The 72,089-nt window shown below is 41.8% G+C and overlaps 1 protein-coding gene and 2 long non-coding RNA genes across 3 annotated transcripts; all 3 read left to right on the forward strand.

The window, feature by feature from the left end:
- The first annotated feature begins 5,407 nt into the window (after positions 1–5,407).
- On the forward strand, positions 5,408–31,343 carry LOC132638820 (uncharacterized). Its single transcript, XR_009581924.1, has 3 exons — positions 5,408–5,616; positions 30,144–30,209; positions 31,127–31,343. It is a non-coding gene; the product is annotated as an uncharacterized LOC132638820 (long non-coding RNA).
- A 1,554-nt stretch (positions 31,344–32,897) lies between these two features.
- LOC132638912 (uncharacterized) lies at positions 32,898–33,662 on the forward strand. Its single transcript, XM_060355605.1, has 2 exons — positions 32,898–33,342; positions 33,437–33,662. The coding sequence occupies exons 1-2, from the start codon at positions 33,006–33,008 to the stop codon at positions 33,439–33,441; spliced, it is 342 nt and encodes a 113-aa protein (XP_060211588.1). The 5' UTR covers positions 32,898–33,005; the 3' UTR covers positions 33,442–33,662.
- A 2,924-nt stretch (positions 33,663–36,586) lies between these two features.
- On the forward strand, positions 36,587–38,931 carry LOC132639074 (uncharacterized). Its single transcript, XR_009582087.1, has 3 exons — positions 36,587–36,735; positions 37,725–37,790; positions 38,708–38,931. It is a non-coding gene; the product is annotated as an uncharacterized LOC132639074 (long non-coding RNA).
- Positions 38,932–72,089: the final 33,158 nt, after the last annotated feature.

The following is a 72,089-nucleotide window of genomic DNA, read 5'->3' on the forward strand; positions in this document are numbered from 1 at the left end:
TTTTCTTCTGATCTTAGATCGTGCGATAGAACTGTGCTATTAGGATGATTCTGTTTTGATCTGTTGTTGTTTTTCTTTCCGTGATGCCTCCGAAAAAGGCGACGGCCGCCCAGAAGAAAAAGGGCATAGTAGGAGAGACCAGCCGGGCTCAGAAGGGTACTCGGACCCTTGCTCAGATGATGCGTGATATTACGTCCCGGCCAGCCGACTCTGCTACGTCTTCATCGTCAGAGGAGTCTGGAGCAGCTTCACCATTAGCTCCAGGGGCTTCAGCACCCGCGCCTCCAGCTCCTCAGCCAGGGGCGGAGGACAGGACACTGAGAGAGGCTGTGCAGTTATTGACCACTCTGGTAGCGGGACAGGCTCGCAGACGCGGGCGGAGAGATGATGATGATGACGATAGGCGTGACAGCCTGAGGGTTCGAGAGTTTCTATTATGTGGCCCTCCAGAGTTTTACGGGTCTAAGCCCGACGAGGACCCCCATGACTTTATTCGGGGGATGCGGCGCTCACTAGATTTGGTCAGGGCTTCAGAGACTGAGTCTGTTGAGTTGGCTTCGCATAGACTACGGGATGTTGCTGCTCACTGGTATGAGTCCTGGGAGCTATCCAGGGGTGAGGGTGCTACCCCAGCTACTTGGGATGAGTTCGTGACTGCTTTCACTCACCACTTTTTGCCCCCAGAGTTACGGCGGGCGCGGGTTGACCGATTTTTGCATCTGCAGCAGAGGGGTCGGAGCGTCCGTGAGTATAATATGGAGTTTGATTCTTTGGCCCGGTATGCACCTGCCATAGTAGCAGATATGGCCGATCGGATGCACAGATACGTGATGGGGTTAGACCGCTATTTGATTGATGGCTGTATGACGGTGGCATTGCAGGCAGACATGGATATTGCCCGACTACAGGCTTATGCCCTGGGTATGGAGGACCGACATAGAGCTGATTATTCTAGCAGAGATCGGGACAGGAGGCCGCCCAAGAGGGCTAGATTCGCAGGTTATTCTGGAGATTCTCGAGGCGGACAGCCTCAGCAGCAGCAGTCATGTCTCCTCCGTCAGGCCGGGGTACACAGCCAGCCGGTAGGAGATTTGACGGTGCAGGACAGTCTGGGGCCAGTCAGAGCTCCAGAGCATCAGGGTCACAAATAGCTAAAGGTCCCAGCCAGTCCAGACCACCCAGGCCCGTTGTTCCCATTGCGGGAAATCGCACCCGGGAGAGTGTTATCGACTTACTGGAGCCTGTTTTTCATGCGGTGGTCAGGGCCATCTTATGCGAGATTGTCCGTTGGCGAGCGGTTCTGGTAGTGTGGCTCAGCCGACGGGGTCAGCCGCTGGTTCATCATCTGCTCCATCAGTTGCACGCCCTGCGGGGCGAGGTATGCCTGCACCGGCGGGACGCGGTCGAGGTCGTGGCAGTGCTTCAGGTTCTAGCGGTCCTTCGAACCGCATTTATGCCTTAGCCAGCAGACAGGACCAGGAGGCTTCGCTTAATGTCGTCACAGGTATATTACTGGTTTTCTCTCGTGATGTGTATGCATTGATTGATCCTGGTTCTACATTATCATTTATATCTCCACTCGTTGCTGATACAATTGGGATAGAATCCGAACCGATAGAGCCTTTTGAGGTAGCTACACCAGTAGGGGACTCTGTTATAGCCAGTCAGATTTATAGAGATTGTTCCGTGATTATCTGTGGCCGCTGCGCTAAGGCGGATTTGGTGGAGTTAGATATGATCGAGTTTGACGTGATTATGGGTATGGATTGGCTAGCTTCTTGCTATGCTAATGTTGATTGTCAAAAGAAGATAGTCCGATTCCAATTCCCAGGGGAGCCAGTTATAGAGTGGGCAGGTAATACAGTATCGCCGAGGGGTAAGTTTATTTCATACCTCAAGGCTGAGAAAATGATCAGAAAGGGGTATATTTATCATCTGGTCCGTGTTCATGATTTAGAGGCAGAGGCACCGACTCTTCAGTCAGTCCCAGTGGTTAATGAATTTTTAGATGTATTCCCAGATGAGCTTCCAGGTCTTCCTCCCGAACGGGAGATAGAGTTTGCTATTGATCTGTTGCCAGACACTCAGCCTATTTCTATTCCTCCGTACAGAATGGCACCTGCAGAATTGAAAAAATTGAAAGAGCAGCTGAGAGATTTATTGGAGAAGGGTTTCATTCGGCCTAGTGCGTCACCCTGGGGAGCTCCGGTATTATTTGTGAGGAAGAAAGACGGCTCGCTGCGGATGTGCATTGATTATCGGCAGTTGAATAAGGTAACCATCAAGAATAAATATCCCCTCCCCAGGATTGATGATTTGTTTGATCAGCTGCAGGGTGCCAGGTACTTCTCGAAGATAGACCTGCGATCGGGTTACCATCAGGTACGGGTACGAGAGGCTGATATTCCCAAGACAACATTCAGGACCCGATATGGGCACTAAGAGTTCAGAGTTATGTCTTTTGGGCTGACAAATGCCCCAACAGTATTTATGGACCTGATGAATCGGGTATTCAGACCGTTCTTGGATATGTTTGTGATCGTATTTATCGATGATATTCTGGTTTATTCTCGGTCAGAGGCAGAGCATGCGGACCATTTGAGGACGGTACTTGGCACACTTCGGCACCAAGAATTATATGCTAAATTTTCTAAGTCTGAATTCTGGTTATCTTCAGTGGCATTTCTGGGACATATTATTGGGGCTGATGGCGTCCGGGTGGATACCCAGAAGATCGAGGCCGTAAAGAATTGGCCTAGACCTACGACGCCGACAGAGGTACGTAGCTTTCTGGGATTGGCTGGTTATTATCGGAGATTCGTGGAGAAGTTTGCTTCCATTTCAGCGCCTTTGACAAGGCTGACTCAGAAGGGAGCTAAGTTTCAGTGGTCAGATGCTTGCGAGCATAGCTTCCAGTTGCTGAAAGAGAATTTGACTACGGCTCCAGTCCTGACTCTTCCGGAGGGTCCAGATGGGTATGTGATTTATTGTGATGCCTCTGGTATTGGTTTGGGATGTGTGTTGATGCAGCACGGCAGGGTGATAGCCTATGCTTCCCGGCAGCTCAGAAAACATGAAAAGAATTATCCTACTAACGATTTGGAGCTGGCCGCGGTCATTCATGCTTTGAAGATGTGGAGACATTATTTATATGGGGTTCACGTTGACATTTATACAGATCATAAGAGCCTTCAGTACATCTTTAGGCAAAAGGAGCTGAACTTGTGGCAGCGGAGGTGGCTAGAGTTGCTGAAAGATTATGATGTTGACATTCTCTACCATCCAGGGAAAGCTAATGTTGTGGCGGATGCACTCAGCCGCAAGTCTATGGGCAGCCTAGCAGACGTGCCATCAGAGAGTAAAGAAATGGTTCGCGATATTTATCAGTTGGCTAGTCTTGGAGTTCGCTTGGCTGATTCTGGAGATGTTGGGGTTTCTGTTCGAGGTATTGCTGAGTCCTCTATTACAGAAGATATTAAGCGGCATCAGTATGAGGATCCTATTCTGGCACAGTACAGAGACGCAGTGCTGGCACAGGAGAAGACTCCGTTTGAGATTTCACCTAATGGAGTGTTATTTCACAGAGGCAGATTGTGTGTACCTGATGTTGCAGGGTTGCGGCGACAGGTTATGGGCGAGGCACATTACGCCCGATATTCTATTCACCCAGGGTCGACGAAGATGTACCATGATATCAGATGCCTATATTGGTGGGACGGTATGAAAAGAGATATAGCAGAGTTCGTTGCTCAGTGTCCAAATTGCCAGCAGGTTAAGATTGAGCACCAGAAGCCCGGTGGGCTATTGCAGGAGATGGAGATACTGACGTGGAAGTGGGAGATCATTAATATGGACTTTATTACAGGTTTACCTCGCACTCCACGGAGGTACGACTCCATTTGGGTTATCGTTGATCGGCTGACAAAATCAGCTCACTTTCTTCCAGTCCGGACTACATACTCAGTTGAAGATTATGCCAGGCTATATATTAAGGAGATTGTGAGACTACATGGAGTTCCTGTGTCTGTTATTTCCGATAGAGGTGCCCAGTTTACAGCTAAGTTCTGGAGATCGTTTCAGGAGGGATTGGGGACCCAGGTGAGCCTGAGTACAGCCTTCCATCCCCAGTCCGACGGACAGGCCGAGCGCACTATTCAGACATTGGAAGATATGTTGCATGCCTGTGTTATTGATTTCAGGGGTAGCTGGGACGACCATTTACCGCTTGTTGAGTTTGCGTATAATAACAGCTACCACTCCAGTATTCAGATGGCACCATATGAGGCTTTGTATGGCAGGAAGTGTAGATCACCGATCGGTTGGTTTGATGTTGGGGAGACTGAGTTGATTGGCCCAGATGTGGTCCAGCAGGCCGTGGATAAGGTGAAACTTATTCGAGAAAGATTGTTGGCAGCCTAGAGCCGACAGAAATCTTATGCCGATAAGCGACGTCGACCGTTAGAGTTTTAGATTGGCGATTGGGTGTTCCTGAAAGTGTCACCGATGAAAGGTGTTATGCGATTTGGCAAGAAAGGAAAGCTCAGTCCAAGATATATTGGGCCCTATCTGATTATTCGCAAAATAGGCAAGGTGGCCTACGAATTGGAATTGCCAGCTGACTTGGGAGCGGTACACCCGGTATTTCATGTTTCTATGCTTCGTAAGTGTATTGGTGACCCTTCCAGAATCTTTCCTGCAGTTGATATGCAGGTCACAGAGGAGTTATCTTATGAAGAGCAGCCTATAGCCATATTGGATCGTCAGGTAAGAAAGTTGTGGAATAAGGATGTGGCTTCGGTTAAAGTGCTGTGGCGGAATAATAACCGCGAGGAAATGACCTGGGAGGCTGAGGAGCAGATGAAGAAAAAGTATCCTCACCTATTTCCAGTACCTTCAGGTAATCCAATTTCTATGTTTGACTATATTTAATTGTGAATCATTCGTATATGATGGCTATAAAAGAAACTCCCCCGAATTTGAGTAAGATCCGTAGCATTAATCCAACATTCGAGGACGAATGTTCTTAAGGGGGGGAGGATGTTACGCCCCGTATTTTTATACATTGGAACAACCCGGATGAACTATGATAATTTAAGGCCAAGATTATTCCGGGATTTGAAGTCGGGACTTTTGATCATTTGATTTTATTTTGAGATATAAGTTATATATGAAATTGATGGCATTGAACACTTAGGAAAAATTGGGACCAAAATCTATAATATTGGAATTTAAAATGTTGTACAAGAATGCCATGGTGGCCATGTAAATGGGATTGGACCCACACATTGTGTGGCCAAATTTAATTGGTCCAACACATTAAGTGGGCCAAAGTTAATATAGACATTTTGAGGGACTAAATAGATGACTAAGTAGTCATCTTCTCTCATTTTTCAACACTTACAAAATATCAAATATTGAGAGCTCCACCTCCCCCCACTGTTTTCGGCCAAGGCAAGAGCAAATCAACCCCCATTTTTAGCTTCTCTAAAATTGATTCCTTGGTGTAGATCAACTATATTGAAGTCCCTAAGTAGCGTGGAAGAGTTGTTTGAGTCATCCAACCACTAGTTGTGCCCAATTTCAAACCCTAACTATTGAAGGAAGTGAATAACAAAGGTAAGATTTCATCTTGTTTATGTACTGTGAATCTTGTATGCCTATAGTAGTAGGTTAAAAAGGATGAATATCATGAAATATGGTGTGTTGGAAGTGAGTTGGGTGTGTGGTGCTTGAGCCGTGTAAATGGGTGTTTGTTGTGTTGTGTTGAAATTATGAATTAATGCCTAGTTAGTTTATTATGATCATTGTAGGGTGAAGAACGATTGAGAATCATCCATATATGTACGTTTGTAGTGTTGGACGAAACGGGTCACATTATATGACAATGGACGAATTAATATCGCTTAATGTTTTAGTCGTCGTCGTTGTGAATTCTATGTTGGAAATAAACGTTTATTAACTCAAATTGATATTGTAATTGTTGCGGACTGATTTGGGTGCTATTGTACATTTAATGTGAATTATTTATTGATGAGAATAGCTTTGTTAGAATGTGAAATTTTGGGTACAACTCATGGTTTGGAAATGAGGAGCATGATATAGGGGTGTCTCGGGTTGGGGGCTGAATTCGGCTGAATTGGAGAAATAATTTGGGTTGTTGGGAATGTTGTATGAATTGCTTAGAATGTCTTTAAATATTGTTAGTATGTGGGCGTATAAGCGTCGATTTTGGCTTGAAGGTAAGCCGTCGAAACAAATAATTGGAAAGTTGTGGGAAGATGTAAAAGAAAGCTAAAAATGTTGTTTTGCCCTTCGAATTGGTTATCGATGTTACTAGGATGGTTATTGTGGTTGTTGTTGTTGATTTTGAGCGAGTTAAATTCTCGGGGTAGCCTATTTACAGGGGAAATGCTGCCCGGATTTCTGTAGAATTAAGGGCGAAATTGGAATTTAATGCCCAAAAAGTCTTTAGCTAATGTTTGGCATTTTATGGCTTGTTTGTAGACCTTGGGCAGCCCGAATCATAGGTTGGGCTTAGCTTGAGTTGGATCATATTGGATAGCGTTTGAGGTATGTAAAGCAACCTTCCTTCTTTTGGCATGCCTTAGTTTCACATAGGCTAGATTAGAGCTTTAAGGGAATTCCAAATTCGAGATCCGAGCATGTTATGATCCATATATATATTCTTTGGCACTCTTATGTATGTTTTTATGAAATATGAACCATGATGTATTTGAAGTAATCGCTTTCCGAAATTCGCATAGAAAATGTTCACTTTAAGGAATTTTGTAATCTCTGAATGCCATATTTTTCGCATAGAGGCTCGGATCGCTCCAATAATTTTTATAGGAGTTTGCTTGATGTATAATGGGTATGTTTTTCATAGGCGGGCTCAGTTTGGGTCTATACTCGTCCGTGGGTCCCGCGACGCCCTTTTTGTAAATTCGACAACTTTGAATCAAAAAGTGATAATTATTATTCCGATTTCGAATATGACTATTTTACTTATCCTCCGGATTTATAATAATGATTTTATGCATATGATTCCTCACTACTCCGCTCGTGCCTACTATGATATCGTTCGCCGGTTCCCGGGCCGGTTCTGTTGTCGTGCGCTTTTTGATACATTCCGGTGTTATGCTGTGTTTATGGTTCACCGTGCTCCTCGCTTGAGGGCCGGGTTCCACTTATGTTTGGCGTTATGCTGTGTTTGGCGTTATGCTGTGTTGTGATGTGTGACGGGGATTCGGAGATTTGAAACTTTCTGGTGTTATGCTGTGTTGTGGCGCCATCGACAGGCGGGCGACCACATTTTCCAGTGCCCTATGCATAATTTATACTTTGGAAATAAACATTTTGATATGTATTATTTTCTATATATCTGATTCGATTATTATTCAGATTTATTTCTGTACCTTCTGCTTTGCATACTCAGTACATATTTCGTACTGACCCCCTTCTCCGGGGGCTGCATTTCATGCCCGCAGGTACAGACGCACAGCCTGGTGATCCACCTGTTTAGGACACCCTTTCTGCTATTCGGAGTGCTCCTCTCTTTCCGGAGCTTATACTTTTGGTATATATATTTATTAGTGCATTTGTATATATTCATTCATGGGTACGGCTGGGCCCTGTCCCGTCATACGATTCTGTCGGTCTGTTTAGAGGTCTGTGGACATGTTTGTGGGTTAGGGTCTTTCTGTATGGATGTATGTACATGTCGTTTGGGCGATCCCATACGCCGAGGCGGCCGGTCCGCAAACGTTGTTTGGGCGATCCTATACGCCGAGGCGGCCGGTCCGCATATGTTTATATATTGCTTGGTTAGCCCTGTGTGGCTTTTGTTGGTATTTTCTGCGTGCAGGGTATATTGGATAGTCCGTAAAACAAAGGAAACTCTGCCGAAATTTTCTGGAAATTACCTAAATTTGAAATAAAGTCTTGTCGGCTTCCGCCATATACTAGAATGAGTTGATAGAATTTGAGATAATATTTGATAGATGGGTTCGGGTGCCCAGATCGGGCACTAGTCACGGCCTACGGGGTTGGGTCGTGACACGCGGGCTCACACACCGTTCCTATATGGACGGGCAGTCTATACACCGTTCCTATTGGGACGGGCAGGATTACACCGCACCTATATGGTCGGGCAGTTTACTTACAGATATTTACTTGTTTTTTTTTTTAAAGTTAGCATGCATGGCATCCTCCCTAAAGGGCATTCAGATGTACAGATTACCCTTTTACCCCATGATACGCTCAGATAGAGTTACACCGTACCTACATGGTCTGGCAGTATTACACCACACCTACATGGTCGGGCAGTTTACTGAGATTTCTATATGTTACTTCTAGAGGTAAAGTTAGCTTACTGCCTTAAGAGGCAAACAGAGGTACAAGTTATGATCCTACTATACACTATTATCTATGTCTTCTACCATGATCTTATGATTATTATTCTTGCCTTACATACTCAGTACATTGTTCGTACTGACCCCTCCTCTTCGGGGGCTGCGTTCATGCCGCGCAGGTACACCCAGATGAGCCACAGCTATCATAGAAGATGTTCCAGCGGAGTTGGCAGGCTCCATTTGCTCTGGAGTGCTGCCGAGTCAGAGTTTAAGAGCCATGATGTTTGTTTGATGTTAGAGACTTTGCAGACAGAGTTGTGGGTATAGAATGTCAGAGTTGTAGACGGCTTTGTCAGTCAGCATGTTATTATGTCTCATGTCACGGGTCCTATATGATGATATACTTTACTTATGAAAAGAAAAAAAAAATTGGAGAGCTTACCATGTATTTTGTTTTTAATTGATTCAAGGGTTTATATATGTAATAAGAGTCAGCGGGTTCGCTCGGCTCTAGATACGGGGTCGGGTGCCCATCACACCCTAGTAAAGTCGGGGTATGACAAAGTGGTATCAGAGCAGGTCGGTCTAAGGGTTGTCTGCAAAGTCGTGTCCGGTAGAGTCCTGTTTATGGGTGTGAAGCCGGCCACATTTATAAACAGGAGGCTGCGGGGCATCTAGGAAATGTTGACCTTCTTTCAGTCTCAGATCGTGCGATAGAGCCAAGTCATAGGAAATAAGATTCCTTATACTAACCGTCGATTTTTTCAGACGTCTAGTAGCGACGGAAAAAGGCGAATGACGATGTGGCAAGTCGTAGAGGTAAGACTGGATATTTGTTCTGTTACCCAGAACTGGAAGTCCTGGACGGCGGGAATATGTCATATAGCTGTATATTCTATAAGGCATTGTAGATATTTGTTACGCACAGATCTTAAATAGTAGGAATGGTAAAGGAGATTCTACTAGAATGGATATGCTTAATAAAAGGAAACATGGAAAGGAGATGCCACAAACAGGCAATAAACGGGATGTGTGGTTCTAGAGGACCTATGGGTCTAGTGTGGTGATGAAGGTGCGATCACTACTATCGGGAATCTGGAAGGCCAGGACGGACAATAGTCATAGGCACAGATGAAAAGTGAGCATTGGGAATCGAAAGGGGTAAAATAGTAATTATAAAGGAAAGGACGTGTTACGAAAATGTCTCGGGACATGTAAGACTTCGACTCGCCCCAGAACATGTGACAAAGGTCATCCGACGAAGCGGACACGAAAATATCAGTATTAAGGCATCGAATTTTATCGAAGTTTCAAGGTTAAGCGTGCTCAGGCGGGAGGATGGGTGACCCCCCTGGGAAGTATGGAAAATAAGGAGACCAGAGGGCACGGAAGGGTGAACGGTAAGAAATCGCAGTGAAAGAAAAGTAGGAAAATCTAGTGAGGGGAAACCCCGAGAGAAGCTATCGACAAGACACGAGACTACTTGGGCCAAAAATTTAAAAGATAGGTGTGAGAAGGGATAGAGTGTGGCAATATGGATCAAAAGGGAAAAATGTGGAGTTTGAGGACCGATTCCAATAAGTAGGGCCAAAGGAATAGCTCAGGAGCTTTAGAACTCATATGAAGAAATAGCAAGAAAAAGAAGGTACTCGAAGGCGGTTAGTGTATAAGGAGCCCCCAAAAGGGGGGGGGGGGGGGGAGACCATATTATATTAAGACCTAAAAGGAAATTGCAACACTATCAAGTGTCAGAAAAGGAAATTTATTAGCTTGGAATCAGAGTTTAAAATATGTCGGCATGTCGCAAGAATACTTGAGAGAAGAGTAGAAGCGAAATAACAATGAGTATACTAAGAGATAGACCTGAGGATAAAGAAATAACCTACGGCTACATTGAATCGTTAAGTAAGGATTGTGTACTAAGACATGGCCTCCATTAAGGTGCAGTGACGAGACAATAATAGAAAAGGAAGGACCCGGAAAGAACAAGGATAATGAGGTGACATAGTGAGTTAGAAAAACCTACGACATGGAACGGTGACTCATGAAAGGCCAAGGAGTTCGATTATAAGGAAAATAAGGTAAAGGATAAGGAACGGGCATAATGGAAAGAGTAGCTATAAAAAGAAACCCATGACATGGAATGAGGACTCATGTAAGGATCCAGGAGTTTGATAGTAAGGAAAGTAAAATAACGGATATGGAGTGGACATGGAGAAAAGGGTAACTATAAGGGAACCCCCTCCCGAAGTGCTACAAGACCCCACAAGGTTAGTTGAACATTCCAGGACGAATGTTCTAAAGGGGGGGAGGATGTTATAGCCCGTATCTTGTGTGTTTGGAAATTCCAGGTCGTCGTGGAAAGTTAAGGGCGAGACCATTTTCAAAACTTATTTTTGTATACAAGTTGGTTATGAATATTATTGGACGGAAATATTGAGAAAGGTTAAGAGCAAAAAGGAGAAATTACAAAATGGTAAATGGTGGACAAAATAAAAATAAGACATATGGATAAAGCTTATGAGATAAGGTAAGTGGCCATCTTTTTTTTATGAAAATTTCAAGAAAATGAAGGAAAACTCTAGGCAAAGAAAGAAAGGGAGGCATGTGGTTATTTCATATTAAGTGGGGACTAAAGTGTAAAAAATAAGACACTTGGTCTTCTTTGACCAAGTGAGAAAATTCAAGAAAAATCAAGAAAAAAGAAGAAAATTCTAGAGAGGGAACAAGGGGACATGTAAACATACTTGAGGGACCTAAGTACAAATATATAAAGGTGGTGGAGGATATATATATATATATATATATATATATATAGTCATGTTTTAATTTAACAAATTTGGAAGAAGAAATAACAAAAAGAAGAAGAAGAGAAGAGGAGAGTGGGTTCGGCCATGGCTTCAAAATTTAGCCATGGAAAATTGATGAAGAAAAATTATTTTATCCTAGTTTTCCTACCTAATGGAAGGTCCTCTACAACATGGAAGAGTTGTTGGAGCAAGAAAATCCTCCACTTGGACAAATCCATAACCTTGACTAAGAGGAAACTTGGAAGGAAAAGGTAAGAATTTAACCTTCTTTTATATGTTATGGGTGATTATGAGTGTTGTAGAATGAAGAAATCCATGAAATTCATGAAATATGCATATGTATGGTGTTTGGCCGAAAATGTGTTGCATGGTATAGAAATGATGAATTAATTTTATGTAGTATGTTGGTTGTTGTTATAATGTATAGAAATGGATGAAAATTCATGAGGATATGTGTGTAGTTGTTGTGACCGAGAATGATGTTTTTTGGTAGATTCTATGATGAATGAAGAGGATTTAAGGGGTTAGAAATGAAGTTGTGCTTGTTTGAGGATTATGGAAAAAGTTAGTGTGATATTGGTATGGTTTCTTATATGTGATAATGTGTAGGATATAAATGTAATGCATGAACTTGGAAGTGAGGCATTTGTTTGGAAGGTTGTAAGTTGGGTTGTGGTGATTAAATTTGAAAGATGGAATTATGTTATTATTGTTTTAGTTAAATTTGGAAGGTGTTGGATGAAGTAGTATGTTGATTGGATCGTTTTGAATATCATATGAATTGATTTAAATTGAATTGAATTGAATTGAATTGAATAGAATAGAATTGAATATTGAAGTGTTGCTAGAATACTTGTTGGTATTGTTGGTAGTTTGGCCGGGTTGAATTCCCGGATTGTTGTTGATTGAAATTGGCCAAGATAGATTCTTGGGGACGATGTATTTACAGGGGAGATGCTGCCGAAATTTCGGCAGACAAAGTGTTACTTTAAGAATTCAATCCTAAATGCTCTAATCAAGTTTGGTAAATGTGACCAAATTGTAGATTTTGGCGAATTTGCAACTTAAATTTGGAGGAGCAGAAGGAGCGGAAAAGGTATGTAAGGCTTCACCCTTCCTTCTATGGCATGTCTTAGACGTAATATGTTGGATATGAGCCTCGAGGATAACTCTACCCTCCAAAATCCGCACCTAAAGTTTCCCCTTTTTCATTCAGAGGAATTGAATTAGAAATTGTGTAAAATGTTGAAAGAACTTCCTAAATCTCTAGAACTCGCTTAAATAGGACCCGACTAACCTAAATCCCTCACAAGTAATGTCATGACATGTAACATATATAAATTTGGTACGCCGCCTCATTTGACCCGAGGTGGGCCCATTGTTCCCGAATTTTCCTTATCGTTCCGTTTATCAAGTGACAGGTACTATGACTATTCTAATGAGAATATTTCTATGATAATAATGATAATGATGATGTAAGGAAGAGAATATGTCCATGATAAGTATGACAAGAATGATTCCATGACTAAGAGCCTTAAGTCGAGAATTCTAGGTGAGTATGAAAGTGTCCAACTAGTTCTATTCCTTGGTTATGACACTATCTTCTAAAGATTCCAAAGCAGATGAATTGATTTCCATGACATCCATGATTTCATTCTATGTTTCTTTCAGCATTATCCTCCGTTGATAGTCTCGCCTTAAAATATTCGTTCCTTCAAGGTGAGACAAAGCGATCCCGGTTATTCCATAATGTAATCGGAGGTCACCGACCTTACGTCACTCCGATGGATACATGATTTTCTTTGGGTTCTCATGCATGATTTATACTTAAGTATTTTTTTTAAATAACACCGCGCCGCCCAATGGACGGCCGGGCAGATATACACACCACTATAGTGGGCAGCTTATACCCCGGACGCGGGAGGCCTGGACGCGGGCTCACACACCGTTCCTATATGGACGGGGAGTCTATACACCGTTCCTATTGGGACGGGCAGGATTACACCGCACCTATATGGTCGGGCAATTTACTTACAGATATTTACTAGTTTTTTTTTTAAAGTTAGCATGCATGGCATCCGCCCTAAAGGGCATTCAGATGTACAGATTACCCTTTTACCCCATGATACGCTCAGATAGAGTTACACCGTACCTACATGGTCGGGCAGTATTACACCACACCTACATGGTCGGGCAGTTTACTAAGATTTCTATATGTTACTTCTAGAGGTAAAGTTAGCTTACTACCTTAAGAGGCAAACAGAGGTACAAGTTATGATCCTACTATACACTATTATCTATGTCTTCTACCATGATCTTATGATTATTATTCTTGCCTTACATACTCAGTACATTGTTCGTACTGACCTCTCCTCTTCGGGGGCTGCGTTCATGCCGCGCAGGTACACCCAGATGAGCCACAGCTATCATAGAAGATGTTCCAGCGGAGTTGGCAGGCTCCATTTGCTCTGGAGTGCTGCCGAGTCAGAGTATAAGAGCCATGATGTTTGTTTGATGTTAGAGACTTTGCAGACAGAGTTGTGGGTATAGAATGTCAGAGTTGTAGACGGCTTTGTCAGTCAGCATGTTATTATGTCTCATGTCACGGGTCCTATATGATGATATACTTTACTTATGAAAAGAAAAAAAATATTTGGAGAGCTTACAATGTATTTTGTTTTTAATTGATTCAAGGGTTTATATATGTAATAAGAGTCAGCGGGTTCGCTCGACTCCAGATACGGGGTCGGGTGCCCATCACACCCTAGTAAAGTCGGGGTGTGACAGAGGCGCATTGGCTCCCCGTGAAGCCATACAAACCGTGTACCAATGAACCGCATGTCACGACCCTTCTTGTTAGAACCCGTATTTGTGTACAGTGGAATAATCCGGATTTAATTATGATAAGTTAAGGACAAAAAAATTATTTTGGGATACAAAGTCGGGATTCTTGACCTTCGATTTTATTTTGAGATATATGTGGTGCATGAATTTATTGGTATGGAACAATTAGGAAAATTTGGGACCAAAAGTGATAAAAATTGGAAGATAAAAATTATCCACAATTTCCATGGTTGGCCCAAACAAATGGTGTTCAATTTTAATTGGTCCACCACATTGTGTGGGCCACAAGCAATAAGAGATATTATGGGGACTTAAAAAGATGACCTTAAGTCATCTCCTCACCATTCTATACTTAGCAAAAAAACAAAAAAAACAAAACAAAAGTGGAAGAACCAAGGGGGAGCTCACGGCTAGGAGCAAGAAAACCAACCCCCATTTCTTTGCCTTCAAAAATTAATTTCTTGGTGTTAACCCACTATATTGAAGTCCCTAAGTAGCGTGGAAGAGTTTTTTGGGTCATCTAACCATTCATTGTATCCAATTGCAAACCCTAGGCTATTGTAAGGTTGAAGAAGAAAAGGTAAGATTTGATTTTGTTTTTGCGTTATGAAGGTTATATCCATGTTGTAGTATGTTATAATGGAGGAAAATCATGAAATATGAAATGTTGGAGGTGAGTTGTGTATGTGGAGCTTGAGCCGTGTAAATGGGTGTTGTTGTGTTGTGCTTGAAATTATGAATTAATGCCTAGTTAGTTGATTATGATCATTGTAAGGTGAAGAACAATTGAGAATCATCCATATATGTATATGTGTAGTGTTAGCCGAAAATGGGTCACCTTATGTGCCAAGAATTGAATTAGTATCGCTTATTGTTTAGCCGTCGTCGCCATGAATTCTATGTTGGAAATGAAAGTTTATTGACTCAAATTGATGTTGTAAATATTGCGGACTGATTTGGAAGTTGTTGTACATTTAATGTAAATTGTGTATTGATGAAAATAGCATTGTTAGAATGTAAATTGTAGATACGAACCATGATTTGGAAATGAAGAAAAAGTTAGGGGGGCTGTCTCGGTTAGGGGCTGTTTCGGGTAGCTTGGGAAAATTTATGGATTGTTGGAAAAATTGTATAAATTGCTTAGAATGTCCTGAAATGTTTTTGGTATGGGTTCGGGTTAGTATGTGAGCGTATAAGCGTCGATTTTGGCTTGAAGGTAAGTCGTCGAATTGAATTTATGAAAGTTGATGAATGATGGAAAAGAGAGCTATTATTGTTGTATTACCTTTCGGATTGATTATTAATGTTGTTAGGTTGGTTGTTGTTGTTGTTGTTGATTGATACGGCCGAGTTAAATTCTCGGGGTAGCCTATTTACAGGGGAAATGCTGCCCAAATTTCTGTAGAATTAAGGGCGAAATTGGAATTTAATGCCCAAAAAGTCTTTAGCTAATGTTTGACATTTTATGGCTTGTTTATAGATCGTGGGCAGCCCGAATCATAGGTTGGATTTATCTTGAGTTTGGATCGTATTGGAGAGCGTTTGAGGTATGTAAAGTAATCTTCCTTCTTCGGCATGCCTTAGTTAAAATAGGCTATGATATAAGCCTCGAGGAAACTCTATTCTCACAATCCGAGCATGTTTATGAATCGCATTTGTTCTTTGGCATCCTTGCCTTGTCATGGCAAAACATTGATCCTTATGTTCTTGGAATCCATAACTTGTAAAGATTACATGAAAGCTGATTTTTGTTTTAAAGTTCATTCTTTAGCGATTCCAAAACTTCAAACGCTCAAATTTCCTCAGAAACGCTCGGATTGCTTTGAAATTTTCGTAGGAGTTTGTATGATATAAAATGAGTATGTTTTTCATAGGCGGGCTCAGTTCGGGCCTATACTCGTCCGTGGGTCCCGCGACGCCCTTTTGGTAATTTCGGTAACTTTGGGGAAAAAATGTTGTAATTATTGTTCCGATTTCAAATATGACTATTTTACTTATCATTTGGATTTATGATGATGATTTTATGCATATGATTCCTCACTACTCCGCTCGTGCCCTATGATATCGTTCGCCGGTTCCCGGGCCGGTTCTGTTGTCGTGCGCTTTGTGATACATTCCGGTGTTATGCTGTGATTATGGTTCACCGTGCTCCTCGCTCGAGGGCCGGGTTCCACTTATGTTTGGCGTTATGCTGTGTTTGGCGTTATGCTGTGTTGTGATGTGTGACGGGGATTCAGAGATTTGAAACTTTCTGGTGTTATGCTGTGTTGTGGCGCCATCGACAGGCGGGCGACCACATTTTCCTGTGCCCTATGCATAATTTATACTTTGGAAATAAACATTTTGATATTTGTTTTTTTGATATGTATTATTTTCTATATATCTGATTCGATTATTATTCAGATTTATTTCTGTACCTTCTGCTTTGCATACTCAGTACATATTTCGTACTGACCCCCTTCTCCGGGGGCTGCGTTTCATGCCCGCAGGTACAGACGCACAGCATGGTGATCCACTTGTTTAGGACACCCTTTCTGCTATTCGGAGTGCTCCTCTCTTTCCGGAGCTTATACTTTTGGTATATATATTTTTATTAGTGCATTTGTATATATTCGTTCATGGGTACGGTGGGGCCCTGTCATGTCATATGATTCTGTCGGTCTGTTTAGAGGTCTGTGGACATGTTTGTGGGTTAGGGTCTTTCTGTATGGATGTATGTACATGTCGTTTGGGCGATCCCATACGCCGAGGCGGCCGGTCCGCATATGTTGTTTGGACGATCCTATACGCCGAGGCGGCCGGTCCGCATATGTTTATATATTGCTTGGTTAGCCCTGTGTGACTTTTGTTGGTATTTTCTGCGTGCAGGGTATATTGGATAGTCCGTAAAACAAAGGAAACTCTGCCGAAATGTTTCTGGAAATTACCTAAATTTGAAATAAAGCCTTGTCGGCTTCCGCCATATACTAGAATGAGTTGATAGAATTTGAGATAATATTTGATAGATGGGTTCGGGTGCCCAGATCGGGCACTAGTCACGGCCTACGGGGTTGGGTCGTGACAGAAGTGGTATCAGAGCGGTTTGTCCTCGGAGTGTCCACAGATCGTGTCTAGTAGAGTCTTGTTTATCGGTGTGTTGTGCACCACATCTATAAACAGGAGGCTACAGGACATTTAGGATGTTGTCTTTTCTTCTGATCTTAGATCGTGCGATAGAACTGTGCTATTAGGATGATTCTGTTTTGATCTGTTGTTGTTTTTCTTTCAGTGATGCCTCCGAAAAAGGCGACGGCCGCCCAGAAGAAAAAGGGCGTAGTAGGAGAGACCAGCCGGGCTCAGAAGGGTACTCGGACCCTTGCTCAGATGATGCGTGATATTACGTCCCGGCAGCCGACTCTGCTACGTCTTCATCGTCAGAGGAGTCTGGAGCAGCTTCACCATTATCTCCAGGGGCCCCAGCTCCCGCGCCTCTAGCTCCTCAGCCAGGGGCGGAGGACAGGACACTGAGAGAGGCTGTGCAGTTATTGACCACTCTGGTAGCGGGACAGGCTCGCAGACGCGGGCGGAGAGATGATGATGATGACGATAGGCGTGACAGCCTGAGGGTTCGAGAGTTTCTATTATGTGGCCTTCCAGAGTTTTACGGGTCTAAGCCCGACGAAGACCCCCATGACTTTATTCGGGGGATGCGGCGTTCACTAGATTTGGTCAGGGCTTCAGAGACTGAGTTTGTTAAGTTGGCTTCGCATAGACTACGGGATGTCGCTGCTCACTGGTATGAGTCCTGGGAGCTATCTAGGGGTGAGGGTGCTTCCCCAGCTACTTGGGACGAGTTCGTGGCTGCTTTTACCCGCCACTTTTTGCCCCCAGAGTTACGGCGGGCGCGGGTTGACCGATTTTTACATCTGCAGCAGAGGGGTCGGAATGTTCGTGAGTATAATATGGAGTTTTATTCTCTGGCCCGGTACGCACCTGCCATAGTAGCAGATATGGCCGATCGGATGCACAGATACGTGATGGGGTTAGACCGCTACTTGATTGATGGCTGTATGGCGGTGGCATTGCAGACAGACATGGATATTGCCCGACTACAGGCTTATGCTCTGGGTATGGAGGACCGACATAGAGCTGATTATTCCAGCAGAGATCGGGATAGGAGGCCGCCCAAGAGGGCCAGATCCGCAGGCTATTCTAGAGATTTCCGAGGCAGACAGCCTCAGCAGCAGCAGCAGAGCAGATATCCTTCTCAGTCATCACGGGGTACACCCCCACAGTTTACCGGCAGGAGATCTGAGGGTGCCGGATATTCAGGGGCAGGCTCGAGCTCCAGGGCTTCAGGTTCACAGTTGGACAGAGGTTCCAGCAGTCAGATGAGGCCACCCAGACCTTTGTGTTCCTACTGTGGGAGACAGCACCCGGGAGAGTGTTTCCGAGCTACGGGTGCATGCTTTGTTTGCGGCCGTCAGGGCCATCAGATGAGAGACTGTCCGGCTAGAGGTGGTACAGGCAGTTCAGCTCAGTCTACCGGGTCAGCCGGTGGTTCATCTTCAGCCTCGGTGGCGATGCGCCCTGCGGGGCGAGGTACTCCAGCACCAGCAGGCCGCGGCAGGGGTCGTGGCGGAGCTTCGGGTTCTAGCGGTCCTTCGAACCGCATTTATGCCTTAGCCAGCAGACAGGACCAGGAGGTTTCGCCTAATGTCGTCACAGGTATATTACTGGTTTTCTCTCGTGATGTGTATGCATTGATTGATCCTGGTTCTACATTATCATTTATATCTCCACTCATTGCTGATAAAATTGGGATAGAATCCGAACCGATAGAGCCTTTTGAGGTAGCTACACCAGTAGGGGATTCTGTTATAGCCAGTCAGATTTATAGAGATTGTTCCGTGATTATCTGTGGCCGCTGCACTAAGGCGGATTTGGTAGAGTTAGATATGATCGAGTTTGACGTGATTATGGGTATGGATTGGCTAGCTTCTTGCTATGCTAATGTTGATTGTCAAAAGAAGATAGTCCGATTCCAATTCCCAGGGGAGCCAGTTATAGAGTGGGCAGGTAATACAGTATCGCCGAGGGGTAAGTTTATTTCATACCTCAAGGCTGAGAAAATGATCAGAAAGGGGTATATTTATCATCTGGTCCGTGTTCATGATTTAGAGGTAGAGGCACCGACTCTTCAGTCAGTCCCAGTGGTTAATGAATTTGTAGATGTATTCGCAGATGAGCTTCCGGGTCTTCCTCCCGAACGGGAGATAGAGTTTGCTATTGATATGTTGCCAGACACTCAGCCTATCTCTATTCCTCCGTACAGAATGGCACCTACAGAATTGAAAGAATTGAAAGAGCAGCTGAGAGATTTATTGGAGAAGGGTTTCATTCGGCCTAGTGCGTCACCCTGGGGAGCTCCGGTATTATTTGTGAGGAAGAAAGTCGTCTCGCTGCGGATGTGCATTGATTATCGGCAGTTGAATAAGGTAACCATCAAGAATAAATATCCCCTCCCCAGGATTGATGATTTGTTTGATCAGCTGCAGGGTGCCAGGTACTTCTCGAAGATAGACCTGCGATCGGGTTACCATCAGGTACGGGTACGAGAGGCTGATATTCCCAAGACAGCATTCAGGACCCGATATGGGCACTATGAGTTCAGAGTTATGTCTTTTGGGCTGACAAATGCCCCAGCAGTATTTATGGACCTGATGAATCGGGTATTCAGACCGTTCTTGGATATGTTTGTGATCGTATTTATCGATGATATTCTGGTTTATTCTCGGTCAGAGGCAGAGCATGCGGACCATTTGAGGACGGTACTTGGCACACTTCGGCACCAGGAATTATATGCTAAATTTTCTAAGTGTGAATTCTGGTTATCTTCAGTGGCATTTCTGGGACATATTATTGGGGCTGATGGCGTCCGGGTGGATACCCAGAAGATCGAGGCCGTAAAGAATTGGCCTAGACCTACGATGCCGACAGAGGTGCGTAGCTTTTTGGGATTGGCTGGTTATTATCGGAGATTCGTGGAGAAGTTTGCTTCAAGTTCAGCGCCTTTGACAAGGCTGACTCAGAAGGGAGCTAAGTTTCAGTGGTCAGATGCTTGCGAGCGTAGCTTCCAGTTGCTGAAAGAGAAGTTGACTACGGCTCCAGTCCTGACTCTTCCGGAGGGTCCAGATGGGTATGTGATTTATTGTGATGCCTCTGGTATTGGTTTGGGATGTGTGTTGATGCAGCACGGCAGGGTGATAGCTTATGCTTCCCGGCAGCTCAGAAAACATGAAAAGAATTATCCTACTCACGATTTGGAGCTGGCCGCGGTCATTCATGCTTTGAAGATGTGGATACATTATTTATATGGGGTTCACGTTGACATTTATACAGATCATAAGAGCCTTCAGTACATCTTTAGGCAAAAGGAGCTGAACTTGCGGCAGCGGAGGTGGTTAGAGTTGCTGAAAGATTATGATGTTGACATTCTCTACCATCTTGGGAAAGCTAATGTTGTGGCAGATGCACTCAGCCGCAAGTCTATGGGCAGCCTAGCAGATGTGCCATCAGAGAGTAAAGAAATGGTTCGCGATATTCATCAGTTGGCTAGTCTTGGAGTTCGCTTGGCTGATTCTGGAGATGTTGGAGTTTCTGTTCGAGGTATGGCTGAGTCCTCTATTACAGAAGATATTAAGCGGCATCAGTATGAGGATCATATTCTGGCACAGTACAGAGACGCAGCTCTGGCACAGGAGAAGACTCCGTTTGAGATTTCACCTGATGGAGTGTTATTTCACTGAGGCAGATTGTGTGTACCTGACGTTGCAGGGTTGCGGCGACAGGTTATGGGCGAGGCACATTACGCCCGATATTCTGTTCACCCAGGGTCGACGAAGATGTACCATGATATCAGATGCCTATATTGGTGGGATGGTATGAAAAGAGATATAACAGAGTTCGTTGCTCAGTGTCCAAATTGCCAGCAGGTTAAGATTGAGCACCAGAAGCCCGGTGGGCTATTGCAGGAGATGGAGATACCGACGTGGAAGTGGGACATCATTAATATGGACTTTATTACAGGTCTACCTCGCACTCCACGGAGGTATGATTCTATTTGGGTTATTGTTGATCGGCTGACGAAATCAGCCCATTTTCTTCCGGTTCGGACCACCTATTTAGCTGAGGATTATGCCAGGATTTATGTCAGGGAGATTGTACGACTTCATGGAGTTCCTGTGTCTGTTATTTCCGATAGAGGTGCCCAGTTTACAGCTAAGTTCTGGAGATCGTTTCAGGAGGGATTGGGGACCCAGGTGAGCCTGAGTACAGCCTTCCATCCCCAGTCCGACGGACAGGCCGAGCGCACTATTCAGACATTGGAAGATATGTTGCGTGCCTGTGTTATTGATTTCAGGGGTAGCTGGGACGACCATTTACCGCTTGTTGAGTTTGCGTATAATAACAGCTACCACTCCAGTATTCAGATGGCACCATATGAGGCTTTGTATGACAGGAAGTGTAGATCACCGATCGGTTGGTTTGATGTTGGGGAGACTGAGTTGATTGGCCCAGAAGTGGTCCAGCAGGCCGTGGATAAGGTGAAACTTATTCGAGAAAGATTGTTGGCAGCCCAGAGCCGACAGAAATCTTATGCCGATAAGCGACGTCGACCGTTAGAGTTTCAGATTGGCGATTGGGTGTTCCTGAAAGTGTCACCGATGAAAGGTGTTATGCGATTTGGCAAGAAAGGAAAGCTCAGTCCGAGATATATTGGGCCCTATCTGATTATTCGCAAAATAGGCAAGGTGGCCTACGAATTGGATTTGCCAGCTGACTTGGGAGCGATACACCCGGTATTTCATGTTTCTATGCTTCGTAAGTGTATTGGTGACCCTTCCAGAGTCTTTCCTGTAGATGACATTCAGGTCACAGAGGAGCTATCTTATGAGGAGCAGCCTATAGCCATATTAGATCGCCAGGTAAAAAGGTGGCGGAACAAAGATATGGCTTCTGTTAAAGTGCTGTGGCGGAACAATAACCGAGAGGAAATGACCTGGAAAACTGAGGAGCATATGAAGAAGAAGTATCCTCATTTATTTTCAGAGCCTACATGTAATCCAATTCTCTATTTGACTATGTTGTTTGATAAATGAATCGTTGATCAATGATTGTATTGTTGTGATAGTTAGTAAGGAAACTCCCCCAAATTGTTGTATGATCGGTAAGGTTAATCTGACATTCGAGGACGAATGTTCTAAAGAGGGGGAGGATGTTAGAACCCGTATTTGTGTACAGTGGAATAATCCGGATTTAATTATGATAAGTTAAGGACAAAAAAATTATTTTGGGATACAAAGTCGGGATTCTTGACCTTCGATTTTATTTTGAGATATATGTGGTGCATGAATTTATTGGTATGGAACAATTAGGAAAATTTGGGACCAAAAGTGATAAAAATTGGAAGATAAAAATTATCCACAATTTCCATGGTTGGCCCACACAAATGGTGTTCAATTTTAATTGGTCCACCACATTGTGTGGGCCACAAACAATAAGAGATATTATGGGGACTTAAAAAGATGACCTTAAGTCATCTCCTCACCATTCTATACTTAGCAAAAAAACAAAAAAAACAAAACAAAAGTGGAAGAACCAAGGGGGAGCTCACGGCTAGGAGCAAGAAAACCAACCCCCATTTCTTTGCCTTCAAAAATTAATTTCTTGGTGTTAACCCACTATATTGAAGTCCCTAAGTAGCGTGGAAGAGTTGTTTGGGTCATCTAACCATTCATTGTATCCAATTGCAAACCCTAGGCTATTGTAAGGTTGAAGAAGAAAAGGTAAGATTTGATTTTGTTTTTGCGTTATGAAGGTTATATCCATGTTGTAGTATGTTATAATGGAGGAAAATCATGAAATATGAAATGTTGGAGGTGAGTTGTGTATGTGGAGCTTGAGCCGTGAAAATGGGTATTGTTGTGTTGTGCTTGAAATTATGAATTAATGCCTAGTTAGTTGATTATGATCATTGTAAGGTGAAGAACAATTGAGAATCATCCATATATGTATATGTGTAGTGTTAGCCGAAAATGGGTCACCTTATGTGCCAAGAATTGAATTAGTATCGCTTATTGTTTAGCCGTCGTCGCCATGAATTCTATGTTGGAAATGAAAGTTTATTGACTCAAATTGATGTTGTAAATATTGCGGACTGATTTGGAAGTTGTTGTACATTTAATGTAAATTGTGTATTGATGAAAATAGCATTGTTAGAATGTAAATTGTAGATACGAACCATGATTTGGAAATGAAGAAAAAGTTAGGGGGGCTGTCTCGGTTAGGGGCTGTTTCGGGTAGCTTGGGAAAATTTATGGATTGTTGGAAAAATTGTATAAATTGCTTAGAATGTCCTGAAATGTTTTTGGTATGGGTTCGGGTTAGTATGTGAGCGTATAAGCGTCGATTTTGGCTTGAAGGTAAGTCGTCGAATTGAATTTATGAAAGTTGATGAATGATGGAAAAGAGAGCTATTATTGTTGTATTACCTTTCGGATTGATTATTAATGTTGTTAGGTTGGTTGTTGTTGTTGTTGTTGATTGATACGGCCGAGTTAAATTCTCGGGGTAGCCTATTTACAGGGGAAATGCTGCCCAAATTTCTGTAGAATTAAGGGCGAAATTGGAATTTAATGCCCAAAAAGTCTTTAGCTAATGTTTGACATTTTATGGCTTGTTTATAGATCGTGGGCAGCCCGAATCATAGGTTGGATTTATCTTGAGTTTGGATCGTATTGGAGAGCGTTTGAGGTATGTAAAGTAATCTTCCTTCTTCGGCATGCCTTAGTTAAAATAGGCTATGATATAAGCCTCGAGGAAACTCTATTCTCACAATCCGAGCATGTTTATGAATCGCATTTGTTCTTTGGCATCCTTGCCTTGTCATGGCAAAACATTGATCCTTATGTTCTTGGAATCCATAACTTGTAAAGATTACATGAAAGCTGATTTTTGTTTTAAAGTTCATTCTTTAGCGATTCCAAAACTTCAAACGCTCATAATTTCCTCAGAAAAGCTCGGATTGCTTTGAAAATTTTGTAGGAGTTTGTATGATATAAAATGAGTATGTTTTTCATAGGCGGGCTCAGTTCGGGCCTATACTCGTCCGTGGGTCCCGCGACGCCCTTTTGGTAATTTCGGTAACTTTGGGGAAAACAAATGTTGTAATTATTGTTCCGATTTCAAATATGACTATTTTACTTATCATTTGGATTTATGATGATGATTTTATGCATATGATTCCTCACTACTCCGCTCGTGCCCTATGATATCGTTCGCCGGTTCCCGGGCCGGTTCTGTTGTCGTGCGCTTTGTGATACATTCCGGTGTTATGCTGTGATTATGGTTCACCGTGCTCCTCGCTCGAGGGCCGGGTTCCACTTATGTTTGGCGTTATGCTGTGTTTGGCGTTATGCTGTGTTGTGATGTGTGACGGGGATTCAGAGATTTGAAACTTTCTGGTGTTATGCTGTGTTGTGGCGCCATCGACAGGCGGGCGACCACATTTTCCTGTGCCCTATGCATAATTTATACTTTGGAAATAAACATTTTGATATTTTTTTTTTTGATATGTATTATTTTCTATATATCTGATTCGATTATTATTCAGATTTATTTCTGTACCTTCTGCTTTGCATACTCAGTACATATTTCGTACTGACCCCCTTCTCCGGGGGCTGCGTTTCATGCCCGCAGGTACAGACGCACAGCATGGTGATCCACTTGTTTAGGACACCCTTTCTGCTATTCAGAGTGCTCCTCTCTTTCCGGAGCTTATACTTTTGGTATATATATTTTTATTAGTGCATTTGTATATATTCGTTCATGGGTACGGTGGGGCCCTGTCATGTCATATGATTCTGTCGGTCTGTTTAGAGGTCTGTGGACATGTTTTTGGGTTAGGGTCTTTCTGTATGGATGTATGTACATGTCGTTTGGGCGATCCCATACGCCGAGGCGGCCGGTCCGCATATGTTGTTTGGGCGATCCTATACGCCGAGGCGGCCGGTCCGCATATGTTTATATATTGCTTGGTTAGCCCTGTGTGACTTTTGTTGGTATTTTCTGTGTGCAGGGTATATTGGATAGTCTGTAAAACAAAGGAAACTCTGCCGAAATTTTTCTGGAAATTACCTAAATTTGAAATAAAGCCTTGTCGGCTTCCGCCATATACTAGAATGAGTTGATAGAATTTGAGATAATATTTGATAGATGGGTTCGGGTGCCCAGATCGGGCACTAGTCACGGCCTACGGGGTTGGGTCGTGACACTTCTAGAGGGCCGCGACGAGTGCCCGGTGCTAGCCCAGCCGGGCACCCCTTGGCTTGCTCTTACCCTTACATCTAGGTGAGCCACACAGTTAAACATATAATTCTATTAATTCATCATGCTAGTCCCATTGGACAACCATACCTTTATATAATCACTGGAATCTATGCCAAATCAATGTACATGAGCCGCCAAGGCAGTCAAAATGATATACAAAACATAGGCCGACAAGGCCAGACATACCTAACCATATACACATGTCTACAAGCCTCTAAGGAGAGTATATCGTATTACATAGACAGGACCCCACTATGCCCATAATTATGTACACAAAAGAATAATTACCCAAAAGCTATAGCTCCGAATGAAATGGAGCTCCGCTATGTAGTCCCTGAGAATGTGGCTATGGATCAAGTCTGTCTCCCTGAGCACCTGAGGGCATGACGCAACGTCCACAAACAAAAGAACGTCAGTACGAAGAATGTAGTGAGTACGTAAAGCATGATCAATATCAATGTAGAAACATAATAAGCAACATGAAAAATAGCACAGGATGGGAGATAGTAATATCATCGTCATAGGCACTTACTTGCCTTTCATAGGAACTTTCCGTTTCTAATGCGTATCGTGTACATACATCCATATCTGTATCCATAATCGTATCCGTTCCATATTTGTAATCGTATTCGTATACATACCCTTGTTCATATTCATATAGTATCATATTCGTATTCGTACTCTTATCTATATGATATACATAATCATATCATATACATAGCATTTACATAGCATACCCGACCATGCAGGATCGCTGTTTCATACATACTTGGCCAGCCAAGGCTCAAGGTTACACATACCTGGCCCTACCAAGGCTTCAGGGATTCATCTACCTGGCCCTACCAAGGCGTCAGGGTTATCCGTACCATTTGCAGAGGTGTGCGCGCATTACATAATCATATACATACTTATTTACATATCCTACCCGGCCTCATAAGCTCGGGGTTCCATAATAACCATACATAGATGCATATGCATAATAGCTTATAAGAATCTTTACTATTATCATTACTATCGTAGTCGTCATCGTTATCATCATCACTATTACCATTATAGTCGTCATCAATGTCAGCATCACTATTATTGTCGTTCATTACATCTATATTATAGGCTTACTCGTCATATGAGGAACTTAGTACAATCGTAGCGTATCAAGAATCGTGAGCTTGCAAGCTCGGAAGATCAAATCATTTGAAAGATATCATAGTCTTATAGAATATTTAGACGTTTGGCCAAAGAACCATGCCTTATGAAAGAAGGGTTAGCCTTACATACCTTTCCGTTCAACTATTTACCACTTGCACGTTCTCCTTCAACTCTCGCGTTTCTATCTTCATTAAAGTCATACTATCATTAGAAATTGATAGCTAGCATGCATGACTAAAACTAGAGAAAATCGGACAGCATCTCCTTCATTTATACGACATTCCCCCATAGCGTAGATCAACTCCCAAACGTCAATAATACATTCACAATACTATAACGATAGTCATTATTCGTCCACATTATCCATATTCTAGACTTACTTTCAATCATACATATCCATGGCCATAACGCACGATGACGTCCATTCTCATACATTGCTAATCTCATGTTCTCAACATCATTTATAACATATTTAGATCACAACACATCAAGAATCGTAACTCAATTTAAGTTATTACTCAAAATAGCACTACTCCACATTCATGACCCATTTTTCTATATCCTTCTACAATCCAACTATTTCAACCCTCAAATACCTTAAACAACATAGAAATACCATAAATCTTACCTTAGATGTCGTAGGAACAAGCCTTGGTTAATACTACTCCACTTGAGCAAAAACCCTAGTTCATCTCCATTGGGATTTCTTGGCTTGAATGATCTCCAATGGGTTTCCTTACACTTGATTCACTTGGTTTATGTTGTTGATCACTAATAATCCTTGAATTCTTGTGGAATAAGTGTAGAGAGATGTTTTAGAGAGAAGGGGTGAAATGTGGAAATGAAATAATAAACTTGGTCCCCTTTTTAATAACCCCAAAATCTGATCTGAAATGAACAGTCGTCGAAAGTGCAACAGTGGTCGTAAACTCAGTTTAAGGTTTGTATTCCAGTTTACGAGGCCGTATTTCGTGGACGTATTTAATCATAATAGAACCAGAAAGTCAGGCTGAGACATGGTGATTTACGAACACAGTTTACGGGCCGTATTTCAGTTTACAGTCCGTATTTCAAGTCATCTTTAACCATTCAAGCACTTGACAGAAATTTGAAGTTTTGGAAGTTGAAATACGACATGGAAGTTTACGACCCGTAAACTACTTTACGGTCCGTATTTCATTTTACGATCAGCTGGCCAAGGTGCAAATCTGCAACTTTCCACATTTTCAGAACCTATAGTTAGTCATCATGGAGCATAACCTATCTCTTATTGCAATTGCCTTTGGAATCTTACTTAGGGTCGTGAAACGTCATTCCCTTCTTATTAAAACATCGTATATGCTATGCCCTTTGTTAGCCTATCCACTGTACGTTCGCGGGGAAATTTTCAAGGTGTAACATTCTCCCCCCTCCTTTTGGAACATTCGTCCTTAAATGTTAAACACTCGGGATCCTGCGAATGTTTCGCCAGAGTTTCCCCTATAATTTGGCACTACCAACCTGTCACAACAACCCATAATATCATCGCCTCACAGGGCTATGTCACAATATCAACATATCTATGGCCACACACGACCAAAAGCATGAAAAGTAAGCATATATACCTTATATCGTTGGTGTTTCATCTTGAATCTCTTCTGGGGGTTGGAATAAATGCGGGTATCTGGATCGCATACTTTCTTTCGCTTCCCATGCCATTTCCTCTCGTTTACTACTCCTCCATAGAACCTTAACTTAGGTCACCTCTTTGTTTCTAAGCTTCCGTACTTGCCTATCTAATATGGCAATGGGTACCTCTTCATAAGTAAACTTTTATGTCACTTGCACATCACTTATTGGCACGATCTTAGTAGGATCTCCAACACATTTCCGAAGCATCGTAACATGAAAAACTGGATGGACTGAATCCAAATCCGGAGGTAAATCTAGCTCGTAGGCCACTTTGCCTATCTTCCGTACAATCTCGTAAGGTCCAATGTACCGGGGACTAAGCTTCCCCTTTTTTCCAAATCTCATGACGCCCTTCATTGGCGACACTTTCAAGAATACCCAATCTTTAACCTGGAACTCCAAGTCCCATTGACGATTATCCGCATATGACTTCTGACGACTTTGAGCTGCTAATAACCGACCTTGTATTAGCTTGAATTTCTCTAAGGCTTGCTGGACCAAGTCTGGCCCTATCAGTTTAGTTTCTCCTGTCTCGAACCACCCAATTGGGGATCTACACTTTCGCCCATATAAAGATTCATACGGTGCCATTTGAATGCTAGAATGATAACTATTGTTGTAAGTGAATTCAATGAGTGGAAAATGATCGTCCCAATTACCTCAAAAGTCTATCATACACGCCCGCAACATATCTTCAAGAGTCTGGATGGTGCGTTCAGCTTGCCCATCTGTCTGCGGGTGAAATGCCATGCTAAGGCTCACTTGGGTCCCTAAACCCTCTTGGAAAGACTTCCAAAAATTGGCTATAAACTGAGTCCCTCTATCAGAGATAATAGATACTGGAACACCATGGAGTCTCACTATTTCCTTCAAATAAAGCCTTGCATAATCTTCTGCCACATACGTCGTTCTGACTAGTATGAAATGAGCTGACTTAGAGAGTCTATCCACAATCACCCATATGGAATCGTACTTACGTTGAGAACGAGGTAAGCCTGTAATGAAGTCCATGTTAATCACTTCCCATTTCCAATTGGAATTTCTATGGCTTGCAACAATCCACCCGGCTTTTGGTGCTCGATTTTCACTTGCTGACAGTTGGGACATTGAGCTACGAATTTGTTAGAACCCGTATTTTTGTACAGTGGAATAATCCGGATTTAATTATGATAAGTTAAGGACAAAAAAATTATTTCGGGATACAAAGTCGGGATTCTTGACCTTCGATTTTATTTTGAGATATATGTGGTGCATGAATTTATTGGTATGGAACAATTAGGAAAATTTGGGACCAAAAGTGATAAAAATTGGAAGATAAAAATTATTCACAATTTCCATGGTTGGCCCACACAAATGGTGTTCAATTTTAATTGGTCCACCACATTGTGTGGGCCACAAACCATAAGAGATATTATGGGGACTTAAAAAGATGACCTTAAGTCATCTCCTCACCATTCTATACTTAGCAAAAAAAAAAAAAAACAAAACAAAAGTGGAAGAACCAAGGGGGAGCTCACGGCTAGGAGCAAGAAAACCAACCCCCAATTCTTTGCCTTCAAAAATTAATTTCTTGGTGTTAACCCACTATATTGAAGTCCCTAAGTAGCGTGGAAGAGTTGTTTGGGTCATCTAACCATTCATTGTATCCAATTGCAAACCCTAGGCTATTGTAAAGTTGAAGAAGAAAAGGTAAGATTTGATTTTGTTTTTGCGTTATGAAGGTTATATCCATGTTGTAGTATGTTATAATGGAGGAAAATCATGAAATATGAAATGTTGGAGGTGAGTTGTGTATGTGGAGCTTGAGCCGTGTAAATGGGTGTTGTTGTGTTGTGATTGAAATTATGAATTAATGCCTAGTTATTTGATTATGATCATTGTAAGGTGATGAACAATTTAATGCCCAAAGAGTCTTTTAGCTAATGTTTGGCATTTTATGGCTTATTTTTAGATCGTGGGCAGCCCGAATCATAGTTTGGACTTAGCTTGAGTTGGATCATATTGGAGAGCGTTTGAGGTATGTAAAGCAACCTTCCTTCTTTTGGCATGCCTTAGTTTCAAATAGGCTAGATTAGAGCTTTAAGGGAATTCCAAATTCGAGATCCGAGCATGTTATGATCCATATATATATTCTTTGGCACTCTTATGTATGTTTTTATGAAATATGAACCATGATGTATTTGAAGTAATCGCTTTCCGAAATTCGCATAGAAAATGTTCACTTTAACGAATTTTATAATCTCTGAATGCCATATTTTTCGCATAGAGGCTCGGATCGCTCCAATAATTTTTATAGGAGTTTGCTTGATGTATAATGGGTATGTTTTTCATAGGCGGGCTCAGTTCGGGTCTATACTCGTCCGTGGGTCCCGCGACGCCCTTTATGTAAATTCGACAACTTTGAATCAAAAAGTGATAATTATTATTCCGATTTTGAATATGACTATTTTACTTATCCTTCGGATTTATAATAATGATTTTATGCATATGATTCCTCACTACTCCGCTCATGCCTACTATGATATCGTTCGCCGGTTCCCGGGCCGGTTCTGTTGTCGTGCGCTTTTTGATACATTCCGGTGTTATGCTGTGTTTATGTTTCACCGTGCTCCTCGCTCGAGGGCCGGGTTCCACTTATGTTTGGCGTTATGCTGTGTTTGGCGTTATGCTGTGTTGTGATGTGTGACGGGGATTCGGAGATTTGAAACTTTCTGGTGTTATGCTGTGTTGTGGCGCCATCGACAGGCGGGCGACCACATTTTCCAGTGCCCTATGCATAATTTATACTTTGGAAATAAACATTTTGATATGTATTATTTTCTATATATCTGATTCGATTATTATTCAGATTTATTTCTGTACCTTCTGCTTTGCATACTCAGTACATATTTCGTACTGACCCCCTTCTCCGGGGGCTGCGTTTCATGCCCGCAGGTACAGACGCACAGCCTGGTGATCCACCTGTTTAGGACACCCTTTCTGCTATTCGGAGTGCTCCTCTCTTTCCGGAGCTTATACTTTTGGTATATATATTTATTAGTGCATTTGTATATATTCGTTCATGGGTACGGCGGGGCCCTGTCCCGTCATATGATTATGTCGGTCTGTTTAGAGGTCTGTGGACATGTTTGTGGGTTAGGGTCTTTCTGTATGGATATATGTACATGTCGTTTGGGCGATCCCATACGCCGAGGCGGCCGGTCCGCATATGTTGTTTGGGCGATCATATACGCCGAGGCGGCCGGTCCGCATATGTTTATATATTGCTTGGTTAGCCCTGTGTGGCTTTTTTTGGTATTTTCTGCGTGCAGGGTATATTGGATAGTCCGTAAAACAAAGGAAACTCTGCCGAAATTTTCTGGAAATTACCTAAATTTGATATAAAGTCTTGTCGGCTTCCGCCATATACTAGAATGAGTTGATAGAATTTGAGATAATATTTGATAGATGGGTTCGGGTGCCCAGATCGGGCACTAGTCACGGCCTACGGGGTTGGGTCGTGACAAAAGTGGTATCAGAGCGGTTTGTCCTCGGAGTGTCCACAGATCGTGTCTAGTAGAGTCTTGTTTATCGGTGTGTTGTGCACCACATCTATAAACAGGAGGCTACAGGACATTTAGGATGTTGTCTTTTCTTCTGATCTTAGATCGTGCGATAGAACTGTGCTATTAGGATGATTCTGTTTTGATCTGTTGTTGTTTTTCTTTCAGTGATGCCTCCGAAAAAGGCGACGGCCGCCCAGAAGAAAAAGGGCGTAGTAGGAGAGACCAGCCGGGCTCAGAAGGGTACTCGGACCCTTGCTCAGATGATGCGTGATATTACGTCCCGGCCAGCCGACTCTGCTACGTCTTCATCGTCAGAGGAGTCTGGAGCAGCTTCACCATTAGCTCCATGGGCTTCAGCTCCCGCGCCTCCAGCTCCTCAGCCAGGGGCGGAGGACAGGACACTGAGAGAGGCTGTGCAGTTATTGACCACTCTGGTAGCGGGACAGGCTCGCTGACGCGGGCGGAGAGATGATGATGATGACGATAGGCGTGACAGCCTGAGGGTTCGAGAGTTTCTATTATGTGGCCCTCTAGAGTTTTACGGGTCTAAGCCCGACGAGGACCCCCATGACTTTATTCGGGGGATGCGGCGCTTATTAGATTTGGTCAGGGCTTCAGAGACGGAGTCTGTTGAGTTGGCTTCGCATAGACTACGGGATGTTGTTGCTCACTGGTATGAGTCCTGGGAGCTATCCAGGGGTGAGGGTGCTACCCCAGCTACTTGGGACGAGTTCGTGACTGCTTTCACTCACCACTTTTTGCCCCCAGAGTTACGGCGGGCGCGGGTTGACCGATTTTTGCATCTGCAGCAGAGGGGTCGGAGCGTCCGTGAGTATAATATGGAGTTTGATTCTTTGGCCCGGTATGCACCTGCCATAGTAGCAGATATGGCCGATCGGATGCACAGATACGTGATGGGGTTAGACCGCTATTTGATTGATGGCTGTATGGCGGTGGCATTGCAGGCAGACATGGATATTGCCCGACTACAGGCTTATGCCCTGGGTATGGAGGACCGACATAGAGCTGATTATTCTAGCAGAGATCGGGACAGGAGGCCGCCCAAGAGGGCCAGATTCGCAGGTTATTCTGGAGATTCTCGAGGCGGACAGCCTCAGCAGCAGCAGTCAGGCAGACATCCTCCTCCGCCAGGCCGGGGTACACCCCCACAGTTTACCGGCAGGAGATCTGAGGGTGCCGGATATTCAGGGGCAGGCCCGAGCTCTAGGGCTTCAGGTTCACAGTTGGACAGAGGTTCCAGCAGTCAGATGAGGCCACCCAGACCTTTGTGTTCCTATTGTGGGAGACAGCACCCGGGAGAGTGTTTCCGAGCTACGGGTGCATGCTTTGTGTGCGGCCGTCAGGGCCATCATATGAGAGACTGTCCGGCTAGAGGTGGTACAGGCAGTTCAGCTCAGTCTACCGGGTCAGCCGGTGGTTCATCTTCAGCCTCGGTGGCGATGCGCCCTGCGGGGCGAGGTACTCCAGCACCAGCAGGCCGCGGCAGGGGTCGTGGCGGAGCTTCGGGTTCTAGCGGTCCTTCGAACCGCATTTATGCCTTAGCCAGCAGACAGGACCAGGAGGCTTCGCCTAATGTCGTCACAGGTATATTACTGGTTTTCTCTCGTGATGTGTATGCATTGATTGATCCTGGTTCTACATTATCATTTATATCTCCACTCGTTGCTGATAAAATTAGGATAGAATCCGAACCGATAGAGCCTTTTGAGGTAGCTACACCAGTAGGGGATTCTGTTATAGCCAGTCAGATTTATAGAGATTGTTCCGTGATTATCTGTGGCCGCTGCACTAAGGCGGATTTGGTAGAGTTAGATATGATCGAGTTTGACGTGATTATGGGTATGGATTGGCTAGCTTCTTGCTATGCTAATGTTGATTGTCAAAAGAAGATAGTCCGATTCCAATTCCCAGGGGAGCCAGTTATAGAGTGGGCAGGTAATACAGTATCGCTGAGGGATAAGTTTATTTCATACCTCAAGGCTGAGAAAATGATCAGAAAGGGGTATATTTATCATCTGGTCCGTGTTCATGATTTAGAGGCAGAGGCACCGACTCTTCAGTCAGTCCCAGTGGTTAATGAATTTGTAGATGTATTCGCAGATGAGCTTCCGGGTCTTCCTCCCGAACGGGAGATAGAGTTTTCTATTGATCTGTTGCCAGACACTCAGCCTATCTCTATTCCTCCGTACAGAATGGCACCTGCAGAATTGAAAGAATTGAAAGAGCAGCTGAGAGATTTATTGGAGAAGGGTTTCATTCGGCCTAGTGCGTCACCCTGGGGAGCTCCGGTATTATTTGTGAGGAAGAAAGACGGCTCGCTGCGGATGTGCATTGATTATCGGCAGTTGAATAAGGTAACCATCAAGAATAAATATCCCCTCCCCAGGATTGATGATTTGTTTGATCAGCTGCAGGGTGCCAGGTACTTCTCGAAGATAGACCTGCGATCGGGTTACCATCAGGTACGGGTACGAGAGGCTGATATTCCCAAGACAGCATTCAGGACCCGATATGGGCACTATGAGTTCAGAGTTATGTCTTTTGGGCTGACAAATGCCCCAGCAGTATTTATGGACCTGATGAATCGGGTGTTCAGACCGTTCTTGGATATGTTTGTGATCGTATTTATCGATGATATTCTGGTTTATTCTCGGTCAGAGGCAGAGCATGCGGACCATTTGAGGACGGTACTTGGCACACTTCGGCACCAGGAATTATATGCTAAATTTTCTAAGTGTGAATTCTGGTTATCTTCAGTGGCATTTCTGGGACATATTATTGGGGCTGATGGCGTCCGGGTGGATACCCAGAAGATCGAGGCCGTAAAGAATTGGCCTAGACCTACGACGCCGACAGAGGTGCGTAGCTTTCTGGGATTGGCTGGTTATTATCAGAGATTCGTGGAGAAGTTTGCTTCCATTTCAGCGCCTTTGACAAGGCTGACTCAGAAGGGAGCTAAGTTTCAGTGGTCAGATGCTTGCGAGCGTAGCTTCCAGTTGCTGAAAGAGAAGTTAACTACGGCTCCAGTCCTGACTGTTCCGGAGGGTCCAGATGGGTATGTGATTTATTGTGATGCCTTTGGTATTGGTTTGGGATGTGTGTTGATGCAGCACGGCAGGGTGATAGCTTATGCTTCCCGGCAGCTCAGAAAACATGAAAAGAATTATCCTACTCACGATTTGTAGCTGGCCGCGGTCATTCATGCTTTGAAGATGTGGAGACATTATTTATATGGGGTTCACGTTGACATTTATACAGATCATAAGAGCCTTCAGTACATCTTTAGGCAAAATGAGCTGAACTTGCGGCAGCGGAGGTGGTTAGAGTTGCTGAAAGATTATGATGTTGACATTCTCTACCATCCTGGGAAAGCTAATGTTGTGGCGGATGCACTCAGCCGCAAGTCTATGGGCAGCCTAGCAGACGTGCCATCAGAGAGTAAAGAAATGGTTCGCGATATTCATCAGTTGGCTAGTCTTGGAGTTCGCTTGGCTGATTCTGGAGATGTTGGGGTTTCTGTTCGAGGTATTGCTGAGTCCTCTATTACAGAAGATATTAAGCGGCATCAGTATGAGGATCCTATTCTGGCACAGTACAGAGACGCAGCGCTGGCACAGGAGAAGACTCCGTTTGAGATGTCACCTAATGGAGTGTTATTTCACAGAGGCAGATTGTGTGTACCTGACGTTGCAGGGTTGCGGCGACAGGTTATGGGCGAGGCACATTACGCCCGATATTCTGTTCACCCAGGGTCGACGAAGATGTACCATGATATCAGATGCCTATATTGGTGGGACGGTATGAAAAGAGATATAGCAGAGTTCGTTGCTCAGTGTCCAAATTGCCAGCAGGTTAAGATTGAGCACCAGAAGCCCGGTGGGCTATTGCAGGAGATGGAGATACCGACGTGGAAGTGGGAGATCATTAATATGGACTTTATTACAGGTCTACCTCGCACTCCACGGAGGTATGATTCTATTTGGGTTATTGTTGATCGGCTGACGAAATCAGCCCATTTTCTTCCGGTTCGGACCACCTATTCAGCTGAGGATTATGTCAGGCTTTATGTCAGGGAGATTGTACGACTTCATGGAGTTCCTGTGTCTGTTATTTCAGATAGAGGTGCCCAGTTTACAGCTAAGTTCTGGAGATCGTTTCAGGAGGGATTGGGGACCCAGGTGAGCCTGAGTACAGCCTTCCATCCCCAGTCCGACGGACAGGCCAAGCGCACTATTCAGACATTGGAAGATATGTTGCGTGCCTGTGTTATTGATTTCAGGGGTAGCTGGGACGACCATTTACCGCTTGTTGAGTTTGCGTATAATAACAGCTACCACTCCAGTATTCAGATGGCACCATATGAGGCTTTGTATGGCAGGAAGTGTAGATCACCGATCGGTTGGTTTGATGTTGGGGAGACTGAGTTGATTGGCCCAGATGTGGTCCAGCAGGCCGTGAATAAGGTGAAACTTATTCGAGAAAGATTGTTGGCAGCCCAGAGCCGACAGAAATCTTATGCCGATAAGCGACGTCGACCGTTAGAGTTTCAGATTGGCGATTGGGTGTTCCTGAAAGTGTCACCGATGAAAGGTGTTATGCGATTTGGCAAGAAAGGAAAGCTCAGTCCGAGATATATTGGGCCCTATCTGATTATTCGCAAAATAGGCAAGGTGGCCTACGAATTGGATTTGCCAGCTGACTTGGGAGCGGTACACCCGGTATTTCATGTTTCTATGCTTCGTAAGTGTATTGGTGACCCTTCCAGAGTCTTTCCTGTAGATGACATTCAGGTCACAGAGGAGCTATCTTATGAGGAGCAACCTATAGCCATATTGGATCGCCAGGTAAAAAGGTTGCGGAACAAAGATATGGCTTCTGTTAAAGTGCTGTGGCGGAACAATAACCGAGAGGAAATGACCTGGGAAGCTGAGGAGCATATGAAGAAGAAGTATCCTCATTTATTTTCAGAGCCTACAGGTAATCCAATTCTCTATTTGACTATGTTGTTTGATAAATGAATCGTTGATCAATGATTGTATTGTTGTGATAGTTAGTAAGGAAACTTCCCCAAATTGTTGTATGACCGGTAAGGTTAATCTGACATTCGAGAACGAATGGTCTAAAGGGGGGGAGGATGTTAGAACCCGTATTTTTGTACAGTGGAATAATCCGGATTTAATTATGATAAGGTAAGGACAAAAAAATTATTTCGGGATACAAAGTCGGGATTCTTGACCTTCGATTTTATTTTGAGATATATGTGGTGCATGAATTTATTGGTATGGAACAATTAGGAAAATTTGGGACCAAAAGTGATAAAAATTGGAAGATAAAAATTATTCACAATTTCCATGGTTGGCCCACACAAATGGTGTTCAATTTTAATTGGTCCACCACATTGTGTGGGCCACAAACCATAAGAGATATTATGGGGACTTAAAAAGATGACCTTAAGTCATCTCCTCACCATTCTATACTTAGCAAAAAAAAAAAAAAAAAAAACAAAAGTGGAAGAACCAAGGGGGAGCTCACGGCTAGGAGCAAGAAAACCAACCCCCATTTCTTTGCCTTCAAAAATTAATTTCTTGGTGTTAACCCACTATATTGAAGTCCCTAAGTAGCGTGGAAGAGTTGTTTGGGTCATCTAACCATTCATTGTATCCAATTGCAAACCCTAGGCTATTGTAAAGTTGAAGAAGAAAAGGTAAGATTTGATTTTGTTTTTGCGTTATGAAGGTTATATCCATGTTGTAGTATGTTATAATGGAGGAAAATCATGAAATATGAAATGTTGGAGGTGAGTTGTGTATGTGGAGCTTGAGCCGTGTAAATGGGTGTTGTTGTGTTGTGATTGAAATTATGAATTAATGCCTAGTTATTTGATTATGATCATTGTAAGGTGAAGAACAATTTAATGCCCAAAGAGTCTTTTAGCTAATGTTTGGCATTTTATGGCTTATTTTTAGATCGTGGGCAGCCCGAATCATAGTTTGGACTTAGCTTGAGTTGGATCATATTGGAGAGCGTTTGAGGTATGTAAAGCAACCTTCCTTCTTTTGGCATGCCTTAGTTTCACATAGGCTAGATTAGAGCTTTAAGGGAATTCCAAATTCGAGATCCGAGCATGTTATGATCCATATATATATTCTTTGGCACTCTTATGTATGTTTTTATGAAATATGAACCATGATGTATTTGAAGTAATCGCTTTCCGAAATTCGCATAGAAAATGTTCACTTTAACGAATTTTATAATCTCTGAATGCCATATTTTTCGCATAGAGGCTCGGATCGCTCCAATAATTTTTATAGGAGTTTGCTTGATGTATAATGGGTATGTTTTTCATAGGCGGGCTCAGTTCGGGTCTATACTCGTCCGTGGGTCCCGCGACGCCCTTTATGTAAATTCGACAACTTTGAATCAAAAAGTGATAATTATTATTCCGATTTTGAATATGACTATTTTACTTATCCTTCGGATTTATAATAATGATTTTATGCATATGATTCCTCACTACTCCGCTCATGCCTACTATGATATCGTTCGCCGGTTCCCGGGCCGGTTCTGTTGTCGTGCGCTTTTTGATACATTCCGGTGTTATGCTGTGTTTATGGTTCACCGTGCTCCTCGCTCGAGGGCCGGGTTCCACTTATGTTTGGCGTTATGCTGTGTTTGGCGTTATGCTGTGTTGTGATGTGTGACGGGGATTCGGAGATTTGAAACTTTCTGGTGTTATGTTGTGTTGTGCCGCCATCGACAGGCGGGCGACCACATTTTCCAGTGCCCTATGCATAATTTATACTTTGGAAATAAACATTTTGATATGTATTATTTTCTATATATCTGATTCGATTATTATTCAGATTTATTTCTGTACCTTCTGCTTTGCATACTCAGTACATATTTCGTACTGACCCCCTTCTCCGGGGGCTGCGTTTCATGCCCGCAGGTACAGACGCACAGCCTGGTGATCCACCTGTTTAGGACACCCTTTCTGCTATTCGGAGTGCTCCTCTCTTTCCGGAGCTTATACTTTTGGTATATATATTTATTAGTGCATTTGTATATATTCGTTCATGGGTACGGCGGGGCCCTGTCCCGTCATATGATTATGTCGGTCTGTTTAGAGGTCTGTGGACATGTTTGTGGGTTAGGGTCTTTCTGTATGGATGTATGTACATGACGTTTGGGCGATCCCATACGCCGAGGCGGCCGGTCCGCATATGTTGTTTGGGCGATCATATACGCCGAGGCGGCCGGTCCGCATATGTTTATATATTGCTTGGTTAGCCCTGTGTGGCTTTTTTTGGTATTTTCTGCGTGCAGGGTATATTGGATAGTCCGTAAAACAAAGGAAACTCTGCCGAAATTTTCTGGAAATTACCTAAATTTGAAATAAAGTCTTGTCGGCTTCCGCCATATACTAGAATGAGTTGATAGAATTTGAGATAATATTTGATAGATGGGTTCGGGTGCCCAGATCGGGCACTAGTCACGGCCTACGGGGTTGGGTCGTGACAGAATTTCGCTATATCTTTCTTTATTCCATTCCACCAATATATAGACTTAAGATCATGATACATTTTCGTCGCACCGGGGTGAACAGAATATCGGGAACAATGAGTTTCTTTCAATATCTGGTGGCGTAAACCTGCCACATCAGGATCGCATAATCTGCCTCGGTATCGGAGAACTCCGTCTCTTGAAATATCAAATGATGACTCCTCTTTTTGAGGGAGTGCATCTCTGTAACGCATTAGCATGGAATCTTCGTATTATCGCTTCTTCACTTCTGCTACTAGCGACGAGACTGCTGAATTTTGACTAGTAGTTCCCTTGCTACCTGAGTCCACTACTCGAACTCCTAGACTAGCTAGTTGCTGGAGCTCACGAGCCATTTCTCTTTTCTCTGGTCGTACATCACATAACTTTCCCATAGATCTGCGGCTAAGGGCATCAGCTACAACATTCGCCTTTCCGGGGTGATACATGATATCGACATCGTAGTCTTTTAGCAATTCCAACCATCGTCGTTGCAGCAAATTTAACTCTTTCTGTTTGAAGATATATTGAAGACTCTTATGATCTGTATAAATGTCCATATGGACACCATATAAATAATGTCTCCATATCTTTAATGCATGAATAACCGCGGCCAATTCTAGATAATGAGTTGGATAATTCTGCTCATGTTTCCGCAATTGCCTTGAAGCATACGCAATCACTTTACCGTGTTGCATCAATACACAGCCTAGCCCAACACCTGAAGCATTGAAATAAACAACATATCCTTCCAATCCCTCTGGAAGTGTCAAGACTGGGGCGGAAGTCAATCTACCTTTCAACTCTTGGAAGCTACGTTCACAAGCATCTGTCCATTGAAACTTTGCTGATTTCTGGGTCAACTTTGTGAATGGTGCAGAAATAGAAGAAAAGCTCTCAATGAATCTCCTGTAATAACCTGCCAAGACCAGAAAACTACGAACCTCCGTAGGAGTTGTGGGCCTAGGCTAAGTCTTCACGGCCTCAATCTTTTGACCATCCACTCGAATACCATCGATGGCAACAATGTGCCCCAGAAATACCACCGAGTTCAACCAAAACTCACACTTGGAGAATTTCGCAAAAAACTCTCGGGTTCAAAGAACTCCAAGGAAAGTACATAAATGATCCACATGTTCTGCCTCGGATCTAGAATACACCAAGATATCATCGATGAATACAATCACAAATAAATTCAGGAAGGGCCTGAACAAATTGTTCATTAAATTAATAAACACTGTCGGTGCATTATTTAGCCTAAATGACATTACCCGGAACTCAAAATGACCATATCTTGTTCTGAAGGCTTTCTTAGGGATATCCTTCTCCCTAACTCTCACTTGGTGATACCCGGATCTCAAATCTATCTTTGAAAACCATTTGGCGTCTTGCAATTGATCAAATAAGTCATCAATCCTCGGAAGAGGATATTTATTCTTAATCGTCACCTTATTCAATTGCCGATAATCAATGCAAATTCTCAAGGAGCCATCTTTCTTTCGGATAAACAATACGGGTGCTCCCCATGGGGATGAACTAGGCCTAATAAAGCCTTTCTCAAGCAAATCTTTCAATTGCTTCTTCAACTCTTTCAATTCTACGGGAGCCATTCTATATGGAGGAATAGATATAGGCTTGGTGTCCGACAACACATCAATAGCGAAATCAATATCCCGCTCAGGAGGGAGACCTGGAAGCTCTTTAGGGAACACATTCGAAAATTCATTTACTACAGGAACTGACTGTAGAGTTGGCGATTCAACTTCTACATCTTGAACCCGAACTAGATGATAAATACATCCTTTCGTGATCATTTTCCTTGCCTTTAGATAGGAAATAAACCTACCTTTTGGTGATGCAGTATTCCCTTTCTATTCTAGAACTGGTTCTCCCGGAAATTGGAAATGAACCATTTTCATTCTACAATAAACGTTGGCATAGCAAGAAGCCAACCAATCCAAGCCCATAATATCATCAAAGTCTACCATTTTTAGCTCATGTAAGTCAACCATAGTACGATGACCACAAATCACAATTCCACAATTTCTATATACTCAGCTAGCTACTACCGATTCACCAATGGGTGTAGACACCTCAAATGGTTTGATCGACTCCGGTTCGACTCTAAATCGACCCGCAATATCCGGAGTAACATATGACAACGTGGAGCCTGGATCAATCAAAGCATATACATCATGAGAGAATACCGATAATGTACCTGTGACCACGTCAGGAGAAGACTCAAGATCTTGGCGTCCAGCCAAAGCATAAACACGGTGCTGATGTCACGACCCGACTCGGGGCCGTGACGAGCACCCGGTGCTAACCCACCCGAGCACCCTCTTAGCTTACTCTTATACTTGCATCTAGGTGAGCCACATAATTATACATACATTTCCATTCATTCGTCAACTAGTCCCAATTTGGACAACGGTACATTTATATCACCATAGGCATCTATGCCACCTCAATGTACGTGGGCCAACGTGGCCGACAAAATGATATACAAAACATTGGCCGACAAGGCTGAACATGTCTAACCATATACACCTGACTACGAGCCTCTAAGGAGAGTATAACGTATCACATAAGCGGGACAGGACCCCGCTATGCCCATAATTATATACACAAAAGAATAAGTACCCAAAAGCTATGACTCCAGAAGAAATGGAGCTCTGCTATGTAATCTCAGAATAGGCAGCTATGGATCAAGTCTGTCTCCCTGTGCACCTGCGGGCATGACGCAGCGTCCACAAACAAAAGGACGTCAGTACGAAGAATGTACTGAGTATGTAAAGCATGAGCAACATCGATAAATAAGCATCATGAACAACATATGAAATACCATAGGAGGGGGAGACAATAATATCATCGTCATAGCACTTACCTGCCTTTCGTAGGACTTTCCACTTTTCATACGAATTTGTACACCTACGTCATCATCCGTATTCCATAATAGTACTCGTACCACACTTGTGCTCATGTCCGTGTACATGCCCTTATTCGTATTCTTATACATAGTCTTATCACCTTCATATTCATATTATATACATAGTCATTTCATAGACATAACATTTACATAACATACCCGACCTCATGGGATCGGTGTTTCATACATACTTGGCAAACCAAGGCTCAAGGTTACTCATACCTGGCCCTACCAAGGCTTCAGGGTTATCCGTACCATCTGCAGAGGTGTGCGCGCGTTTCGTAATCGTATACATACTTTATACATATTCATATACATATATCCTACCCGGCGTTATAAGCTCGGGGTGTCATTATAGCCCTTCATAGGCATATGTACGTATAATAGCCCGTAGGCACCTTTAGCATCATTATTATTATCATCGTTATCGCTACATGTTTATCTTAGGCTTACTCGTCATATGGGGTGCATAGTACAATCGTAGTACACATCAAGGATCGTGAGCTTATGAGCTCGGAATATCAATCATTTGGAGACAACTTGAACTCGCACTAGGTGATAAATACACCCTTTCGTGATCATCTTCCTTGCCTTTAGATAGGAAATAAACCTAGATTTTGGTGATGCCGCATTCCCTTTCCATTCTAAGACTGGTTCTCCCGGAAACTGGAAACGAACCATCTTCATTCGGCAATCAACATTGGCGTAACAAGAAGCCAACCAATCCATGCCCATAATAACGTCAAAATCTACCATTTCTAGCTCATGCAAATCAATCATGGTACGATGATCACAAATCACAATCACACAATTCCTATATACTCGGCTAGCTATTTTCGAGTCACCCACGGGTGTAGACACCTCAAAAGGTTTGATAGACTCCGGCTCAATTATGAATCGACCCGCAATATATGGAGTAACATATGATAATGTTACACCTCGGAAAATTTCCTGCTGGTACGCAAGTAAATGAACTAATGATGTGTGCGTGGAGTGCGAGTGTATAATGTTTCATGGGAAATGTATGTAAAGGGATGTGGATGATTAGAATGAAAAGTCGAGAAATGAGAAAAATTGAAAGTTGGCAAAACTGCCCAGTGGTCGTATAGTGCAAAATACGGACCGTAAAGTGCAATACGGTCCGTAAACTTGATGTCGTAAACTGGCATGTCCAACTTCAACTTTCTGCCAGCTGAGGAAATGGCTAAAATACGACCTGGTGGACGGACCGTAAAGTGCTTTACGGCCCGTAAACCATGGTCGTAAAGCACCATGCATGCAGGCCAAAGTTTCTGGTTCTGCTTAAGCTTAAAAACAACCACGAGGGACGGTCCGTAAACTAAAATACGGACCGTAAACCTCCATGGACGACCACTGTTCACCCACCCAGCACAGATTTTTCAATTCATTAAATATGAGGATCAAGACTTGTCTTATTTCATTTACAACATTACACCATATCTCTCTAGAACTTCTCTCTACATTTATTATATGAGTTTCCAAGGATTTTAAGTCATCCATAACATTAAGACAAGTGAATCAAGGATAAGGGAGTCATCAAGGATCATCCAAGTCAAGAAATCCAAATGGAGAAAAACTAGGGTTTTGCTCAAAGAAGAGTATTATCAACCAAAGCTTGTTCCTACAACTTCTAAGGTAAGATTCATGATTTTTACAAGATGTTTAAGGTATTGAAGAATTAAAATACATGGATTGTAGAAAATGTGGTCAACTAGGTCATGAATGATGAATAGTGACATTTTGAGAAATAGTTTGAATTGAGTTATGAAAGTTGTTGTGTTGTGATATGAATGTGTTATAAATGGTATTAATATCATGAACTAAACACTTTAGACGAATGGACGAAGATGGGTGTTATAATCATGAATGTGGGTGAATTAGAGGCAAATTGAGGAATCTAGATAATGTGGTTAATGTGAATGACTAATGGCCATTGTTATGACATTAATGAAGGTATAAACGCTAGCATTGGAAGGGAACGTGCAAGTGTAGAATAGTTCGACGGAAAGGTATGTAAGGCTAACCCTTCTTTCATAAGGCATGGTTCTTGGCCAAATTCCTAATTTCTCTACATGAGTATGTTGTCTTCACGTGGTTGACATTCCGAGCTCATAAGCTCACGACCCTCGATATGTACTATGATTATACTATGTTCCTCGTATGACGAGTAAGTCTATAATGTAGATGTAACGATAATGATAAGGATAGTAATGATGATGAGAGTAAAATGAGATTAGAGATGCTTACGAGCTATGAAATATGTATATGTATGCCTATGAAGGGCTATGATAAGACCCCGAGCTTATGATGCCTTCCATTCCTTCCTTACAATGCCCCACCTACACGGCCATAACTACAACTTCATTCCCAAGTGACCAAACCTTCATTTAACATCATGGAATCCACAACACAACATCAATCAACTACTAAATAAATTCAATCCCTTTTTCCACACACACACCCCATTCGGCCACACCACACACATGCATATTTCATGAGTTCCATTCTTTTCTACATACTACAATATTCACAGATCATCCATAACATATAAAAGAAGATTAGTTCTTACCCTTTTTCCCTTCAAGTTTCCTCTTGGTTAAGGTCATGAATTTGTCCAAATGAATAATTTCCTTGCTCCAACAACTCTTCCATGTTCTAGAGGACCTTCCAATTGCTTGAAATGCAAGAAGAAAATAATTTTTCTCCATCAATTTCCATGGCTCAAATTTTGCTAGCCTTGGCCGAATATGGTGCCTTATTTTTCTTCAAGTTTTCTTGATTGTGGAAAAGATGAAAAATGTCTAGATTTTTCTTCCATTTGCTCATATATATATTTTTCCACAAGCATGTGAGGGGTACATGCCCCCTCCCTAGAAGTTTCTTATAATAAATAAATAGGACCACTTGTCTTATTATGTGAACTTTGGTCCATTCAAGAATTTTCTTGAATACTTGTAAAATTACCGTTTTGCCCCTAGCCTTTTGCAATATTACCATAAGCCAGTTTGTGAATTTCCCTTTTTGCCCTTAGTCTTTCTCAATATTTCCATACTAATAATGTTCATAAATAATATTCATAACAACTTGTATATTAAAATAATTTTGGAAAAATGGTCTTGCCTTCAACATACCGCGACTACCCCGAAATTTCCGAACGTATAAAATGCGGGCTATTACATCCTCCCCCCCCTTTAGAACATTCGTCCTCGAATGTTCAACTAATCTTATAGGGTCTTGTAACACTTCGGGAGGGTGGTTCCTTTCGTAATTGTCCTTTTCTTCAGGCTCGTTCCTTTGTCTTTCACTCTTCCTCTTTTGTAACCGAACTCCTCAATCTTTCTTTGATTTCTCATTTCGTGTCATGGGTTTTCTAACCCGCTACGCCAACTCATTATCCTGGTATCTCCTAGATCATCTCTTTCCCCCAAAATTTCCAAACTACCAATTTCGCAGTCGTTCTTGTCCGAAATATTCTTTGAGTCTTATGATTTTTCTCCATTGTCCTTTGTAGACTTAGCTTGTAGCCATTTTCTTACTCTTTCATTACTCTCCAAAACACATTACCGCATACTTAGGTACGGTGCCTGTTTACCCGATACGAGGAATTCAAGCCATGGCATAAACATATCATAATTCATATTGGCATGAAGCATTTTCTTAAGGTGTCTCTCATCCTTTCCCTTCATATTGGCTTTACGGTACACTCTCTGTCAATTCGCTTCTATTTTTATTCGGGTATTCTCTTTGGTATGCCAATATGTTTCGAATTCTGGACCCCAAGCTGATAGACTTCCCTCCTTTGGAGTCCGAGAGTATTGCGATTCCTTTAGAACCTGACATAATATATATATTCTCCCCCCCCCCCCCCCCCCTTTAAGGGGTTCCTTATATGCCAACAGAACAAATATATCCAGTCTTCATTCATACCTTCCTCCTTATCTTTCTTTCCAACTCTATACACAACATATCAAAACGTCTTACCATAAGTTTTGGCTACACCATCAGTCTTGTCAACGTTCCCCTACCTTTGTTCTTAGCACAGAATCTTTACAAATTTCCACTCTCTTCATCCTTATTCATTAGATCTTTAACTATATTTGTGACGTCATAACAGAGTGGTCTCCTATGTACAATCCTTACATTTCCTTTCAATTTTTTTCTATGATCAAATCCTTCAGACCTCACTTGGATTCTCGCTCCACACCTTTAATTCCTAACTCAACAATGTCGACCCATTATCCTTATTCTGTTCCTGGTGCATAACCGGGTTCCTATCGCTAATTCGTTAAGCTATCTTCCTTACTCCCATGGTTAGAGGCTCCCAATTATTTTACTCTCAAATGTTTTCCTCATTCTTCGACTAATCCGTTAGTATATTTTTCCTGCTCTTCTCCCTAACTTGCCTTAGTTCTCTTTCCCCTCGAACACTTTTCTTCCTTTGCCATTTATGGCATCGTTTTTGGAGTTTGTGAAACTTTGCCTTAAACGTACAAACCCGTCTTTTCCTCAAGTCAAATTTCTAGGAAACCATTTCTATGTCTGAGGCAGCCACATCAATATGGCTACTCATTTATTCCTTTATATGCCCTTCAAGGGCCGAAATCTCCTATCATCGTCGCAATGCCTAATCATTCTTTTCCTGCTTCACATCTCCCGTCATCGCCACTATTCCTTTATCCTCACTTGTTGAAATTGGTTTTTGAACTCCACGCATTCCTCTTTTGTTCTGTGTTACCATACTTTATCCTTTTCACATGCCTACCTTTAAATTTTCATTCAAATAGCCTTGTATCTTTACCGGAAATTTCTCTCGGGGTTTCACTCACTGAGATTTCTTACCTTTCACCTTTTCCGACACATTAATCTTTTTACCTTCCATCTACACTCTTTCCTTCTTTCCAAATATCGTTGTGTTAAGACCTTTCCATTCCTAACCTGTAGCGAAAATATCATCGGTTTATCTTATAACACTTGCACCATTTACTTCTGTTGTCACTCAAACTTCGGTGCCCCTACTCAATTAATGCTTTCCACACCGGAGCGCCGGTCGCTGGAACACACGTGTCCACTGATACAATCACAGATGAGATATTGCGCGTTCATATATATATATATATACATAATTACTATCGACTATTCCACAAAATACTTCCAAACACTATTCAAGCTTATTCTAATCCCTGAGCTGTGATGCACTTTCTGTCTCTTCGCCGGTCTGGCCTGCCTCGACTTACGTGACCCCTATGGTCTCCAACCATCCCATATACTATAGTTTTCCTTAGGTTACCCTAACTCCTCATTTGACTCTTACGTCTGAATATATAGAATTCTTGCATACTTCCCAGGGGGGTCACCCATCCTCCCACCTTTGCACGCTTAACCTCGAAACTTTGGTGGGATTCGGTGCCCTAATGCTGATATAATCGCGTCCACTTCTTCGTATGGCCTTTATTACATGACCTAAAGCAAGTCGAAGTCTTACAAATTCCGAGGCATTTTTCATAACACGTCCTTTCTTGTACAATTACTATTTTGCCCTTTTCAATCCCCAAGGTTCACTTTTTCACTTATGTGCATAATTATTTCCTGTCCTGGACTTCCGGATTCCCAATGGAAGGGAACATACCTTCGTCGCCGTTACTTATAAGCACTCAGGTATCAGTCTGTTCAGATTTCCACTCACCGTTCTGACATCATAATCTACGGCAAAATCGATTGTCGGCCCTTTCTAGGTCCTCCAGCAGATCCTGTCCTTGCTAGACCTCGGACGTTATCTATTTTAATACTTCAGATCACTAATCGTCTTTCTCACAATCATTCTTCAGATCAGGCCGAATTCGTAACCTTTTTGAAACATCGCATCTCGCTTATCGTCTGTATACGACATTTCTTTTTCATACTCTTCCTGTTAGGTGTTCCAGATCAAATATCCTGATTTTGAAAAGCATTCTGACCGGGTCTCCTTTACCCTCCCTACCATCCAAAACCTGTACATAGCAAATATCGACAGTATCTTACAGAACATACGACTATTTATCACATTTCAGTCGTCCAGGGCTCCCAATTTCAGATAACCAAACAAGTATATCAAGGCTCACTTTCATAACTTCCCGTATTATCACTTACCTCCTCCCGTCGTATGTAAGGCTTACATAAGGAATTTCATTTCCTATGACTTGGCTCTATCGCACGATCTAAGACAGGAAGAAGGTCAACAATCCCTAGATGCCCCGTAGCCTCCTGTTTATAAATGTGGCGCGCTTCACACCATAAACAGGACTCTACTGGACACGACTTTGCAGACAACCCCTAGGACAGACCTGCTCTGATACCACTTTATCACACCCTAATTCCACTAGGGTGTGATGGGCACCCGACCCCATATCCGGAGCCGAGCGAACCTACAAATTCTTATTCCACGCATAATTTCTTCGGACTCTGAAAATCAAATAAAAGTAAAATACATATTAAGTTTTCAAAATCTTTCTTTTATCGTTCTCAAAATTAAACAAAATCTGTAATTATATAAAATTTATTACATAACACAGAATGACATATCGGCTGATGGAGCCGCTTACAGACTGACAACCAATACCCACGACGCTGTCTGCAAAGTCTCTAACATTAATCAGACATTACGGCACAGACACCCTGACTCGGCAGCACTCCTGGGTGTACCTGCGCGGCATGAAACGCAGCCCCCGAAGAAAGGGGGTCAGTACGGAATATGTACTGAGTATGTAAAGCATGAAATACAGAAAACAGAACCATAACTGAAATCGTAAGTGTGGAGTATGAGCATAATAATCATAGAACGTACCCGGCCCGTTACGGGACTCGGTGACATAAGTATATCAGAATCATATTCATGTACACATATTGCTATATTTCAATATCACGAATCGTACCTGGCCCATTACGGGACTCGGTAGCAGAAGTATGTCATATCATATGCATGCACACACACATATATATACATATATATATACCGTACCCGGCCCTCTAGTGAGGGACTCGGTGAATCAGATCATCATATGCCCTCCTGGCCACCATAACATATCATCATCTCATCATATCATCATATACATATACCGTACCCGACCCTCTAATGAGGGACTCGGTGAACAATGCAGTGGAGTTCGCACGAGAACGTACCTGGCCCAGGACTCGGTGAAAGATACATTGAGGCATGCACGAGCAGAGTCTTGAGAAACCATATGCACACAAATCAAGACTCGATAGATACATATACTTACTGACATCAGAAGGCTCAGAAACAAGTTTCAGACCAATCCGACTTCGTATGAGAAAGTTACAAACGTTTGGAGTACAGAACGTTCTATAAGCGTTTTAAAGCAAATCTCAGATCTTTTCCGAAGGTTAGGGACATTAAGACTCACAGAATTCTTTCAGAAACAAAACTCTTTATACTTATCTCGTTACTCAATTGTATAACAACTCAATCATATCAGACAGACTAATATCAGAAGTGAATCAGAATCATAGGCAGACTCAGAAACATATTAAAGAGAACTTCAGAAGTCATAGAGACATATCAAAAAGGGTGAATACGAATCATGAACCAACTCGGAATCACAGAATAGAGTAACCTCAAGATGTATACCATATCATACCTTATTTGACTCTAGGACATGCCAAAAGAAGGAAAGGGTAAGTCTTACATACCTGTGCCACGCCTTATTAGCTACACTTATTTATCCAAACATGCTAGTCTACATTCAAGAAAGTTAACATAGTCATTAGATTCATCAACATATACTCGTCTTATTCTTTCGAATGAATTTACTTATATTCTACCGAAATTTCGGCAGCATTTCCCCTATAAATACACCATCCCCGAGATTTAACTCGGCCAAAAATACAACAACCAATCCGAGAATTTAACTCGGCCAAAATATCAACAACAATACCAACAATCATACTTACAACTTCAACAACTAATTTAATGTGCATCTCGTTTTATATTCAATTCAATTCAACAACCCCAATCTTGCAATCTTCCAACCACATCATTTACCTCTAAATCCATGAGTTATATTCACAATCCACATGCTACAATTTCATTCATACAAATATAAGAACCATACTATTACTACACTAACTCCTCCAATAATCACAAACGATTTCCATCTCACTTTAAACCACTAAATCTTCATTTAACATCATAAAATCTATTACAACAACAATTAGAATACTAAGTAAAATTAATTCATTCTTTCCATACAATGCCCCACCTACACGGCCACAACTACAACTTCACTCCCAAGTGACCAAACCTTCATTTAACATCATGGAATCCACAACACAACATCAATCAACTACTAAATAAATTCAATCCCTTTTTCCACACACACACCCCATTCGGCCACACCACACACATGCATATTTCATGAGTTCCATTCTTTTCTACATACTACAATATTCACAGATCATCCATAACATATAAAAGAATATTAGTTCTTACCCTTTTTCCCTTCAAGTTTCCTCTTGGTTAAGGTCATGAATTTGTCCAAATGAATAATTTCCTTGCTCCAACAGCTCTTCCATGTTGTAGAAGACCTTCCAATTGCTTGAAATGCAAGAAGAAAATAATTTTTCTCCATCAATTTTGTCACACCCTAATCTCACTAGGGTGTGATGGGCACTCGACCCCATATCCAGAGCCGAGTGAACCCACAGACTTTCATTTCGTACATAATCTTTCCGGACTTTTAATCAAATAGAATGTGATACATAGTAAAACTTGCTGAAACATATATATATATATATATATATATATATATATATATATATATATATATATATATTGTAGCTTTCAAGTCAAACAAATCTGTAATCATACAGACTTTATAACGTGATACGAAACGACATATCGGCTGATGGAGCCGCTTACTAAACCGACACACCATACCTACGACTCTGTTTGCAAAGTCTCTAACATTAACAGAACCTTTAACACATATATTCTGACTCGGCAGTTCTCCGGGAGGAAATGGAGCTTGCCCTCCTCGCTGGAACATCTTCCATAATATCTTCAACTCATCTGGGAGTACCTGCGCGGCATGAAACGCAGCCCCCGAAGAAAGGGGGTCAGTACGGAATATGTACTGAGCATGTAAGGCATGAAACACAGAAAACGAAGTCACAACCGATGTAAGATGTACAGAAGGTGAGCACAATAACCAGAATACCAAAGTGTTGCATCTGACGTACAAATCATACATAAGAGGTTCCAGAAGGCAAATACGACAATCAAAATGCCGAAATGCTTTGCTTTCTTTTGAAAAAGATTTCCGTCTCATACACACAGACAATCAAACACACAATTACCGCGGCCAAAAGTCCAGCGGTCACTATCACACATACCGCGACCAAGTGTCCAGCGGTTAGCATCCCAAACCCGACATACCACGGTCAGGGGTCCAGCGGTCAATGTCGCAGATACCGCGGGCAGGGGTCCAGCGGTCAACATCACAAATGCGGCATACCGCGGTCAGGGGTCCAGCGGTCAATATCACATAGTGCGCACAATAATATAAACGGCCCGGGACTTGGCGAAAGAGGTAATAACAGAATGCCAAATTTATTGCTTTCCAAACATAAATCACACATGCCAGGATCATGCATCACACAAGATTCATGTATCCAATTGCTTAATCGTTGTTTGACTTAAATCCTTTTCGAGCTCGTACCACGCCGTCTATGATTTTGTAGCGCGAAATTTTTCGGGGGTGTAACATTGACATATCCGAATGTACAAAATACGGGATATAACAAATTTCCATGGCTCAAATTTTGCTAGCCTTGGCCGAATATGGTGCCTTATTTTTCTTCAAGTTTTCTTGATTGTGGAAAAGATGAAAAATGTCTAGATTTTTCTTCCATTTGCTCATATATATATATTTCCACAAGCATGTGAGGGGCACATGCCCCCTCCCTAGAAGTTTCTTATAATAAATAAATAGGACCACTTGTCTTATTATGTGAACTTTGGTCCATTCAAGAATTTTCTTGAATACTTGTGAAATTACCGTTTTGCCCCTAGCCTTTTGCAATATTACCATAAGCCATTTTGTGAATTTTCCTTTTTGCCTTTAGTCTTTCTCAATATTTCCATACTAATAATGTTCATAAATAATATTCATAACTTGTATATTAAAATAATTTTGGAAAAATGGTCTTGCCTTCAACGTACCACGACTACCCCAAAATTTCCGAACGTATAAAATGCGAGTTATAACACGGGCGTTATTCTAGTGGATATCAAGTCATACCAGAAGAAGATGTTTTTGAGAAAGTCTGATCAGTATTATTAGGACGAGTCGTATTTATTCTAAACATGCGCTGACAACATCATTAGGTGTTGTGTTCCTGAGTGTGAGGTAATAGAAGTTCTAAAAGCATGTCATGACTCTCCGGTTGGGGGTCATCATAGTGGGACCCGAACTACATCCAAAGTCCATGAGTGCAGATAATACTTGCCAACTTTGTTCCATGATGAAAATTTGTTGGTAAGGTCCTGTGATCAGTGCCAAAGACAAGGGAGTATTGGTAGGAAGTAGGAGATACCTATGAACTCTGTAATGGCAGTGGAAATGTTTGATGTTTGGGGAATCGATTTTATGGGGCCCTTCGTGAGCTCTTGTGGCATGAAGTACATCTTGGTTGCTGTGTATTATGTGTCTAAATGGTTAGAAGCGTTGGCTTTACCTAATAATGAAGCCAAGAGTGTCTTGGAGTTCTTGAAGAAAAACATATTTACTCGTTTCGATACTCCGAGGGCGATAGTCAGTGATGGTGGGTCTCACTTTTACAATAAAGCCATCGCGGAATTGATGGAGAAGTATGGTGTGAAACATAGGTTGCCAACCCCTTATCATCCTCAGACAAGTGGGTAGGAGAGTCAATGCAAATAGGACCGACTGGTCCCGAAAACTTGATGATGCTCTTTGGGCCTATCGGACTGCTTACAAAACTCTGATTGGGACTTTTCCTGTCAGGTTCATTTTCAGCAAGGCGTTCCATTTACCATTCGAGCTTGAGCATAAGGCCATGTGGTCCTTGAAGAAGCTGAATATGGATTGTGAAGAAGCAACTAAATTTCGGTTGTTTCAACCCAATGAAATGGATGAATTTCGGTACAGGGCTTATGAGAGTGCAGCATTGTATAAGGAGAGGATGAAACATTATCATGACAAAAAGATCCTCAAGCGAGAGTTTTACAAGGGTGATTTTGTTTGCTATATAATTGTCACGACCCGACTAGGGGCCATGACGAGTACCCGGGGCTAACCACGGAACACCGCTCATTATATTACTTATCATACTCATTAAACGTACATTCATTAGTATAATACTCAAATCATAGGAAAACCATTTTTCCTTTGGAAACATAATTACCTTTATATACAGAAGTCCTTCGGCTATCAAAATAATAATATAGATACAATAGTAATATCGTGAGACCATACTACCCACACATGTGTATCTACGTGCCTCTACTAGAGTACTAGACATATGGACAGGACAAGACCCCGTCGTGCCCAAAATACATATATATATATATATATATATATATATATATATATATACACACAAAAGAATCAACCAAATAGCACCTCCGGAATAATGGAGTGCTCCTGTAAATCTGCTGATAGCTCCTATGGATCTGCACCGTCTCCCTGTCTACCTGTGGGCATGAACACAGAGTCCAAAGAAAACGAACGTCAGTACGAATATTGTACTGAGTATGTAAGGCATGAATGAAATGAACATAATAGAGAAATCATAAGTCATAAGGTGAAGATACAACCTGTGTAACTTTTAAGGGTGGATACATTTCATACATATATCATATACATAATAGTAGTACATGTATCATTATAGCGCGTACATCATCGTATCATAAAAATCATCATCGTTAACCTGCGTCCGGGTAACCATCATATGCCGCCCACTAGTGGTGATCGTGTCTGGCCTTCTAGGCGCGGTGGAATCATAAGCAGCCCGCCTTAGCTGTGACATAACCGGCCATTTAGGCACGGTGGAATCACAAGCATCCCGCTTTTGCGGTGACATGTCCGGCCATTTAGGCACGGTGAAATCACAAGCAGCCCGCCTTAGCGGTGACATGTCCGGCCAACTAGACACGGTGGAATCGTATCGTCATATAATCAATCATAAAATCATCGTTATTACACATCTCATAGGCATATCATAACTTTATCATAACTTAGCATCATCATACATTTATCATCAAAACATACATTAGAACTTGAAGGCAACTATGGCTATATCGGGGTGACATAAGGTCGTGAACCCCCGATTATATTATGGAGTAATCATCATCATCATATCTCACCTTGAAGGGACTAACATTTTAAGGTGAGTGTACACAAGGAAAAGCATCAATGGATCCATACTTAGAATCATTAGCTTCATGGACATCTTATTTTACTCTAGGATTCTTTATACTTAACCTCATCATCATCACTATCTTGCTCGTCGTCATATCTCCTTTCTTCATCATATGAGTATGTAGCTCTTTATAGTCATGGACTCATAATTTCCGTTATTTAGTAAAAACATGGAAAAATAGGAAGATTTATGCCGTAGGATTCATGCCATAGAAAGAAAGGATTAGCCTTACATACCTCTTTCATTTAACAATTTCCATCGCTTGATTTCTCTCCTTTAATGCTCACGTTTCTACCTTCAAGATAATTCACATTCATATTAGCTAATTGATTATATGAACGTGCTTACTAAAGCTAGAGAAAATTGGGCAGCGTTTCCTTTATTTATTCAACTTTTCTCATAGTACATATCAACTCCCAAACGTCAATAACAATATCCAAAATATCATACTCAACAATCTTCATCAACCATACATTATTCAATTCTCCTACTTCCATTTCAAGGGCATCCATAACCATGGTCATAATACAACATTACCTTCATCCTTATATAATGTTTCTCCTATGTTCTTAATATCATTTATAACATATCTACACTCGTAATATACAAAGAATAGTGGTTTATATTAAGCTACTATTCAAAAATGTCACCATTCTCATATTTGTAACCCATTTTCTATTTCCTTCTATAATCCAAGTCTTTCAACCCCTAAATACTCTAAATAACATGAATTGATGATAAAACTTACCTTTGGTGGTGTAGGAATGGGTTTTGGATAGCAATACTCTACTTGAAGAAAAACCCTAGCTTCAATCCAAGAGATTTCTTGACTTCAAGCAACCCTCAATAGCTTTATTACACTTGATTCCCTTGGATTTATGATATTGATCTTTGATTTCCCTAGAATTCTTGTGGATGAAGGGTGTAGAATGTTCTAGAGACTTGGAGAGAAGTGGAGAAGTGAGAAAAATGAAAATAATAACGTGGGGTCTTGTATTTATAATTGGAAAAATCTGACCCGTCGTGCATTCTACGGACACTTATACGGTCCGCATAAACTTATACGGTCCATATAAGTGACCGTGAAATCGTCCCAACATCATATCATTTCTGTACCATTATACAACACATTATACGGGCCATATAATTTTATACGGTCTGTATAAGTGACCGTAAAATCACCTCTTCAACATCTTAGCTCTCTGTCCATTATACAGCACATTATACGGCACATTATACGGGCCGTATAACTTTATACGATCCGTATAATCTCACCAATGATGGACTTTACTGTGACGATTCTGCGGTCCATTAAACAGACCATATAATCGGCCGTGGAACCCATCTTTTATCCGATCTTGTTCTCGTCACTTCATTTGATCTCCAATCCTTATGGAACCTTCTTGATACTTGTTTAACACCTCGTTAACAATCTAAGGGACATTATAACTGTTCTCCAAAACATCATTAATTCATTTCTCATAAATCCTTTCCGATACATAACGTATACCTTGCCTTTCTTGGCAAACTTTCTTCTATTACCTCGAATGCCTTCGAAATCTCAATTGGGATCATCCAATGCTATTTCTTAATTATTGAAACATCGTATACTTGTTCCCCTCGTTAGTCTATCCACTGTGCATCAACGAAAATTTTCGGGGTGTAACAATAATTCCAGACTAAAGCTGCCACCGGGTAAGTTAAAATCAAAGTAGTCCGGACCTTTCGAGGTGGTAAGTGTTTCACCCAATAATGCAATTGAATTGTAGTCCGGAGATGGAACTCAAAACATGTAAGGTGAATTGCTATAGGGTGAAGCACTATCATTGGATGGTTGATGGTGATAGGATTGCTGACAGGTACCGGTTGAAGCATCTAGGAATAAATCCTGACCCGGAATAAAATGGTACCCCTCGTCGTGCCGCGACGTTAAATCAAGCGCTTCTTGGGAGGCAACCCAAGTTTAGATTTTTGTATTTTTCTTTTTTTTTTTTATTTCAGTAGTGTTTTGGACTATTTGATGGGTGTTAAGTGTACAGGATCTGAAACTCAGGAAACTGGCAAAGTGGAATCACAGTGCACATTGACAGAACCGTCGAAATTCGAGTATCCCGTCGATGCACAATGACGGTCTGTAGAGTTGGGGTTCTGAGAGTTAGCAACATGCAATTCTCAGGTAAGTCTACAGAAAGTCTAAGTAGATGAACCGTCGACATTCGACGGTACCGTTGATGTACAAAGATGGTTTTTCTTAGCCCAGGTAAGTTTTTTCTGATTTTGAAAAAAAAAAGAGATAAAAATATGAACTGACATGCAGAGGGTTGAAAATGCCCAAAAGACGCGACCTTTATTTTCCTATTCTTCTCCACTTCTCCACTAAACTAACCCACTTACTCAACCCTCCATCTACCCACATAATTCCTCCATTACATCCTATTAACACACCCCAATATACTATAAATTTCCAACATCTCCATCACTAAACACCCCAAAACCCTCTGCTCAAAATAAAAAGAAGCATTCTTCGGAGTCTCTATGTTTTTCCACCAAACTCCCTGAGTTTTTCTTCGAATTTCTTTGCTAATCAAGTGTGTTTTTGTGAAACGCCCCCTTCTTTTGGTTTTAGTTTGTGAAAATTTGGTCTTGAAACTGAAATAGCCACACCTAGGATTCCTAAAAGAAATTCTTATATAATGGAACTAGGTTGTGTATATCCATTGATGAACTATGTTGGGAGTATACAAATTAGTTGGGGACAAATGTGTTGAATAACATAAAGGGTATAAATCATGACCTAGGGTTGGTAATTCGTGCTGTGATTCATGCTAAAATTTGAAATTAATTGTACATATTGGTTAGGGGTTGGGAATTTGGTAAGTTTGTTGTAGTTAGGACTCATGGGGACGAGAATATCGTACCTCTAGTGAGTCGGCAGGCATTTTGATCCACATGTGTGTTGATTCATTATGCCCGCCAACAGTTCGTAAAAGTGATTATGTGAAAAGATGATGGAAATAATAGAGTGAAGTCTGATTAACTCCAACGGGTTGGAGGGCATTTCGATTAAGAACTTTGGTTTGACATTGTTATGCCCGCCATACAAAACCCGACAATATACCAAATGGTAAAAAACATGTGAAACAAGAGGGTGAAGTCTGAGTAACCCCAAGCCGCGAACCCCAAAAGATTGTGCATATATGAAAAATGAGTCTTTGATGCCTGTATATTTGGAATTGGAATCAACTTGAAAACTCTCTATTTTTAAATTGATAGGGCTGTACATATGTTGACGGTACCATCAATAATTCGACGAATCGTCCTTGTAAAAGAATGGTACCATCGGGTTACTTGATAGTCGTCGACATATTTGACGGTCCGTCGAAGTATATCGACGATTTGCAGTCTCCAGTTTCAGAGAACAGACAAAAACAACTAAAGTATCTTTGTTTAAGCCTATGTTATGCATATTAAGTAGAAAATGGTTTATGATTGCAGGTATGGCCCCTCCCAAGCTAACAACTAATCGAGGGGGTAGTTCAAAGTAATAAACACAGAGAGAATTAGGTAGAAGGCGGTCCAGTGGTAAAATCACACATAGAGATGAAACCGAGGTTGTACTAGTAAAGAAGAATAGGGCTATTTTTTCCTTTTGGAACAGGCAGGTCACAGTACCATCTCGTGTACCTTCCGGTTCCTCCCAATCTGAAGAGGAGGGATCATAGGCTGCTTCAGGAGACGTTTCACCGGTATCGCAGCAACCCATAATGGGGGGTGATTCACAGGCCTCCCAGTTACCCACTAGATCCCCGACTCAACAGAGTTCATCTCTAGCCGATGATGGTGATGATGCGACTACACACGAGAGATTAGAAGCAAAATTTTAGAAAATGATCATCTCCAGTTCACAGCCGCGGGTGCTAAGGAATTGTATGATTCTAGGTTGCATTGAAAGGCGTGGTTGGTCCAAATGAAAATAAGACTATACATGAGGAGCGACGTATCAGTTTGGAGATCCTCCCCTGCACTAGAGACACCATTGATCACTATAATTTAGGCTTTATAGACAACGCTTCTGGGGAGTACTGCCCAGTGATAGTGAGAGAGTTGTACAATGCACATGGGGCATTGATCAACAAAGTGAGAAAACCATGACAGAGGCTGATAGAGGTTGACCCATTAACAGAGGCAGAGGTGAGAGGGGTGAGAGTTGACATCACCTGTTTTACGCTAATAAAAGGTGTAATTTGAGCATATCATCCAACCATCACAAGACTCTCCAAGTCTTCAACAAAGCTAATCACAAACTAAAGGACCTGTTTCCAACACTGAAGATGCTTTATTCTCTTAGTTAGTTTTAAGCTTTGTTTCACGTGCTTTAACTTGCAAACCTACTCTTCTCTTATAAGAAGTTGTTGTAGGTATTTCAAATTCTTAGTAGTTGTTTGGTAGTTTACCTTTCAATCTATTAAGTGGTACCCTTGGCTAGTTTAGTCTAAGGTGTATTAATTGGGTTGACTAGAGGTAGTCAACCTTAGTGTCCTTAGCTAGAGTTAGCTAAGTGGAGTTACTTACAATCGGAGTATTGCAAGGGTTGAGGGACTATGTAAGTTAGATCCAAGATTACATAAGCGCTATTATAAGGGTGAGGGGGTTATGGGAGTTAAATCATGGCTTACAATAGAGTTGTAATCTGATGTTGCTCGTGTAGTGGAGTGGAAATCTTACTAGGGTAGGTCGTGATTTTTAATCCCTTGAGCAAGGAGTTTTCCACGATAAAAACATTTCCTTCTTTACTTACTGCATTACATAAGGGGACTGGTACTCAACTAGGTCCCTCCATACATTGTTTGATGGACGTATAGCCTTTAATAATTGGTATCAAAGCAGGTGCTTTCTAAAAGGCTAACACCTAGAAAGAATCTGTAAAATGGCAGCCCCACCAAATATGGAAGAAGGTCAATCTTTCACCAGGACACCCAGATTTAACGAAAAATACTATGGGTGGTGGAAGACAAGAATTCGTGACTTCATCATGGCTAAAGATTCAGAGTTGTGGGATATCATCTGTGATGGTCCCCATATTCTAGCACACACAAGTGAAGATGGTGTTAAAATCACTAAGAAACAAGGAAAGAATAGAATGATGCAAATAGGAAGGCAGTGGAGAAAAATTATAAAGCAAACAAGATCCTTGTGTGTGGAATATGACCTGATGAATACAATTGAGTCTCAGCGTGTTTAACTGCTAATGAGATTTGGGAAGTTCTCCAAACTGCTCATGAAGGAAAAGCGCGGTTGAAAAGCTCCAAAATTGACATGCTCACCATAGAGTATGAGGCTTTTAAAATGAAGGAGAATGTTACACCTCGGAAAATTCCCTGTTGATGCACAGTGAATAGACTAACGAAGGGCACGAAGTATAAGGTATTGCACTAAGTGAGAAATGACATTTGATGACCCTAATTGAGATTTACAAAGACATTCGGAGTAAGAGGAGATAGTTTGCCAAGAAAGGGCAAGGCATATGATGTGTATCGGAAAGGATTTACGAGTAACAAGTTAATGATGATTTAATAGTGTCTTAGAGAAGAATTATAGCGTCCCTTAGATCATTAATGAGGTGTTAAACAAATATCAAGAAGGTTTCATAAGGATTGGATATCAAACAAAGTGACGAGAACAAGATCAGAGAAAAGATGGGTTACACGGCCGATTATACGGTACGTATAATGTTATACGGTCCGTATAATGGTCCGCAGAATCGTCACAGTGAAGGTCCCTCACTGATGGGATTATACGGTAACTTATACGGACCGTATAATGTGCCGTATAATGGTCACAGAAGCGAGATGTTGAAGGGGCGATTTCACGGTCACTTATACGGACCGTATAAGTTTCTACGGACCGTATAAGTGTCTGTATATTTTCCCGACGGATCATATTTTTAAGCTATTAAAAAGGGGACCAAGTTCATTATTTCATTTCATTTTCGCCCAACACTTTAAGAACTCTCTAGAACCCTCTTCACTCTTAATCCATAAGAACTCAAGAGAAATTTATGATCAACTTCATCAAACTAAGAAAACCAAGTGTAAGAAACTCATTAGAGATCATCCAAGTCAAGAAATGTCATTGGAGGTGAACTAGAGTTTTGGCTCAAGTGAAGTATTTCCAACCAAGGCTTATTCCTACACCATATAAGGTAATATTTATGGTCGTTCCATGTTATTTAAGGTATTGAGAGGTTGAAAGACTTGGATTGTTGAAAGAGATAGAAAATGGGTCATGAATGTGGGAATAGTGTCATTTTTGAGTAGTAGCTTGGATTGAGTCATGATTCTTGATATGTTATGATTATAATCACGTTATAAATGATATTAAGAACATAGGATAAACATTGTATATGAGTGAATGTAATAGTGTGCTATGACCATGGATATGGATGACTCAAAGTGAATTGAGGAATATGGATAATGTAGGTGAATAAAGACCATTGTTATGATGTTGTGAATGTTATTATTGATGTTTGGGAGTTGATATATGATATGGAGGAAGTCGTATAAATAAAGGAGATGCTGTCCAATTTTATCTAAGCTTTAGCCTTGTATGCTAAGCTATCGATTTTCTAATGATAGTATAACTCTACTGAAAGTAGAAACATGAGCATTGAAGGAGAACGTGCAAGTGATAGAATAGTTGAACGAAAAGGTATGTAAGGCTAGCCCTTCTTTCATAAGGCATGGTTCCTTGGCCTAATATCTAATCTTCTAGAAGCCTATGATGCCCTCCAAATGGTTCTATCTTTAAAAGCTACTAAGCTCATGATTCTCAATATGTTACAATTGTACTAAATTCCTCCTGTGATGAGTAATCCTCTAGGGATAGATGTAATGAACAACGATAGTAATGATGCTAAAGACGCTTATGGGATTTTAAGTATATGTGCCTATGTATGGCTATTATGAAACCCGAGCTTATATGGCTGGGTAGAATATATATATATATATATATATATATATATATATATATATATATATTGCGCGTGCACCACTGCAGTTGGGTACGGACAACCCTGAGCCTTCGTAGGGCCAGGTATGTGAAACACCGAACTTTCATGGTCGGTTATGCTATGTAAATGATATGTATATGAATATGAATATGTATATGAATATGAAAATGGATACGAAATGTAAATGAGTGCGGAAACGGATACGGATATATGTACACAATCACGCATTAGAAATGGAAAGTCCCTACGAAAAGCAAGTAAGTGTTTGTGACGATAATACTACTATCTCTCATCTTATGTTATTTCTTATGTTGCTTATTATGCTTCTATAATGATGTTGATCATGCTTTACATACTCAGTACATTCTTCGTACTGACGTCCTTTTGTTTGTGGATGTTGCGTCATGCCCGCAGGTGGTCAGGGAGACAGGCTTGATCCAGAGCTTTATTACTCAGGGACTACGTAGCGGAGCTCCATTTCATTCGGAGCTACTGCTTTTGGTATTTATTCTTTTGTGTACATATTTGTGGGCATAGCGGGGTCCTGTCCCGCCTATATTTTATGACATACTCTCCTTAGAGGTTCGTAGACATGTGTATATGGTTAGATGTATTTGGCCTTGTCGGCTTATATTTTGGATATCATTTTGTTAGCCTCGTCGGCTTATGTACATTGTTGCGGGCATAGTTGTTGATGGTGCTATAAATGTATTGTTGCCCAATGGAAATAGTATGATTGATGGATAGAGATCATGATTTAGCTATATGGCTCACCTAGATATAAATGTGTATGCACGTCAAGAGGTGCCTGGGTGGGGTAGCACCGGGTACCCGTCATGGCCCTCCGGTTGGGTCGTGACAAAAGTGGTATCAAAGCAGTTTTGTGCTAGGGTGTGTCTACGAGCCGTGTGTTACACCTCGGAAATTTCCCCGCGAACATACAATGAAAAGTTGCAGGTTGGTACTTTGATCCAGTTGGTCGTAAAGTGGAATACGGCCCGTAAAGTGATTTACGGACCGTAAACTGCTATCGTCCTCCAACCTTTCAAAAATTTTAATTTTCTGTCAAATGCTTCAAATGGTTAAAAATGACTTGGAATACGGACCGTATATTGAAATACGGCCCGTAAACTGAGTCGTAAACTACTATGATCTCCAGCATGCCTTTCTGGTTTTGATATGCTTAAATACGGTCGCAAAGGACAGATCGTAAACTAGAATACGGCCCGTAAAGTGGGGTTTACGACCACTGTGCATCCCGACTACTGTTCATAAAAAAATCAGATTTTGTGATTACTATAAGGGACCCTTTTCATTCATTTCATTTCATTTTTCTCATCTACACCACTCAAGAACTCTCTACAAAATTCTCCAAACACTTCAACCATAAGAATAACAAGGAAATCAATGATCAACAACATTAAATCCATGAAACGAAGTGTGTGAAACACGAGTGAAGTTCATCCAAACCAAGAAGTTCCAAAAAAGAGTGAAGTAGTGTTTTGGTGCTAGAGGAGTAAATCCATTCAAAGCTTGTTCAACCATCATCTAAGGTAATTTTCATGATCATTTCATGTTGTTTAAGGTATTGGAAGGTTAAGACACCCGAATTGTAGAAAAGCATAGCAAATGGGTCATAAATGAGTGAATAGTGCCATGAGTGAATGGTAGTTGTATTGAATCATTAATGTTAGTGTGTTGTGAGTATGAATACGTTATAAATGACATGTAAACCATGAGATAAGTGTGATACATGAGAAAATACGATAGTGAACCCAAAACCATAAATGTGGGAAAGATGAAGAGAAATGGTGGATCGTGGTCATTGTACATGAATGATGATTGTTGATTGCTATATCGTAATTGTTGTTGTGGGTGTTGGATGTTGACATGAAATATGGGAAAAGTAGTATAAACAAAGGAAGTGCTGCCCAATTGTCTCTAGAAATAGTAGTGCGTTCTTATAGTTGATTAACTAACGTAAATGCGAATCCTATTTTGAAGGTAGAAACGCGATATCGAAGGAGAACAAGCGAGCGATAGTTTAGTTAAACGTCAAAGGTATGTGAGGCTAGTCCCTTCTTTCTAATGGCATAAATCCTATAGCGTAACTTGTTTCTTATCCATGAGCCTATGTCTATAATTAGTTACACAAAGTAATGAGTTAAAGTATAAAGAGTCTAATGATGTTATTTATTGCTTACACTCACCTTATATGCTAATTCCTCCAAGGTGAGGCAGAATGTCCATGATTGTTCCATAATGCAATCGGGGGATCATGACCTTACGTCACCCCGATAGAGTATGTATTATGATAAGCTAAGCATATTGTGATGAGCATATGATAATATTACTATTACACCGCGCCTATTTGGCCGGGCAGTCATCGCCAAGGCAGGCAGCTATGCGATACACCATGGCCAGATGGTATGGGCAGAAACCACTAGTGGGCGGCATGAGATGTTACCCCGGATGCAGGAGGCCTGACGCGGGCTCATGTTATGATTATCACACCGATCCGATATGGACGGGCAGTTTATACATGATGCATATATGATATGATATGATGATGAGCATGAGTAAGACAGCATGATTTGTTTTCTTATACTTGGCAGTTAGATTCCGATTTTCCATATATCATTGTCTTACTTCATTATTTATGCCTCTCATACTCAGTACAATATTCGTACTGATGTCCGTTTTCTTTGGACGCTGTGCTCATGCCCACATGGAGACAGGGAGGAGAGCTCGATCCATATCCGTAGTAGCTGTCAGCTGATTGGAAGCCCTCCATTGTCCCAGAGGTGCTTATGGCTATTATTTTGTGTATATATATAGCCTTGTATATGTATTTTGGGCACGACGGGGTCTTGTCCCGTCCCTATGTTCAGTTCCCCAGTAGAGGCTCGTAGATACGCAATGCGGGTTAGATGGTCTCCCGAGATCGCTGCTGCATATCTATAGCTATATATATTGTTTTGCTAGCCCAAGGGCACATGTACATGAAAGTATTTTATGTTTCCATACGAGATATGATTTTTCCTACGCTATGAGTATAAAGATGATAAAAAGGGTATAAAATGAGTAAAATGAGCGATAGAACGAGCGGTGCTCGGTGGTTAGCCCCGGGTACCCGTCGCGACCCCTAGCTGGGTCGTGACACCGTGTCCAGTAGAGTCTTGGTAATGGATGTGTTGCGCGCCACACTTATAAACAAGAGGCTGCGGGCATTTTAGGAATGAATGACCTTCTTTCTTCATAAGATCATGCGATAGAGCTATGATATGAGGACTTCTTTTTCCATAACCGTGTGTTATGTATTTCAGAGATGCCTGTAAAGAGAAAGGCTACAGCAGCCCAAAAAGGCAAGACAGTGGCAGAAAAGTGGGCTGAAAGAGCACCGCCAAAGGTTGTAGAGAAAAGTGAGTCCCAGAATGCGGCTCAATCTCAGTCCTCCCATTCAGTGCCTATTTCTGAGGAGCGTGAGAGATCCTCAGCCCCAGCTCCAGCAACTCCGGCTCCTCCACCGGTTGCTTCAGGCCAAGATATAAAAGAGGCCATTCATTTGCTTACTCAATTGGTTGCCGCCCAGACTCGGCGGCAAAGTACAGGGCAAGGTGATAGGGCTGTTAGTGCAAGGGCCCGTGATTTTATTAGCTTGAACCCTCCGGAATTCTTTGGATCAAAGCTAGATGAGGACCCTTAGAATTTTATTGTTGGAATGTTGAGGACGCTTCGGTTGATACATGCTTCGGATACCGAATCGGTGGAGTTAGCATCCTATAGATTGAGGGATGTTGCGGTTCATTGGTACACGGTTTGGATGGATTCACGGGGAGCCAATGCGCCTCCCCCAGTATGTCAAGAATTTATAGATGCCTTCCTCCGACATTATTTGCCTCCAGAAGTTCGGCGAGCTAGAGCCGATAAGTTCTTGAATTTGAGGCAAGGAAGCATGAGTGATTTAGAGTATAGTCTCCGTTTCAATTCTTTGGCTAGGTATGCTTCGGCCATGGTAGCGGATATGGGTGACCGAGTGCATCAATTTGTGAAAGGACAAGGGCCACATTTGATGGTTAGGTGCTTGACTACGTCCCTTCAGGATAATATGGATATTTCACACATTCAAGCCCACGCTCAAAATTTAGAAGAAAACCTATAAGAACAAAGGAGTGAGCGTGAGCATGATAGGGGATATAGAAAGAGGGCTAGATCTTCGGGTCCGATGAGTGATTTTAGATGCGGGCACAGACAACAGTTTTCTAGGAATTCAGCCCATTCTATGACTAGTGCGCCTCCACGGTTTTCAGGCCAGACATTTGATAGATCTACTCATTCCGGGTCGAGTCAGAGTTTTTTCGGTTCTCAGTTTAGAGGCGATTCGGGTCAGGCGAGGCCACCCATGCCACGATGTTCCTAGTGTGGGAAGTTACATTGGGGTCAGTGCCGATTGGGTTCAGAGGTTTGCTATTCATGTGGTCAGCCATGCCATATTATGCGTGATTGCCCCTCAGTTGGTGGTAAAGGTAGGACCCAGCCCTCAGGGTCGGTAGCCGGATCTTCATCATCTGTACGCCCTATAGGGCCAGGTTCACATGCGCCGATCGGCCATGGTAGAGGCAGAGGGAGAGTCCCCTGTTCTAGTGATCCTCAGCACCATATTTACGCTTTGGCTGGACGCCAAGATCTTGAGTCTTCTCCTGATGTTGTCACAGGTATATTGTCAGTATTTTCTCATAATGTATATGCTTTGATAGATCAGGGCTCCACATTGTCATATGTTACTCCATATATTGCGGGATGATTTAGAGTCAAACTGGAGTCGATCAAACCTTTTGAGGTGTCTGCACCCGTCGGTGAATCGGTAATAGCCAGCCGAGTGTATAGAAATTATGTAGTTGTGATTTGTGACCATCATACTATGGTTGACTTACATGAGTTAAAAATGGTGGATTTTGATGTTATTATGGGCATGGACTGGTTGGCTTCTTGCTATGCCAATGTTGATTGTAGAATGAAAATGGTTCGTTTCCAATTTCTGGGAGAACCAGGTTTAGAATGGAAAGGGAATACTGTGTCACCAAAAGGTAGGTTTTTCCTATCTAAAGGCAAGGAAAATGATCACAAAAGGTTTCATTTATCATCTAGTTCGGGTTCAAGATGTAGAAGTTGAACCGCCGACTCTTCAATCAGTTATCGAAGTGAATGAGTTTCCGGATGTATTCCCGGAAGAGCTTCCAGGCCTCCCTCCCGAGTGGGAGATTGATTTTGCCGTTGTTGTGTTGCCAGAAACCAAGCCTATATTTATTCCTCCTTATAGAATGGCTCCCGCAGAATTGAAAGAGTTGAAGGAGCAATTGAAAGACTTGCTTGAGAATGGCTTTATTAGGCCTAGTTCATCCCTGTGGGGAGCACCCGTATTGTTTGTCCGAAAGAAAGATGGCTCCTTGCGAATGTACATTGACTATCGGCAACTGAATAAGGTGACGATTAAGAAAAAATATCCTCTTCCGAGGATTGATGACTTATTTGACCAATTACAAGGCGCCAAATGGTTTTCAAAGATAGATTTGAGGTCTGGGTATCATCAAGTGAGAGTTAGGCAGAAAGATATCCCTAAGACAGCCTTCAGAACAAGATATGGCCATTTTGAGTTCCGCGTAATGTCATTTGGGCTAACGAATGCACCGACAGTATTTTTGGATTTGATGAACGATATGTTCAGGCCCTTCCTAGATTTATTTGTGATTGTATTCATCGACGATATGTTGGTGTATTCTAGATCCGTGGCAGAACATGCGGATCATTTGCATACTTTCCTTAGAGTTCTTCAAACTCGAGAGTTATTTGCAAAATTTTCTAAGTGTGAGTTTTGGTTGAACTCAGTTACATTTCTGGGGCACATTGTTTCAGCCGATGGTATAAGGGTAGATAGCCAAAAGATTGAGGCCGTGAAGACTTGGACAAGGCCCACAACTCCTACGGAGGTTCGTAGCTTCCTGGGTTTAGCAGGTTATTACAGGAGATTTGTAGAAAGCTTTTCTTCTATTTCTGCACCACTCACAAAGCTGACCCAGAAATTAGCAAAGTTTCAATGGACAGATGCTTGTGAACGTAGTTTCCAAGTGCTAAAAGATAGATTGACTTCTGCTCCAGTCCCGACACTTCCAGAGGGATTGGAAGGTTTTGTTGTTTATTGCGATGCTTCAGGCATTGGACTAGGCTGTGTGTTGATGCAACATGGTAAGGTGATTGCGTATGCTTTAAGGCAATTACGAAAACATGAGAAAAACTGTCCAACCCATGACCTTGAATCGGCTGCAGTGATTCATGCATTAAAGATGTGGAGACATTACTTGTATGGTTTTCATGTGGATATTTACACAGATCATAAAAGCCTTCAGTATATCTTCAAGCAAAAAGAGTTGAATTTGTGGCAACGACGATGGTTGGACTTGCTAAAAGATTACGATGCTGATATCCTATATCACCCCGGAAAGGCAAATGTTGTGGCTGATGCTCTTAGCCGTAGATCCATGGGAAGTTTATGTGATGTGCGACCAGAGAAAAGGGAAATGGCTTGTGAGCTCCAGCAGTTAGCTAGCCTAGGAGTTCGAGTAGTGGACTCAGGTAGTAGGGGAACTACCATTCAGAACCCAGCAGTCTCGTCGCTAGTAGTGGAAGTGAAAGAGCTACAATACGAAGATCCCATGCTAATGCATTACAGAGATACACTCCCTCAGAAGGAGAAGTCATCATTTAAGATTGCAGGAGACAGAGTTCTCTGATGCCGAGGCAGATTATGTGTTCCTGATGTGGTAGGGGTACGCCACAAAATATTGAGGGAAGCCCATTGCTCCCGCTATTCTGTCCACCCCGGAGCAACGAAAATGTAACCTGATCTTAAATATATACATTGGTGGAATGGGATGAAGAAAGATATAGTGAAATTCCTAGCTCAATGTCCTAACTGTCAACAAGTGAAAATCGAGCACCAAAAGCCGGGCGGATTGTTGCAAGCTATAAAAATTCCAACTTGGAAGTGGGAAGTAACTAAGATGGACTTCATTACAGGCTTACCCCGTTCTCGACGTAAGTATGATTCTATATGGGTGATTGTGGATAGACTTACGAAGTCAGCTCATTTCTTACCAGTCAGAACTACATATGTGACAGAAGATTATGCAAAGCTTTACGTTAAAGAGATAGTGCGGCTTCACGGTGTTCCGGTATCTATTATCTACGATAGAGGGACTCAGTTTACAGCTAATTTTTGGAAGTCCTTCCAAGAGGGTTTGGGGACTCAAGTGAGACTTAGCACGACATTTCACCCGCAGACTGATGGACAAGTTAAACGTACCATTCAGACTCTTGAGGATATGTTACAGGAATGTATGATAGATTTTGGAGGTAATTGGGATGATCACTTACCACTCATTGAATTTGCTTATAACAATAGTTATCATTCTAGCATCCAAATGACACCGTATGAGGCTTTATATGGGCGGAACTGTAGATCCCCAATTGGGTGGTTCGAGGTAGGAGAGACTAAATTGATAGGGCCAGACTTGGTCCAGCAAGCCATAGAGAAAGTTAAGCTCATACAAGATCGGTTATTAGCAGCCCAAAGTCATCAAAAGTCCTATGCGAATAATCGTCGAAGGGACTTAGAGTTCCAAGTGAAAGATTGGGTATTCTTAAATGTGTCACCAATGAAGGGTGTAATGAGATTTGGCAAAAAAAGGGAAGCTTAGTCCCCGGTACATTGGGCCTTATGCGATTGTGCGCAAGGTAGGCAAAGTGGCTTACGAATTAGATCTACCTCCTGATTTGGTGTTAGTTCATCTAGTTTTCCATGTCTCGATACTTCGTAAATGTGTTGGAGATCCTACTAGGATCGTGCCAATAAATGATGTTCAAGTGACAAAAAAGTTGACTTATGAAGAGGTACCCATATCCATATTAGATAGGCAAGTACGAAGGCGTAGAAACAAAGAAGTGGCCCCAGTTAAGGTTTTATGGAGAAACAATAACCGAGAAGAAATGACATGGGAAGTGGAAGAAACTATGAAATCCAAGTACCCTCACTTATTCCAACCCCCGGGAGAGATCCAAGATGAGACATCTAGATCATGAGGTATGTATGTCTTCCTTTTTATGCATTTAGGTCGTTTGTGGCCAAACTCTATTGCTATTATGTTGTGGCCTATGAGGGATTGTTATTATGGGCTGTTGTGACAGGATGGTTGTGCCCTATTACAGGGGAAACTCTAACGAAATTTTTATAGAACCCTCGAGATCTTAACATTCGAGGACGAATGTTCTTAAGGGGGAAAGAATGTTACTCCTCGGAAAATTCCCCGTTGATGCACAGTGAATAGACTAACGAAGGGCACGAAGTATACGATATTCCAATAAGTGAGAAATGACATCTGATGACGCTAATTGAGATTTGCAAAGACATTCAGAGTAAGAGGAGAAGGTTTGCCAAGAGAGGGCAAGGCATACGATGTGTATCGGAAAGGATTTACGAGTAACAAGTTAATGATGATTTAATTGTTATATCCCGTATTTTGCATATTCGGAAAATTTGAAATAATTGTGACTAATAAGAGGTAAGGCAATATTTTGATTCTATTTAATATATACGTTGTTCATGGAAAAATATTGATGCGAAAATATTGAGGAAGGCTAAGGGCAAAATTGGAATTTTAGAAATTAGCCATGAGTAATTGGGCTAGGAAAAATCAAAAAAAAAAAGAAAGAAAGAGAGGCCCGACAAGAGTTGGCCGGCCATAGAGCAAATGGCCCAAGCCCATGTGATAATTAAACCCAAGTAATAAATAGACAAAAAGGGCCTATTATTCATCATTATCCAAGAACCTTCAAGAAAAAAAAGAAAGTGAGAGTAAGAGAGTCAAGGCCAATTCGGCCAAGAAAGAAAAGAAAAGAAAAATTCTTGAAGCCTTAAATCTTTAATCCAAAATTATATTTTTCTAGTAATATTACTAATTCAAGGGTCCTTTTCAACGTGGTATAATTATTTAAGCAAGAAAACCACTCTTGGTGGCAAGTGGAAAATTGAAGAAAAGGTAAGAATTTCTATCCTTTTACATGTTATGGAAGGTTTATATATGTTGTAGTGAGTAGAATTGAACGAAAATCATAGAAATGTTATGTGTTGTGTGTGGGCCGTGTGGGCTGTGTGGGTGTGTTGTGTGTGTGTGGCCGTGTGGTGGTGTTGGGTGGAGGAAGATGAATTAATGTTATGTAGTATGTTAGTTGTGTTGTTGTGAACTCTATGATGCCAATGAAAGACTAATGGTTCAAGTTAGCAAGGAAATTGGTTGTAGGTTGTTGTAGGAAATTATGTGATTTTAATATGGTTTTATGTAATTGTGGAAATGGAGTTGCTAAAGTGTGCATTGTTGTTGTAGTTTGTGAATTTGAAAGAAGAAAATGCGACGTTGTAGTTTTGTTGCATTTGTGGGGATTTCGGGTGGAGTATAGTGTTGGTGGAATTGTTTGAATATTGTATAGATTGTTTGAAATGTTTTTGAATTGTGTCTGAATGATCTCGGATTAGAAAAGAATATGTGAGCGTTGATATTGGCTTGAATGTACGTAGTTATAAGCTACGTAGAGGAGAAGGTTACTAATGTTAGAATGATATTTAAATTGATTCCTGATGTTATTAGTATGGTTGTTGGTATGGTTGTTGATGAATTTGGCCGAGTTAAATTCTCGGGGATGTTGAATTTACAGGGGAGATGCTGCCGAAATTTCTGTAGACAATTACTAGTTAGAATTGGATTTTTAAGTACTTGTAGCTAATGTTTGGTAATTGATAACATTATTATAGATATTGGGGAGCCCGAGACTTGAGTCGGGATTTGGTTAGCGAGCGATCGAGGTATGTAAAGCCTACCTTTCCTTCTTTTGGCATGACCTTTATGAAATGAACAAATAACGTATATGTATGTTTCTAAAGAAAATTCCATTCTTAGAGCCACTAGGATGGCTAATATCTTTGACTTCCATGAGCTATTCCATATGGCTTGTTACGTATTTATGATGTTCGAAGATTCTAGTTGTTATGGTTCCGAATGTTGTTTGAAAGAAAATCGAGATGACTAAAGTCTTTGATGAATATTTTGATACGAAAATATGGTCCTAAATCCTCCATTTGATTCGATCCATAATGTTATTCGAAAGTTACCTAATATGAATGATACTTGAATTTCCAAATATGGCTTATGAAATGTTTTTAGAAGGTTCTGTACTTCAAAAGCTCGTAACTTTCGTATACTAATTCCGATTGACTCGATACTTGTTTCTGAGCTTTCTGATATCGGTATATATATTTATTCATCGAGTCTTGGAATCCATTTA

This window comes from Lycium barbarum, chromosome 1 (assembly GCF_019175385.1).
Source record: "Lycium barbarum isolate Lr01 chromosome 1, ASM1917538v2, whole genome shotgun sequence".
NCBI classification, from domain to species: domain Eukaryota; kingdom Viridiplantae; phylum Streptophyta; class Magnoliopsida; order Solanales; family Solanaceae; genus Lycium; species Lycium barbarum.

Bases quoted from the DNA above. Each gene is read 5' to 3' on its own strand.
- LOC132638912 (XM_060355605.1), top strand. From the start codon at position 33,006: ATGAGGCCACCCAGACCTTTGTGTTCCTATTGTGGGAGACAGCACCCG.